We start from the raw sequence: 63,168 nt of genomic DNA on the forward strand, positions 1-63,168 counted from the left end.
CACCGGAACTAAATCTTTGCATGAGCATAACCAAAAAGAGATGTCATATTTTTTACAACAGGACAAATGAGCATATGGGTTCCAATTATGTGCAATTAAAGGCATATTTTAATTAATAATTTATGAACACATCCAGAAGAATATTATGTCATAGCAATACTATCTTGGTGAAATGGTTCTGACAAATTGAAGTCATCAAGTTGTGTTTCACACGTACAACTATATAAAAGCAAGCATAAACCGACTAATCAGAGAGTTTGAAGGAACATAATTTTCTCCCACAGCTGACTAAGTAAAACTACCACAACTCTTCAATAGTAACTTCTTCAACGCGTTTCTATTTATTTTACAAGCATTCACATCCACACATTTTATTTTCGAACTCCTAATGTATTTGTGTTTGTATGAAATTACTAACTCATGCAGACTCATAGGTTGGTGACCAATGTTCTACTAACTGAAATAAAAGATGGCACAGAAAGCTTCTTACCTTCTTAAGCCTTTTAGGTATCCAAGAGCATTGACTGCACCGAGATTTAATCCAATGATGTTCTCAAGCCTGCAATATCAGAAGGCCGGCCACCATCAATTTCAGCAAAAAGTGTTAAAAAAATAACTTCAAATCCTAAGAATTTTATTCCGGGTGCTCTATGAAGGGGAGCCTTGGCGCAGCGGTAAAGCCGTTGCCTTGTGAGTCATGGGTTCGAGTCCTGGACACAGCATCTTGTAGAAATGTAGGGAAAGGCTGCGTACTATAGACCCAAAACGGTCGGACCCTTCCCTGGACCATGCGCACACGGGAACTACGTGCACCGGGCTGCCCTTTTTGCTCTATGAAACACTTCATTTTGCAAACTGCACAATGCACTTTTCGACTACAGAGTTTTGCCGGCAAATTTGAACATATGTTTGGACCACAACAACAGCATGCATGGCTCCTTTGATCATGATAAGAGGTACTTTCTCCGTCACTAGTGTCAAAAAATGTCTTACATTATGGGACGGAAGGAGTAGTTGAGATCAGTTGCCCTAGCAGCAGCGTGGACAATTTAGAAAACAAGAAACAACAGTTGTTTTAGTTTTATGGGACAGCTCGGTAGTAATGCAAGTTCTGTAATATTCAAATATTTAATGCACCATATGGATGGCCACTAGTGGAGCTTTGATCGAAAATAAGATGAGGCATGTATTCGTAAAACTTATAAATGCATAAATAAGTAAGGGGAGGTCAACATTGATTGCCTGATGATGAACTTTTTTTTCGAAAAGGGGGGACTCCCCGGCCTCTGCATCAGAACGATGCATACGGCCATCTTATTAAACAAATAAATCCTGATGATGAACTAGGTTGTAATTTTGACGATCAGTTAGCAAATGAGCTCCAATTAGTGCTTCATAATCAAGGAAAGTACATGCTTAAGGGGGACGGGTGCATGACCCAGATTGGAGGTCAAGTAACAATCTTAAGACTTCATGGCTCATGGGACAATTTAGTTCCAGACAAGGGCTTTTGTTTCTCTGGTCTGGTGTTAAAAATCTCTGAATGTCTTTCTTTTTATTTGTTGCTACGAACTTTGTACTGTTGGTTTCCTAGGGAAATTGGAGGGGAAACCCTCTTTCTAGGCAATAATCACTTTGATGCGTCCATCAAATGCTTTTTGGAGAAACGGGCCAAATAAAAGTTGATCTATAGCATCCGACTAAGATCGAGTCTGCATTCTCTTAGTGCAAGACTGTACATAAGTAGAAAGAAGTACCTGTATGTATTACTATGACACATCCAGCTCAAAGACTCGCACGGTCCCATCAAGCGAACCAGTAACTAGTGCCCGAAGTTCTGGGTGCCAACAAAGAGCACTGAGACCCTTTTCATGTCCTTGGAGGGTATCGACGCAACTGTCTGTCTCTAGGTCCCAGATCTTATTGAATAAGAAAGTGAAGCAACATATTAGTATTCACATATAAATGCAAATGCATTGTTCTGTTAAGAAGCCATATGTAATACCTTTGCGTCACCATCTGAAGATCCACAAATCAAAGACTGCTGAAAATACCGTGGGTGGTAATGAACAGAGAGTAGACCACCCGGATGGCCATCCCACGTGATGTTGCACGTTCCAGAGTGAATATTCCACATCTGTAAATTGCAAGCATTTGCTCAGAAAAAAAAAGATAGCAAATTTGCAAGCATTGGGTAGTGCAGTCCAAGGCCCAAAGAGTATATATTTCAATCAAGAACCGTGTATAGTTTTGTTTATCAGATTCAGTAGAGAGGAAATAAAACCTTGACTGTGTGATTCAAGGAAGCACTCGTGAAGCTTTCGCTGTTCCTCGGGTTAAATATTACTTGTGTGACTGTGTCATCGTGGCCCTCAAAAGTTCGAGTACACTGCCATTCGTTAGTCCAGTCCCAAAGCTTAATCTTGTGGTCATCAGATGCTGACAACACAAATGAATGAGTTGGATTCACTGCCAAAAACATGATGCGCTGACTATCATGAGCTTCTTCGATCATTTCGACATCTTCCATCGTGATATAATCGTACACATAGATGCACCCATCGCCGCTACCAACTACAAACCACCCCTCTCGTTCAATAAATTTTGCCGAATATGCTGCAACGGGGAAGATAATATTAGAATTGTAGTTCTCGAAGGTGATCACTGCTGCTGAAGTTCACGGCAAAAACCAAGTTATATTTAAGAAAGTTGAATAGGGTTAGGAAGCATGCCTGGCTCTCTAGTGACTTCAGTGGAGTTCACCTCTACCTGCACAAAAAGAGCATTACTTGATCAGTTCTTAATGCTCAGTCCACGGTCTAGCTCACTATACAGACCACGGAGGATGACAACACACCTGAGTTTGGTAGTTCCAAATGCAAACATGACCCCTCTTGTTGCTTGTCAAGATCCTGCATTTGATGACGGGAAATAGAAAATCAGAGGGAAATCATTTAATTAGCAAGCACCTCCCGGTAATTAGCAAGCACTCACCATGGTTCCGTTGGATGGTCATCTACAGACAACACCTCCCGGTAATTAGGACCATCTATGATCTAACCCCCAAAAAGACCAACCGAAGTTAGAGGATTTTCTGATAGTCAAGTACTAGAAAGGAACAGAAAAAGAAATATCACTACCCTGGAAACCACACTAAAAAACTAAGACAGTGCAAATATTAGATATTCACTTCTGCTTCGGTACAACCCCCTAAACACAAGAACGGCTCAGATTAGCCGATACCTCTTGTTTATGAAACCGCAAAAAATCATACATGCTGCAGGATTCGAACATAGGTCCTCGAGGAATTAGCACAGCCACATTAACCAACTAGACAACCGGAATCAGGTGCTATGTTTACTTTTTAACACTTAAAATAGAATACTGGAAAAGCGCAACATTTTCTGTCTGCTATTTTCCTTTTCTTTTTTGTTTCTTAAATGCGTGAAGTTTTTATAATTCGTGATTTTTTTAGAAAATGACGACAAAATTTCAAATTCTTGAATCTTTCTTCCAAATCAGTGAATTTTTTCTCAAAATTGACCAGTTTTCTTCACAAATTCGTGAACTATTTCGCAAATTGGCGATTTGTTTTTGAAAATTGTTGAACTTCTTTATAAAATTGACGAGCTTTGTTTCTAAATCAATGATTTTTTTTCAAATTTGTGAATTTTTTCCCAAATCAATGAACTTTTCTTCAAAATCAATAAACTTATTTTGAATTTTTATGAACTTTTTTCAAAATAAAAAAAGAAACAAAAAAACAAAAAAAAAATAAAAACCCATGTAAAAACTGAAGAAAAAACCAGCCCGGTTGAAAAGGAAAACCAAAGTCTTTCTTTTTAGCGTTATATTTGACGCACTACAAAAGATTGAAAAAGAAAAACTTAGACCATGATCAACAGAGGTGAGTAGGCAAGATGGCTCCATCTAAGAGCACGTCGTTTCCCGACATGCTTGAAATGGCCCCAATTTTTTTTCATGCCTTGTATGACTAATTCAAGGAACCATGCCAAGTTGTTTTGGTTTTCGACAAGTTTTGCATTTTCCAGAGTTTTCTCGGTCAAAAACGCCCGATAAATAGGCGGACGTGTCACAACTTGCATACGGTGTTAGAAATCGTTCAAACCTGGCATGGATGACTACCATGGTCATGCCCACCTGGTTGAAAAGGTTGGGGTCATTTTAGGAATGTCCAAAAATAGACCATGTTTAATGGAGGATGTTCGGGTTGGCTAGAAGACTCCCTGAGGGTACATTGTTTCTCAACATCCTTCAAATGGCCTAATTTTCCCACCTCCTTCTATGATCAAATCAAGGCACCATGTCAAACTGTTTGAGTTTTTGATAATTCTTGCATTTTTTAGAGTTTTCTCGGTGAAAACTGGCTGATAAATGGCTGGACGTGACACAACATGCATATGGTGTGGGAAATTCATTCAAACCTGACATGGATGCCTACCATGGGCATGCCCACCTACTAGAAAAGGTTGGGGTCATTTCATGCATGTCCAAAAATATATCATGTTCAACAGAGTGTGTTCGGGTAAGCGAGAAGGGTCCATTTGAGGGCATGTTTTTGCGGCATCCATTAACTCACCCCAAATATTTCCATGATCTTATATGATCGATTAAACGCACCATGCCAAGTTGTTTAGGTTTTCGACAAATCTGATCTTTTCTGGAGTTCTCTCGGTTAAAACAGGCAGATAAATGACAGGACGTGTCACAACTTGCATATTTTGTCGAAAATCGTTCAAACCTGGCATGGATCCTTACCACGGGCATGCCGCCCTGCCTGCAAACGTTGGGGTCATTTAAAAAAAATCAAAACTAGACCATGTTCAATGGAGGGTGCACCCGGATGGGCATGCCCATGGTAGGCAACCATGCTAGGTTTAACAATTTCCGACACCATATGCAAGTTGCGACATGTTCGACCATTTTATCGGTCTTCTTTTACTAAGAAAACTCCAGAAAATGCAGAATTTGTCGAAAACCAAATCAATTTGGCATGATGCCTCGAATTGCTCATAAAAGGCCATGAAAAAAATTAGGTCCATTTCTTCTTCTTTTTTGCTGGGGAAATTGGGGCCATTTCAAAGATATTGAAAAATAACGTGCTCTCAGACGAACCGTTCTAACCTTACTGAATAATCTTCATTGAACATTGTGTTTATTGGACATCCTTGAAATGACCCCAACTAATAAATACAAAGGGATAAAATATAAAACAGTAAGTGTTTTTTTAAAAGCATTTAATAAAAAATATAGAAAAAAGAATTTAAAATCATTAGTTTAAAAAGTTAGTTAAAACATGTATTTTGGTATTGAAAAAAGAGAAAAGTGAATTAACAAAATAAGAAATGAAATGAAAAAATAGAAAATAAAATAAAACGCTTAGGCCTCGGCCTAACTAGGCGACGGCATTGCTCCCGTCGGGCGCGTGTGGGCCTGCTCCAAGAGCTCACGGATTTGAAAAAGTTCATCAATTTTTTACACAATATTCATGGATTTGAAAATTTTCAAAAAAAAAGCTCACTAAGGAAATTTGCAAAAAGGTTTTCTCGGTTTTGGGAACCTCGGCTTCCCAGCCATTTTTTTTCCGGTTTTGGGACGTTCTCGGAGGTCGTGAACCGTGATTTTTGGTTTTCTTTTTTATCTTTCCTCTTGTTCATTTTTTTGGTCTTCCCTGACTTTTCGTTTATTCTATTTGTTGTTTCTATTTCTCATAAATTAAATTTTTCAGAATTAAAATTTTGTTCATATTTTTCTGGAATTCTAAATTGTTACTGATTTTCAAAAAATGTTCATATTTGAAATTTTTGTTCTTTTATAAAAAAATTGTTCGTGTTTTGACATCCTAAGCAAGTTTGAAAGGCATGAACATTTTTTTCTGAAATTTATGTACAATTTTTAAAAAACAAATATTAGTATTTTAGAACAAAACAGGAAAACTAGAAACCCTAACGAAAACCGTGCAAAAAAAAGAAACATAAACCAAAGAGTGAAGGTGCTGTGTTTTTTTCTTGGCGTTATGTCTCTCGAACAAGAAGAAGAAAACAAGGTTCGTTGGCAAATCAGATATGCTAGCCCAGATGGTTTGTGCGGCCACACATAGTCCGTGCCGGCTGTAGTTCGAATCCAGCCGAGGACATCCACTTTTTGCGATGGGTATCATACAAACGTACAGCGTATACGATAGAAAAGTAAGTACACCTTGTAAAAAGTCCATACTCTATCCTTTATACGTTTTATGAGGGAGGGTGTACCGAAGCATTGCTTTAGATATTTACTTTGGTCTCAGCTGAAAGGTCGTCAGAGATAGTTTCAGCTAGTGGTTCGCAAGCAACCGGAACTTTCACCTCATCGCCGATAGAGTCAAGGAACATGGCCACGGAAGCTGGGTCGACACTGTCGAGGTCCTCATGGTGTGCAATACTGCTTTGTAGTATCAGACCATCGTCGCTGTTCGACGGTGGCGACTTCTTCTGTTCGCGCATTATCACAGTGAGAATGTAGGTGCACTTTGGCGGGACAACGCCACACAATGGCAGCTTTGTAAGGTACCTCCTTGGGAATTTGGTTTCAAGCCTGAAGGCAATAGGATCATCTCTGTTGTTCATTAGGTAAAGCGAGCTGGAGGTCAACCTCTTTGGCCCAATAGGGAAGTTTATCCGCCCGGGTTGCAGGCTGAGAAGGCCATCAGATGTTATCTGTGAAAGTCCGTTTAGCATGTCGACAATTTTTTCTATTGAAGGTCTCTTACGCCGATCAGTCTCCACACACTCTAGTCCAATGTCGATGCATGCTTTTATTTGGTTGCGGCAATCTGCATCTAACCACGAGTACTCCGACGCTATGCGCTCCTCTGTCCAATTATCACGCACCTACATACAGAATTGGAATTATCATCCGTCGAGCCAATATAAAAGAAATGTGACATAAGCTTCTAAATATCAATCTCCAGATCATTAAGGCCTAAACTGTATCGAGTTTTCCTTACGTTTTTAATAAATCCCAGTCCAGACGGGTCGTTCTCGGCGGGAAGAAATTTCTCTCCTGTGCTGGTCTCCATGATGAGTAGGCCTAAACTATAAATGTCTGACTTGGTGGAGATTTCACCCCTGTAGAGATATTCCGGAGCTACGTATCCACTGAATACCAATAATATTAAGAGCATAATAAGCATTACCGGAGAGGATAAGGGGCAATTTACTTCATAATAAACGAACAATATCTTATCACAGTTTGTGTTTGACTTACTATGATCCCACGACATTTTGTGGATTCGCCAGTGTTTGTTCTTGACCAAAGAGTCTCGAGAGACCGAAATCCGCAATTTTCGGCCGCATATAATTATCCAACAATATGTTTTGTGACTTGAGATCCATATGAACAATAGGAATTCTATGTAGAAAGAGTAAACCATTGCAAACCCCTTTAATTATTTTTAATCGTGTCTCCCAGTCCATTTTCCTGGGTACTTCTGACGAAGTAAAACAATAAACTGTTTAAGCACTCTAAGATGATTAGATCCAATAGTATTTATTTCGTTGAATCCTGACAACAAGAGATATATTTGCAGATGCAAATTTGGAGTTAAATATTAGTATAATATATTACACAATCGCTCTCGAGTTAAGACTCCTCTAAGCCATACACTTGGGATTGATGTAGATGACAAATATCTTTACTTTTCTCTAAAGGAGGTTAAACCTCCAGCCTGCACCATTGTGATGCACACATTTATCTTTATTAATAGTCTTAGAACAGTTCTTACATGTTAAACGTGATATGCAAGACGTACTGGTCCCACCTGGGCCGAACTAGGTTAGTTAGAGATAGAGTTAGGTAATATTCTTGTAACCTCTTTCATCTCTATCTTCTCTCTTTAACTTGGTTCTCAATATGTAATCTCAACAGTCTGTATGCATATCTCAGGGATACGCCCCTGCCTATATAACACGAAACCGTCGCCTCCAACGAGGTACGACGTTCATCGCTAGTTTACATGGTATACAGAGCCTCTTCTATCCACTACATCGAGAAAAAAACCCATCTCCATCGCCAGCCATGTCGTCCTCCTCAAGCATCGGCCAGTCCTCCCTCCCTGGGCAGGTCACGGAGAAGCTCACCCGCACCAACTACGTGTTGTGGCGTGCGCAGGTGACACCGCAGCTGAGGGGAGCTGGTTTCTTCGGCTACGTTGACCAGACCATGCCGGAGCCCGCCAAGTTCCTCACCACGAAGGACAAGGATGGGAAAGAAGAACAGACGCCAGATCCTTTTCACGCGATCTGGTTCAAAGAAGGACAGCAGGTACTTGGATACTTGCTAAACAATCTCACCAAGGAAGTTCTTGTGCAGGTCACATCCATAGCTACGCCGCATGAACTCTGAGCTGCTCTTGCACACATGTTCTCGTCGCAGTCCAGAGCTTGCGTCAACAACATCCGCGCCACACTCTCCACGGCGCAAAAGGGCACACAAACGGTGGCGGCGTACTTTGCTCACATGCGATCTCTCGCAGATGAGCTTGCAGCCGCGGGAAAGCCGATCGATGACGATGAACTGGCTTCCTACATCACCGCCGGCCTCGACATGGAGTACCAGCCTCTCATCTCCGCCAACGACGCCCGCACCGAGCCCATCAGCCTCGACGATCTCTTTGCTCAGATGAGCAGTTTTGACCAGCGCCTTGCCCTCTACAACGGGGCGGCTTCTGGTGGAGGCTTCAAGTCCTCTGCCAATGCGGCTGTCCGTGGCCGTGGAGGTGGCGGCTCTCGCTACCGCGGGCGCAACAAGGGCAAGCCATCGGGCGGAGGCAACAGCGGCAACGGCAACTCCTCCAACAATGGCGGCGGAGGCGGGCGACCCTTCTACAACAACAACAGGGGTCGCCGCAACTCCTCTGGCAAGCCTCGCGCGGGCCCTGACGTCACGCGCTGCCAATTTTGTGGCAAGCTGAGCCACACAGCAAGGGACTGCTGGTACCGTTTTGAGGAAGATAAGGAATCTTCCCAAGATGAGAAGATTGCAGCAGCGGCAGACGGCTCCTACGGAGTCGATACCAACTGGTATGTGGACAGCGGTGCGACAAACCACATTACAGGCGAGCTGGAGAAGGTGACCGTACGTGAGAAGTACCGTGGACAGGACCAAGTTCACGCTGCCAACGGAGAAGGTATGAGAATTAGTCACATTGGTAATTCAGTATTTAAAACTCCCCATAGAAAAATCCATCTAAGAAGAATTTTGCATATTCCTAGTGCCTCGAAAAATCTCCTTTCCGTTCATCGCATTGCCCTTGATAACCATGTCTTTCTTGAATTTCACCCGTTTTTCTTTTTGATCAAGGATCAGGTCACGAAGAAAACCCTATATCGAGGTAGATGTGTTCGAGGGCTTTACCCGTTGATTCCGGAGCTTAGGAGACTGAATAAACAAGCCTATGGTGTCACCAAAGTCTCGTCAACACGGTGGCATGATAGATTAGGGCATGCATCTTTTTCTTTGATCAATCAAGTGCTTAGGAAAAATAAGCTTCCTTTTGTTGGTGAGCGTAGTAGTGAAACAATTTGTGATTCATGTCAACGTGCTAAGAGTCATCAATTACCTTATCCAGTGTCTACAAGTATTTCTACCAAACCTCTTCAACTTATATTTTCTAATGTTTGGGGGCTTGCCCCTACCTCGGTTGGAAGACACTCTTATTACGTTAGTTTTATCGATGACTACAGCAAATACACATGGATATATCTTCTTAAGAAACGATCCGATGTGTTTCAAGTGTTTCACAACTTTCAAGCACTTGTAGAAAGAAAATTTGATTGCAAAATCCTCGCTCTCCAATCTGATTGGGGAGGAGAATACAGAAATCTAAACTCATTCTTCCAACAAATTGGCATATCTTACCATGTGTCTTGTCCTCATGCTCATCAGCAGAATGGCTCTGCTGAGCGTAAGCATAGGCACATCGTTGAAGTGGGTCTTGCCTTGCTTCCTGCCGCGTCCATGCCACTAAAGTTCTGGGATGAAGTGTTTCTTACCGCCGTTCATCTTATCAACATATTGCCTAGTCGGGTCATCAACAATGAAACTCCGGTAGAACGCTTGCTTCACACCAAACCAGACTATACTTTCTTAAGAGTGTTCGGGTGTGCATGTTGGCCCAATCTTCGCCCATACAATAATCGCAAGCTCATGTTTAGATCAAAACAATGTGTTTTTCTGGGTTACAGTCCACAACACAAAGGTGTAAAATGCCTGGATGTGTCTACCGGACGTGTATACATCTCCCGTGACGTTGTGTTTGATGAAACTATTTTTTCCTTTGCACATCTACATCCAAATGCCGGTGCCCTTTTCCAAAAAGAGATCCTTCTTTTACCATCTCATCTCACCGGCGTTGCCCATGGGGACGAATTAAATACTGATGATCCATTATTGACTAATCCTCTTACTAATGGTGAACATGAGTGTTGTGATGAAACAGAAAAAATGGTGCAGAAAATGCTGAAGAAATTGATCAAAATCAATATTTTATGCGTCCTGGACAAAGCAGCAGCAGTACAGAGGCGAATCAGCCTCGGGATTGCAGCGTGGCAGTCTCGGGATCCTCTCCCTGCAGGTCTGCCCCGCAATCTCCTACGGGATTCGTGCCAGGTGCAGCAGATCGGTCCGCCCCGGGACTTGTGCCGCGTCACGACGCCAACGGCGGCTTGGTGGATGGCGGCTCGGTGCGCCCCTCCGCTCCGCACCACTCGTCGCCTACCGCATGGCCTGGGCGATTCGGCAACGACCGGCGCTGCTACGTGCGGCGCGCATCAGGACGCGGCACGGAAACCCGTCCAGATCTGGCTGGGGCCGCGCCATCATCAGCTCATCATGAGCCTGCGGCGGATGTGGGGGCTGGTGCGGGATCCTCTGCGCCTGTTCCCTCTCGCTCACCGCCTGCTGCAGCCATAGAAGATCCACCCGCGTCGCCCCAGCCCGACAGGTCGCCATCAGGATCCACGGTCGATCCTGCTACGAGATCTCCTGAGCAGTCAGCGGGATCTTCTGCACCAACTTCTTCACCATTACGAACAAGGCTTCAAAGGGGAGTAACTCAACCCAAAAATTATAAAAGCATAGTAAAATTTGGTCTTGCTTGTACCACAGATGAACCAACTACTGTTGCTGAAGCCTTAAGTGATACACAGTGGAAGAAGGCTATGCAAGAGGAGTACGTGGCGCTTCAGAAAAATAAAACCTGGCACCTACTTCCTGCATGTCGAGGTAAAAACGTGATTGATTACAAGTGGGTCTACAGAATTAAGAGAAAATCTGATGGAACCATAGATCATTATAAAGCTAGACTCGTTGCAAAAGGTTTCAAGCAACGGTATGACATAGATTATGAGGACACCTTTAGTCCTGTTGTGAAGGCTGCTACTATTCGTCTTGTTTTGTCTATTGCTGTGTCTAGGGGATGGAGTCTACGTCAACTTGATGTACAGAATGCGTTCCTTCATGGCATTTTGGAAGAGAAAGTGTTCATGCGACAACCTCCTGGGTTTGAGGACAAAAACAAACCCTTCCATGTGTGCAAACTTGATAAGGCTTTATATGGACTAAAGCAAGCTCCTAGGGCATGGTATTCTAGATTGAACTCAAAACTTCAAACACTTGGGTTTACTCCTTCTAAGTCTGACACCTCATTGTTTATTTACAATAAGTCAAATACCTCCATATTTGTCCTAATATATGTTGATGATATTGTCGTCACGAGTTCATCAAATGAGGCTGTTACAGGACTGCTAAAGGATTTAAACTCTGAGTTTGCTCTTAAGGATCTATGAGACTTGCACTATTTTCTTGGGATTGAAGTTAAGAAGAATGGAGATAGTCTTCACTTATCTCAAGAAAAGTATGCAACTGATCTTGTAGCCAGAGCAAGGTTGCAGGGCTGTAAGCCAGCTCCAACACCTTTATCCAGTGCAGAAAAGTTATCCTTGTCAGAAGGAGACCTCTTGAATCAATAGGACAGCACCAGGTACAGAAGTATGGTTGGTGCACTACAGTACTTAACTCTGACTAGACCTGATATCTCTTTTGCTATCAATAAAGTATACCAATTTCTTCATGCACCCACTACAGTACATATGACAGCTGCAAAACGCATACTCAGATATGTTAAAGATACCTTGAGCCTCGGATTAACGTTCAGCAAGTCATCATCAACTCTTGTTAGTGCATTCTCTGATTCTGACTGGGCAGGTTGTCTGGATGATAGGCGCTCAGCAGGTGGTTTTGCAGTTTTCTTTGGTCCTAACTTAATCTCTTGGTGTGCAAAGAAACAAGCTACTGTATCCAGGTCTAGTACATAAGCTGAATATAAAGCATTGGCTAATGCCACGGTAGAAATCATTTGGGTTCAGTCCTTGTTGAGAGAGTTTGGTATGCGTTGCAAGCAAGCTCCATGTTTATGGTGTGACAATCTTGGTGCTACATACCTTACCGCTAATCCTGTTTTTCATGCAAGGACCAAACACATCGAAATTGATTTCCACTTTGTCAGAGAAAGAGTTGCTGCCAAGAAATTGGACATTCGGTTTATTCACTCTCAAGATCAGGTTGCAGATGGTTTTACCAAAGCCTTACCTACAAGAAGTTTTGAAGAGTTCAAACGTAATCTCAACTTGACCAAATTGTGATTATGGGAGGGTGTTAAACGTGATATGCAAGACGTACTGGTCCCACCTAGGCCGAACTAGGTTAGTTAGAGATAGAGTTAGGCAATATTTTTGTAACCTCTTTCATCTCTATCTTCTCTCTTTAACTTGGTTCTTAAGATGTAATCTCAACAGCCTGTATGCATATCTCAGGGATACGCCCCTGCCTATATAACACGAAACCGTCGCTAGTTTACATTACACAACCTCTTGTCTTAGATATAATATCAAATTGTATGCAGCTAACCAGTTCATCCAAAAACTCGATCTATTAAAGAAAAATGGGCAATCTATTTAAACAAAAGTAATTATACTTGATTTCTCCTTCTGATAGTTTGCAATATATTCCATGTTTCATTCTGTACTACTCCCTCCGTCCCACAATATAAGACGTTTTTGCAGGGATGAAATGAGTATATATAACAAGCCTGCATAAACACCAATTAATAGTGTAATCAGTACATGAATTAAAATAGAAACGCAAAAAAAGCCGAATAGTGTATTACATACAAAAAGATTCTTATTAAGGCTTCCTTCAGGTAAATATTCATAGCACAGTAAACCTTCGTAGACGTCTGCAACAATATATCTTCCATTGTTTAGCACCACTTTCCTTTGTCCTTCATGGCAGTAGCCAACCAAGGGGACTATATTTTCATTTTTGAGGGCCATAATATTTTGAACTTCATTGTTAAACGCTTTGTCACGTCCTAGTGGCGCGTTTTCTGCAAGTTTCTTTACAGCAATAATCTCACCATCTTCCAGAATCCCCTGTTTAACCTCACATTGGTTCTTTATTGGCATCCTTTTCAGCATCATTGAAAAGACAGAAACTGGTAAGGTAAAGTCGTACCTTATAAACTGTTCCGAATAAACCGGTGCCAATTATTCGGTCCTTGGAGAAGTTATTCGTAATATTCTTCCATAGTTGTAGCGGCCACATCTTCCGTTCTGCACTCCCAGTGCCTGTCTTACCATCGTCGGTTTTAGCACTGCTGGTGTCAGGGGCCATTTCTGATGATCAAAACAGTTAAAAGGTTTACTTTCTTTCAAGATGTAGCACTGATGTGAAACTTTGACTTCTTTTTTACGCAGAGTGTCTTATTCTTAGCATCCTATACCGACGCAGTTATGTACGACTGCAAGCAAGGCGCACACGCACACGCCGTCCGTTATTGACCAACGCTCACAAACATTACACGGCTGAGCATGTGACTGAAACTACAAGAGACAAATGCGTGCTTGTGAGAAAAACAGTTATTATCGTGCGTGCCAGCAAAAAATGTAAATGATCAAAACAGTTAAAATGTCGGCACTCCTTTCTTTTGAGATGTAGTAACGAGTGCTCGTGAGAAAGGCAGCCAAGCCGACCAGAGAAGCTGCCCGATAGAGATTAGGCCCCAAGACGATGCCTCAGGGAGGTAACAAAGATACAATCATCGTCTGAACTGGTAAGATCCCGATCTGACATTTCTCTCGGAATACTAATCGCGAGGGGAAGAGGGAAGCTGACTCAAGGGATGCCTTGAGGTCCATGACATCTTGACTTAATAGGAGTGATATATTACTCATATCAACAGGGTGCATCTTTTTTCCGAAAACCAATCTCTAAAGAATCCCAAAGTTAACCGTGCTTGACTTGAAACAAATTGAGTATGGGTGACCAAGTAGGAAGTTGATTCCAGGTGCGACAAAAAAAAAACTAGTGTTCGATCCCGTCAGACATAACGACCAGGAACTAGTGGCTGTGGCCAGGGTGTTACACCCCCATTCTAAACTACTTATCCTAAGTCAAACATCTTCAAATTTGACCAAATTTAATTTAAAATATACTAATATCTACAACACCAAAGTTGTCTCATTAGGATCGTCATGTTATATATATTTGATATTGTAGATGTTAACATATTTTTCTGTATATATGGATAAGTTAATGAAGTTTAACTTAGAACAAACCTAAAAAATTTATAATTCTGAAATGAAGGAAGTAATGTTTAAGTTTTCCAAACTATGCAGCCTTTTTTCAATTTTGTAAGGACCTCTAATATTTTAAACCATGCAGAGAATGGTGTAGTTTTGCTCTTTCTTCATCAGAAAGAAAGAGTATCCACGGTAGAACTAACCTGGAGGTGTAGCCTGGAGGCCTCCCTTGGGATGGATGGTTTCCCCGTCCAACTGTCAAGAACAAAATATACAATTAGTCCAATAAGTTAAAAGAGCAGTCATATGTTTCTCTAGGGCATCTTCAAAGCGGACTTTCAAACCTTCCACAAGCATCTGGACCACATTCTCGAGAGGCATTTTGCCATCCAACAGCGATCCGCATTAGTCCGTGGAACGGGTTCGGACACCCACTTTTCCGTAAATCGGAAGCAAACCAAAGGGGCTTTAAGGGACTCCGAACACCAGTCACGTACGACCTCGACACCCTCGTCCCACCCAAAACCCTGCTCGGACCCCACACTCTATCCTTTCCTATTTCTCCGCATTCGCTTTCTCTCTCGCCGCCGTCGCCGCCGCCGCTCTACCACCCTGGCCACCCGCCAAGCCCTGGTGGATCTTCGACCTGTGATCATATTTACAACCTGGTGGATCTACAAGAAACACAACGCTCTTTCTTATCTTCATCGACGTGCAAACCAATATTGAACGCATGCTGCACGATCAGGGCCAAGGCCTGGCCGCCTGGATGAGGGTGAAGGCAAGAGAGACGTTGCCACGGAGATGCCTAGGCATGTAGCATTGTAACTTTAGGGTGTTGGCCCTTCCATGGACATATACGTAAGCACATATTCTATTAATTCATCGAGACGCAGAACTTTATGCGTTTTCTAGAAAAGGCTAAGAAATCGATCGCATAGCAAATTAACAATTTCGTTGCAACATTGGAACTTCAGCCCTAATAGAAAGGATGGCCTACATATTTACCATTTAAACTTCTTGGGGCTCAGGTGCTTGATACAATTCTTTATTTCTAGGTCATTTTGGCATGGCTAGCACTTTCAGGTGAGACAGGGACAGAAGTGTAAGTGTGGTACTACAAATGTAAGTCCACTCTATCACGAGCTGGACCACTATTATGTTTTGTTCGTACGTTACTATAAACTACTCCCTCGCAAAAAGCTTGTCGCTCAAATGGTTGTATCTAAAATACATTCATTTTTTTAGAATACGTGCGAATGTACATATTATATATTAAAGAAGAGGACGAAGGTAAAGAGCCCCTCCACAGTTTTGCTTACATTATACATGGAAGCCCACCCCACCTAAACATCTAGCTCTAACTCCTCCCACTAGCCCACCTAGCCAAAAGCCTCGGAGAAGACATCCACCTCTCCCTTTACATTTCATGCTTGCTTCCATGATCTACTCCCTCCGTTCCATATTACTTGTCGCTGATTTAGTACAAAGTTGTACTAAATCAACGACAAGTAATACGGAACGGAGGGAGTAACATTTTTGAGCGACAAGCTTTTTGGACGAGCAATTTTAACATAGTCCCTCTTAACTCTTCATTTCACATGAAGGTAAGAGTAATTAGACCCACTAATTAATGAAATCAATGACTCAGTTCTATTATATATTCTTACCTCTTATGTAAAAAGAGGAGGTAAGAGGGAGATGTTAAAAAACCTCGGTTGGCACAGAGGAAGTACTAGGCAATAGTAGCACAGAGGAAGTACTAGGCAATAGTTTTCCTCCAGCTCCGCGTACACTGCCACTCTTACTGCCAACATTAGGCCACCTTATGTGAAGCTGGCCTGGAGCTCGGATGCCCCTCCCAAATGTCAGTTCTTCGTCTGACTAGCTGCTCAAGATCGATGTCTAACGGCGGATAACCTTGCTAAGCGAGGGTGGCCCCATAATCCGCTGTGTCTGTTATGTCTACAAGAGCCTGAAACTGCTGCCCACCTGCTTACTTCTTGCTCTTTTGCGAAGGAAGTTTGGCACCTGACACTCTGCAAGCTGAACATGACCCCGGCTATGGCGGCAGTTCATGACGATTCCCTAGTTAGCTGGTGGCAGCGAACAAATGCTTCCATGGGAAAGGAAAGAGCGAAATGTTGGAGATCAATTTTGGCCCTGGTTTGGTGGAACCTCTGAAAAGAAAGAAATGATAGAACATTCAGAAATATTTCTTGTCACCCCACACAACTGTTTCTGAAGATTCAGGTCGAAGCAAAGGACTGGGTTGACGCTGGGCGTAAGCGTGCAATGGCTCTTGTAGAGCGCCCCCTAGAACCAGACTGATGTATCTCTAACCCCAATCCTTCTTCTCTAATCTTGTTTTTGTAACTGTTTATTTCTTCTATACACAATGAAAAGCAGTGGCCCTGCCTTTTTGTCAAAAAATAAAAATAAATAGTAAGTCTACTATGCATATGTATCTTATGTCTTAGAAGAAAAACTTCAAATTTGGACATTGTCTCTTGTGTGAATATCGCTATATCTTTTGGGTGAGTATGAAGTCAGGGTATAGCTTGGAAGTGTTTCAAGTAAATAAGATATTGTACTACATTTATATGATAATGAGATGTTGTACGTGCTACTAATAAGAGTACCTCTTTTCTCGCATTTTTTTATTTCTTCGGGTAAAGGAAATGACGATTATCTCATAAGTGATCTCACCTGTTCTGTTTGCAGCTCTAGGTTACCTATCACTATTTCTGTCTGTTCCAATCTACGGACAATGGACTGTACAGTTGGCCTTTCTTGTCTGTCACGTTTCATGCATTCCAGTGCTATCTGAATGCATATCTTGACCTGTTCACAATATACTTCGAGTTGTCTAGGCGACAATGTTTCCTGAATCTTTTTTCTCCAGCTGCCATGTACTCCCTCCGTTCTGAATTACTTGTCTTAGATTTGTCTAGATACGCATGTATCTAGCACTAAAATGAGTCTAGATACGGATCCAAGACAAGTAATTTAGAACGGAGGGAGTATCTGGCATCGAAACATGACAGTATAACCATATAGCACAAACAGGGCAAAGATGTTTTTTTCCAAAAGCAACGGTAATACTGATATGAAGAACTTTGTATTCTTACATGCTTAATAAACATTTTTTCTGACATGTAATCAATTTCGGAGTAGCGTTCACGACCAGCCATTAACTTTGCAATTATAACACCCAAGCCAAATATATCGAACTCTTTTGTCATTAGTCCATGATCTACATACTCCGGCGGCAAGTAACCGCTGCATGTAATTGTACATTGAAACAAATTGGGTCAGGTAAAGAAACATAATATGTCCAGGAAATGTCGAAAATAGATTGAACCCAAATTTATTTATAAACTAATCACAGTTTATGTATAATGGCACTGGCACTAGCAATTCCGAAAAACACAATAATAGTATACTACATTGTATGCAAAATACTGGTAAACTGAAAGACATGCTTTTGAAAGATTATTATCTTGAAATAGGCTTTCACCCCGCTTTATATATAAAGCAACAACCAACCAAGTGCACGGCTGAACGACACAAGGTGAGGAGGTAGCCCTTATACAACGCTAATCACAAGATACCGGATTACGCAAGACGCACGCGACTACACTATCGAGAAGAAGCACGGGAAGAACTGGTAACAACACCACACTATGCCCAATAACACCTAGGCTCCATGATAACGGTCCAGGAGGGAGAATGGCGCCAAGTGCTGCCGAGTCCACAATGGACACATGTTTTCAGTTGGAACCCGGGCATGGAGAGGAGCACCACAACGACGTCTTCAAGAAGATAACAACGTCCGCGGGCGTCGCTGTCCGCGGCGTCAAAGCGTGGAACTTTCGCTAGGCAACTCTCCCAAGCCACCACAAGGTCTCCAGGACGAGCGCGACGAAGTCAGAACTCCAGATCCAGATCGGGGCGGCGCCACTGCCAGGTGACAAATAGCGCACCCGAGCCACCCGCCACTCCACCTCTTGCCGCCCACACGACCAAGAGGGAAGGCCAACACCGCTGCCATGGTGCCCGTCAGAGAGCCAACCATGCGGACCGCCATCCAGGGGACGCCACCCCTGCGCCCATGTACGAGAAACCACCAATCACCCACATCACGGTGCACCCACCATAGTAGGAGGAGTGAAAGGCGTCTCCTTTAATTCCTGCCTGGCATCAGCCACCGGGCCTGGGTCGACGCCTCTGCGGTAGAAGACGTCCACGCCCGCGTCTCCAGCCAGTCCTGGTGGACCGGGGGAGACCCACCCCATGACTACTGACGGCCGTCGCCAAGCACGCTCGGCCGACGCCAAGTCCATGCATATGGTCTTTGACGCCGACCTGCCCAGCATAGTAACAGAGTCCCGACCACCACCGTCGCCCACCGCAACAGCGAGTAGAGGAACGTCATCGCCCACGGGCACCACCCGGACCAAGCCCACCATCGCCTACCCGGAGAGGGAGCTCCGACCCGTCTCAAGCCCAATCTGATTCGCCCGAGCATGAGCCCCAAGTCCTGGCCACCCCCGCCGCGCGAACAGCCCGTGCCACTGGCCCTAACCAAAAGGGAGGAGCTACCACCACATGCACCCCGCTGCTACACACCAACCGCCGCCGCCAAAGCTGCAGCGACGGTGTCGGCGACCCGTGCAACCACCTACGACCACCCAGACCGACCTCCTTGCTGCCGCAAGATCACATGGCAACCACCTACCAGGGGAGAAAAGAAGCTTCTCCAACCTTCCACCAGAGTCTGCGTCAACATGGCTGGAAGAGGCTCACCAACGGGCCTTGCAGCCATTCTGCAACATCCAGGTCCGCCCGCCGATGACACTGAGCGACCAAGCGTCGACAAGTGCACGAGGGGATGGCCAAGCACACCACGAGGAACTCCATATTGGAAAAACGAGGATGGTTGGATTGCGGGTTATGCCCCTTATGCAAACGGGAGCAAGAATCCGTTGATAATCTCTTCTTCAAATGTCGCACATGATTAGGCTTTGGGACATGCTCAAAGATTGGCTTCGACCTAAGTGCATCGATGCATCCATGTGGCACATGGTGCGCTGCACTAAAGATTGGTGAGTTGGATTATCCGACACTACCATTCCAAATAGAAAAGCTATGGCCTAGCTCACCATGCTCGCCTCTTGGACTATTTGGAATGAAAGGATGTGGTTTTTCTCACCAACATCAAGAAAGAAACAATGCTTCGGGTGGAAAATTGGGAACAATCATGCCGGGAGAGTAATGGCCTTTTGTAACATGAGGTGTTGTAATACAAATTCAAACCCTATTCTCTTCTTAATTACTGATGAGGCAAATCTTTTTTTTTTCGAAAATCCAAAAAAAACATGAGCCCATCGGGAATCAACACAAGCAATAAAACCGAAGAGAACCCAACACAGCCACAACAAACAACCAGGGGGAAATATTGCCTGGCCTGGCCAACCCAACCAACACATAAACAGCGCACATAGCCAAGCACCTACCGACGATATTACAAAAACCAGACCATAATAGTCATCTCGCCTATGGCCTCATGAAAATACAAGTTTCTATTTCGCTAACACATCACACATGGATTTTTTCGGCGAAACACATTGCACAAGGTTACTAAGGTTGAGGCACATGTGATGTCTACATCAGTGGTGATTTAACCCTAACTATATGTGACGAGGCATCTTAAAACCTATTGAACATCCTAATGAGTACGCCACCTACTGGTTACCACTAAAAAGATAAGGGCATCTTGGTTCAAAAAAAAGATAAGGGCATCTCCAACGGTAACCCGCAAATTTCCTCCCACATTCATCCACGGATGCGCGGGGGAGGGGGGGGGGCATTCCACGGATATGGAGTGGGAGGCCGCCATCCAATCGTAGTCGCATAAATTCGGCCTTCCTCATTTTTTAAGTCCATACGATCAAATAGCCGCATACATAGGGTACAAAGGTTCAAATAGCCGCATGCACTAGCAGTTCGAATTTTAAAAAGTTCAAATATTACATCCCAACATTGTTTTCCCCTTTAACCACCCACTTATGATCAATCAGATCCTCCTTTAGCTGCTCGTGAGTTAGTCGATGCCGAATTAGTTGATGCATTTGAATAAAATCTTCAAATGTGGCCGAATTCTGATCTGGAAGTTGGATAGGATCACCAATGTTCTCAAATTCTAAAGCTATGGCAACATCGTCACCCTCAGCCTTGATGATCGTGTTGCGCATGATCACACAACATGTCATCACCTCCCACAAGGTCTCCAGATCTCATTGTTTAGCAGGTCCATGAACAACTGCAAAACAGGCCTGCAGAACTCCAAATGCCCTCTCGACATCCTTTCTAGCTGCTTCTTATCTTTGGACAAAGTGAGCCTTTTTATGGCCAACTGGGTTAGGGATGGCGCTGACAAAGGTAACCCACAGAGGATAGCTACCGTTAGCCAGATAGTAGCCCACATTGTACTCATGTCCATTGACAGTATAGTGGCAAGGAGGAGCTTTTCCTTCAGCCAACCTCGCAAACAACGGTGATTGTTGTAGCACATTGATGTCATTGTGAGACCCTAGCATGCCAAAGAAAGCGTGCCGATACAAAGATCTTGTGATGCAACTGCTTTAAGAATTATGATGGGCTTCTTAAGATGACCCTGATATTGCCCTTGTAAAGCCTTCGGGCAGTTTTTCCATTTCAAATGCATGCAGTCAAGAGATCCAAACAAACCTAGCCACACTCTTGCTTTGGAGGTTGCCAAGAGCTTCTCGGTGTCTGCCATAGTTGGTTCTCTCAGGTACTGAGGTCCGAACACCTCGACCATATCAGTTGAAAAACTAATCATGGCATCTCCGCATGTGCTCTCAGACATCCATAGGTACTCGTCCCACAAATCAGCGGTCGTGCCATATGCAAGCATCCGGAGTGCGACCGTGCATTTATGGTAACCAGAGAACCCAATCGTTCCCACGGTATCCTTTAGGATGAATTAGTCATCATATGACTGGACGCCATGGTACAAACGATCGAAGACAGTCTTGCACATCCGAAAATGACGGCGAAAATGGTCAGCGAAGAGTGCATCGGGGGCAAAGTAGTCGGTCGTTAGTGTCAAATGGTCGCGCGTCCTGTTGCAATTGAGCACTCGATGATCCTTGATCGAGCCCTTGAAATTGAGAACATACTACTCCGCACGCTCTGCGTCTTCAAGGACCGCCTGCATCATCATCGTCTCATCAAAGTACTCCTCATCCAATGAGCCATCAGACGATTCAACATACTGCTCGTATATGTACTCCAAATCGGAATCTATTGCTAGAAAGAAGGGCAAACTGTTTTTAGCTCCGGCGATTCATTGAACAGTTGCCAGGCATGGTGAGTATAGCAGTAGCGGATGGTACCTAGCAGGGCGGTCGGAGAACAGGAGTTGAACGGCGACGGAGGAGAAGCGGGTTGGAGCCCTGCTGGAGCGCTGGAGGTGACGGAAACGTAGAGTTCCGACAGGGGTGTGGCGTCGCAGCCGGGGTGGTGGAGTGGCGGCGAAGGCAAGAGAGACAGAAGGAAGAAGAGAAAATAGGGAGGATGGAGGCGCGGGGTCCGGGAAGGGTTTTGGATGGGCCAGGGGTGTCGGAGTCCTGTGTGTCTGGTATCCGGACTCCCGCAAAGTTTTCCACGCCTTCGGTTTGCGGGAGAAATCGTGCCCAGACCGCACCGCGGACTGATACAGGCCCGCGTTGGATAGCTTCGTCGCTCCGGACAGCACGGCCCAGACGGATGCGGGCGGTTTGCGGGTCCACCTTGAAGATGCCCTAATATAGCTTGGTAAGACTCGGTTTGTGGGTAGAACCTATGCTGCAGGAACACAAATCACCCAGCATATGCATGTTGGTTTTGGTATAAAATTTTCTAGCAATTGTCACTTAGTTTACTGATTAATACTTATTAAATATATATGATTTTCTCCAAGAATGAGTAAGATTCAATTATTATTTTTATTCTGTTATTTACTTTTAGTTAATGTACTACTATGGAAACGCAAATTCGCAAAAAAGAAAACCTATTTGGAAACACAAAGAAAGAAGGGGCTGGTACAAACGGAACATCTTTCAGATATGTGAAGTTGCTAAGCTTTGCAATTTCTCATTGCCAATAGCCAGATAGAATGTTTCGGCATGAGATAGCCAGCTTACCCTGTACCGACGGAACTGATGGTCTTTCTTGTGTTTTCATCGCCTAAGAGTCTTGATAAGCCAAAATCTGCAAGCTTTGGAATCATATTGTTATCTAGCAATATGTTAGCAGGTTTCAAGTCCAAATGCCATATTGGAAACTCCAACCCATGCCGAAGATATTCTAAACCCTGACAGATCCCTTTAATTATTTTGTATAGTATCTGCCAATTAAGTCCCGAGCATCCATCAGCTGTAAAAAAAGGCGAAAAATGGTGTACAGTCATTGTATAATTTACTAAAGCATGTTGATAATATGGTAAATAAGTAAAATGTGTGTGCACTAGTTTGATTACCAGAAATATGCTTGGCAAGGCTACCATTACGTACATACTCGAAGCAGAGTGCTGTATGCATCTTGTCAGCGATAATTGTCTTCCCATCATATTCTACAACAACTTTCTCTGATTCCTTGCAGAACCCCAATAGCTCAACAACATTTTGATGCTTGAGCCTCCTAAGGTTCTCGAACTCCTTGTGAAACTCCTTGTTATCAAATCCTGTCATGTTTTTAACTACCTTCACAGCAATCTCCTCACCGTTTTCACAAATACCCTGTTCAGCAACTCTTAAGCACCTTTTAACACTGACATCACTTTACTGTTACATGCAATTTAGGCTAATATTGCTATTTTCTTTTTTATTAAATTACAAAGTAGTAAAAGTTACTACAGAGATAATGATCAGATATTGTGCTTGTTTTAATGAATATCAATATCGTTTCAGAGAAAAGATCTGAAAGTTCAAGTAAAGTCAATATCACACATTTCAAACATATCTATTGTATGTTTGTACCGATTATAAAATTGTCCCACGGTCGACACTTAATAACAGCGGATATATTGTTTCTACATTAAAGACAAAGATTATGTACATAGTCATACCTTGTAAACTGTTCCGTATGCACCACGGCCAACTATTTGAGCCTCGTCGAAATCATTCGTAATATCTTTTAGAAATTGGTACGGTAGCTTACGTGGCTGACCACGTATGTAGTCAACCTTGTTCCCCATGCTACTGCTCCTTGTTAAAAAGAGAATACCTTTGGATAAGAACAAGTACATGTCTTTTCTTTTTACCTTGCAATGAGAAGTTAGAAAACATATGGTAGGAGAAACATGCAGCTTACTTGTCCTCTGCCATTCGTCCTCTTGAGCTTTTGCAACTGCATGTGCACAAAAAAGTTGTCACAATATAAAAAGAGGTATTACATACAGTACAGTTAAGATCTGGTGAGCTAATGTTAGATACAATATAGTTATGAAGATTCCCTCTTGTTTTAATTTGCTGATTGCCGATTAAAAATGATAGCATCTAGACAATTGAATAAGATGGGGTCCTGATGTTGTAAATTGAATAGAAAGATTTCGTTATTAAGACTAGTATGTTTTAATACTGTCATGTAAACAATACAAACTTCCAAAAAGGCACACTTGTTTTATCTGGCCAATTATCCAACTAGAAAATACTAAAAAGAGCAGATAGAGATGTTAAAAGGTTGTTTTTCAAAACGAAGGTTTGCCTCATCCATTAATAATTAATAAGAAGAGAGTTTCCCAGTCAATTTGCGAAAACGGACAAAAACCATCACAAACATCACACTCCATGTGGACTACTCCAAAACTATGGATCCACATGACCACAGAGGCAGAGCTTAAAACACGCCCAACACACACGATTGCAATCCGTTAACACTTGGGTCACAACATCACCATCGACTCACCGCAACAAGAGAACATGTCAACAAAGACGACAGACAAATCGGAGCCCCCGGATGCAGCGTCGAAAGCTGCATCATGAAACCACCCGCGCCTCTTCATCATCACCACCCTTCTTGCCTTTGCACTCGTAGGATTTCTTCTTGCGGGTGTTTGATTGAGGGTGAGCGTCACCCTCCTTGCATTTGTCCCACCGAGCATTTTCCCTCAAGAGACATCCAATTGCCTTTGATTTTGCAGGATCCAAGTTAGTTAGGAATTCACAAAGCTTGATGGCAAACATGTCGGCAACGGCACTCCGGCCACATCAACATCATCCCCCATAGGAACCACATGCCTAATGGACCCAGTCGAGTGCGTGACAGCAGTGTCAGGAGCAGCACTCCCCTCGTCTACCGACGCCTGACTAAGCTCCAAGGGAGGAGTAGTGAGCGCCCAAGCCACGATCAAGGGCACAAGCAAGTCCACCTTCAGATGCTCCATTAACGATCTTGAAACTGCCCCCTCACACATCATTTGTAGCTCAGCCATTATCTGCAGCACCGGAGTCACAACCACGGCAACATGATCACCCAAAGCAACAGGATCACCCATAGAGCTAGTTGGAGCAAAAACGACAAACACCCAGGAATCTAGATGAACAAACTTAGGCAAAGGTGTGACGTCTATGCGGACCTGACGGGGAGCTGTAATTTGCCAATGCTAGGGTGCGAGGTGGGACAAAAACGACGCGACAGGGCCTGCCAGTGAGCTAAGTCCCGATGACCATTCTCAAGGCAATGGGAGCACTGAGAAGGATCTCTGCAATCCGCTGCACGGTGCCCAATAGCAAAGCATATGCAACATCTACCATGAACAAGCAGGGATAGGACAGCCACAGTCAGGGATGGAGTCGAGTCGTGCCGCGGCAGCACCTCCTGTCATCCCATATTCGCCTCCTTCACCACACAGCTCCTCACGCGCGCACGTAGGTGAGCTCGTCGCCGCACTAATGTACAATTGTACAGTACACCCAGGGAGCTACAGGACCTTGCTCACCGGCACCAAAACTTCTCGCGGGAGCCAGCTATGGATGTGGTATGCTACACGTAGTGGTTGCCCGTAATGCTCAGGATACTCGACCTCACTCGTGCGGCAAGACGTCGCGGGTGCCAAGGTTATTGCGCTCATCCACATCGCCATCCCCGGTTGAGCTGGCAGCGGCGGCGGCGGCGGAAGGAGACGGCGAAAGGGGGGAGAGCAGAGAGCACATGCCGTGGAACCCGGATCCGGCCTCGCCGGACGCGGAGGAGGCTGGAGCACGGAGATCAGGCGCGGTGGCTGCCGCCCGCCTAGGCTGTCGGTCGCGAGAGGTTATTCATGTTGCGTTCCATGTTACTTACTACAAAAACTTATAAAAGGTTGAGAAGTTGTTTCATATCAAGTCGCGTTGTGAGACATACGCACAAAAGAGAAATAATTAAAGACCAGAAACAAGAGGCAATTGCAGGCTCAGATCTTGAACTACATACCAGATGTGAAGAGAGGACGACCATGCGCTCCGACTCCTCAGTCCTCACTCGTGTTTCAGCTTCTGTATCAGTAGTGCTAGTAAGCTCGAAAGGCAAAGCTTTATGCGCGGCCGTCCACTTTCACAGTATTCCCCACCCCACCAGCATCCCGATCTTTCAGACCCGATCGAACTGGCCTCAAACTTTGACAGAAATTACTCTGCAAATGACATTGTGTGCACGCGCTCAAGAGCGAGCGGGCCAGGGCTTCCAGGGGCCCGCCCCCTCCCCCGGTCGATTCTCCATCGCCGCGCTGCTCAGCCCCATCTCTGCCGCCCACCTCGGTGCCTCCACACTCGTTCTTCAGATCGGGAGCCGTCGGCCATTCCTCCACCTCGACGGCGTCACCCTCCCCGCTCTCCAACCCGCGTTGAACCGCCAGCCTGAAGTTGTTCTCAGCCGGCATGTCAGGATCAGTATAATTCACATGCAATGATGAGCTACTACTAATCCGTACCTTTCCTAAAAGAACATCTAAGCCCCACGGGCTCATTACCGCCGCCAGCCGGTCACCAGATCGCCTTTATCAGAACTAGTGATTGGGACGTCACCCTGTGGCGCCGCTTGAGAGGAAGTTGTGTGCACACATTCATTTAAAAAATATACATAGTTCTTGTCTTCGTTGAAAAAAACAACTTGGAAAAAAAATCCTCACCTGAATATAAAAAATACCACCGCAGCCTACCAGCGAGTGCCACTTTGCATAACCCTCATTTGAAAAATAACAAAGGTCCTCACCTCCATCTAAAAGGAAAAAATACATTAAAAAAATAATCCACACCTTCATCTAAAAAAATTCCAAAATATTTCTTACCACGGCCAACCAGCTTGTGCCAGGCATAGCTGGTTGGCTGTCCCTCACGCGTAGCTTAATGGGTTTTATGGATGGAGCGGAGGATGATATTTATCTGGTCACACGAATGTGATTGAGAGGGCGGTGTAAAAAAATCAAGAGAAAAATGATTTAATCCGGTGACCATCTAATGCTCCTTCTAATCCGAAAATTAAACCGATTTATTTTTACAGCAAACATTGCTTAATTAGTTTTTGGATGACGGTAACTGCCACACGTGTGGCATCTAGGGGGTTGAGCCGCACGCCTTGTGTGGCACGAGACAACCCCGCCCGCATGACGGCGTCCGGACGCACGCACCCACAGCCCACACGTCTGGTGTGTGGCACAATCGCCCACACGTACGGGCGATCCACCGCGCTGCCCGCACAACCGAACCCGCCCGTCGTCCCGGCCTTCCTTCGAACCCCAGTGCGACCTGCCGCCATCGTCTCCTACCTCTCGATCCCCTATCTCCATCGTCTTCCTTCTCTAGTTGTCATGGCAACCAGACCAGATCTCTAGCGCCACCCCACCCCCCCAAACACACCCCATCGCCCCCTCACTCTCTAGTTGCGACGATGAGCTAACAGGCCCATCTTCGATCTCCTACTCTTTCTCATCCTTCTTCTGTCCAAAAATAGTTGTAATTCCAGGTTTCCCACGAAGATGGCGACTAGATCTACACTGACATGGCAAACACACCACGGATTTGTGGTTATTCCCCTTTGCCCACCAACATATGCAAGATTTGCCATGTTTTATCCTAGATCTGAACTAAGCTTTTGAGTTGGATTGTTGCGAGTAGTTGCTCCAGAAGGTTGTGTAGGATTCACTAAATCAGGGGGGACTAAGGAGTAATTTGGGTGGTGCGTAGGGAGGGAGAAAATTAATTGCCACCCATATATGACGTTAGTTGCCACCTATCTTTGTCGTTAGCTGCCACCATGTTATGTTGTTAGTTGCTATCATATTATGTTGGCTGTTGTCATCGGTAAAAAATGATAGTTGGCATCCAGATTTTAGAAAAAAGGGAATGAATGTGCATGTCCTACTTGCCATGATGTATTGGTTGTCTATGCAAGAAATGTGATAAGATTGCGGTGTTTTCTTGTATGTGCAAACAACAAGAATGCATTTTTGAATATTCATGTGTTCTTGTTCATGCAGTGACTGAAAACACAGTGGGAGAAAAAAGCGGAAAAAATGAATCATGAAGACGGCACTGATCCTTGGTTTTTTCAAAGGCCGGAAGTACCCCCTTGGGATGCAGCAGAATACAATCAACTCATTTTCGCAGGGCCGTTACTGCCACTACTAGAGCAGTACGCGAACATCGGTACGATGTATGATCAAAAAAGGGACAATTGCCATGTTTGTGATGATGAAAATGACATTCTACTTATGTCCTACAATGTCATTTTTCGCAGGTTCTTATGACACAACCACACACACAGGGATACCATGGCAAGTTCAAACATAGGGCGCTAACGCTGATAGATGTACGGGGGACCATCTTCAAGTAGCCAATGTGGCAAATCAAGGTAACACGTACGAAAGAAGCATACTGGTGTGGCCATGAAATTAAACTTGCAAGGATGGCAAAGACTTATGACTTTTATGGAAAAACACAGGACCATCATGCAGCACGTGGCAACAGGCGGCAACCAGGTACCCGCCATCAACATCGTACACATGTGAGTCGTATGAAGTGATTTTGTGGACAGTGAATCAGGAGAAGGAACATAGGTGGCATTGCTGTTTACGTGGTGTCTTGACAGAACACAATTGCCGTGTCTGGTCAACTGCAGTTGCCATGTCTGGACAACTACAATTGCCATGTCTAATCAACTGCAGTTGCCATGTCTAATCAACTGTGATTGCAATGTCTAAACAACTGTGGATGCCAAGTGTGAACAAATCTGTTTGCCATGGTTGAACCACTACAGGTGCCATGTTGTACAAAGTACAGTTGCCATGCATTGACCAAGTGCTAATGATCGCAGGTTGTTATGGTGGAACCACATCGGCAAACGTATCGTGGCAAGCTTCACCATTGCAGGCCATCGCTATTGTAAATAGAGCACAACAAATTGGAATGACAGACCAGCTTCGATTAGCACATCCGACACAACAAGGTAAAAATATGTGAACCAACAAACAATAATGCATTTGCTTTTGTGGAAAAGCATGGGGGGAAAGTGGATTTGTCACGATGGTGGCGGCAAACAACGAAGATGCTACCAAGTGGACATGTGCAAAATAGTCATCTATTGTCTTCAGGATTTGTCTATTACTGTCTGCGTGTGTGCAACATTCGTGATTGACTCCATTTGCCTCGTGGGCTCGTACCTAGAATGCAAGTTTTAATGCTAAAGATGTTGGTTGCCATGTCTTGGCAATAGTAGCTGCCATGTTTGTTGGACTGTAGCTGCCAAGGATGAAAAACTGCAGTTGCCATGCATGGCCAGATGCAGATGCCATGGCTTGCTGTATGAATGATATCATGCCAAATCAGACGCAATTGCTATATTCCATTACGATAAACCTGCCATTCAAGCAATGCTTACACACTTACCTGTTTTTTTGCAGGACCTTCAACTACAATCAACAGCGGCGTGGGGACATCTACTGTGGGAACCTTTGAGCACACGGAAGGAGCGTTCCATCAGCAAGTCAACAATGCTGCCACAAACAATGTAGAATCAGTGTCGGAAATGGCAATCGTTCCAGCAATGACGACAAGCACACCTTTGCACACCAGCACAAGCAACACTCAAGCAAATGAAATAGCCGCCGATACTGAAGTGAATGATGAAACTGACGACGAAGCACAAGGGGATGAAGAAAATGGGCAATCAGAAATCATGATACCTCAACCACCATATGTTGGGCAGAGATTTGGTTCATTTGAAGATGCCAAGGAATTCTACCAGAGATATGCAATGTTCAATGGGTTTGCGGTGAACACCGAATACCATAGGAAAATAAAAAAGTAACGAGTAGAGCAAAGGTGAGATAAGGTGCTACAAGGCACGAAGGAACAAGAAGGGTAAAGGTGTTGCATCTGTCGAGCCGGAACGAAAGAGAGGTATCATTGTCAAGACAGGATGCCCTGTCCAGTGTAAGCTAAACACAGATGGAGCACGGTGGGTGGTCACAGAATATTTTGATGAACACAACCACGAACTCATAAAGAAGTTTGACCTGGTAAAATTTCTGAGCGCCCACAGAGGATTCAACCCCCTCGAGAGGAAATTCATAAAATTGCTACATGATTGTAACGTCGATCCATCAAGAATAGTCCAAATACCGTCCCTCATCCACATCGGAGATGGTAGACTAAGTAGCATGCCCTACATACCACCAGATGTCACAAACCTAAAGGCAAAGTACCATAGAGAGAGCAGGTTGGCTGACATAGAAGACACGATAGACACGATAGGACTAAGGATATGTTTCTCGTTTATGGAGGTGAAAAAGAGATCGTCATAAATGGTTACTGTTGGAAATATGCCCTAGAGGCAATAATAAAATGGTTATTATTGTATTTCCTTGTTCATGATAATTGTCTATTGTTCATGCTATAATTGTATTAACCGGAAACCGTAATACATGTGTGAATACATAGACCACAACATGTCCCTAGTAAGCCTCTAGTTGACTAGCTCGTTGATCAATAGATGGTCATGGTTTCCTGACCATGGACATTGGATGTCATTGATAACGGGATCACATCATTAGGAGAATGATGTGATGGACAAGACCCAATCCTAAGCCTAGCACAAGATCGTGTAGTTCGTATGCTAAAGCTGTTCTAATGTCAAGTATCATTTCCTTAGACCATGGGATTGTGCAACTCCCGGATACCATAGGAATGCTTTGGGTGTACCAAACGTCACAACGTAACTGGGTGGCTATAAAGGTGCACTGCGGGTATCTCCAAAAGTGTCTGTTGGGTGGGCACGAATCAAGACTAGGATTTGCCACTCCGTGTAAACGGAGAGGTATCTCTGGGCCCACTCGGTAGGACATCATCATAATGTGCACAATGTGACCAAGGAGTTGATCACGAGATGATGTGTTGCGGAACGAGTAAAGAGACTTGCCGGTAACGAGATTGAACGAGGTATCGGGATACCGACGATCGAATCTCGGGCAAGTATCATACCAATAGACAAAGGGAATTGAATACGGGATTGATTGAATCCTCGACATCGTGGTTCATCCGATGAGATCATCGTGGAGCATGTGGGAGCCAACATGGGTATCCAGATCCCGCTGTTGGTTATTGACCGAAGAGTTGTCTCGGTCATGTCTACATGTCTCCCGAACCCGTAGGGTCTACACACTTAAGGTTCGGTGACGCTAGAGTTGTAGAGATATTAGTATGCGGTTAACCGAAAGTTGTTTGGAGTCCCGGATGAGATCCCGGACGTCACGAGGAGTTTCGGAATGGTCCAGAGGTAAATATTTATATATAGGAAGTCCAGTTTCGGCCACCGGGAGAGTTTCGGGAGTCATCGGTATTGTACCGGGACCACCAGAAGGGTCCGGGGGGTCCACTGGGTGGGGCTACCTATCCCGGAGGGCCCCATGGGCTGAAGAGGCGTGGGAACCAGCCCCTGGTGGGCTGGTGCTCCCCCCTTCGGCCTCCCATGCACCTAGGGTTGGAAACCCTAAGGGGTGGGGGCGCCTCCACTTGGCTTGGAGGCCAAGCCACCCCTAGGGCTGCCGCCCCCTCCCTAGATGGGATCTACAAGGGGCCGGCGCCCCCCCTAGGCCCTTATATATAGTGGAGGGGAGGGAGGGCAGCCACACCTGAAGCCCTGGCGCCTCCCTCCCTCTCGTGACACCTCTTCCTCCCCGCTTGTGCTTGGCGAAGCCCTGCCGGGATCCCGCTACTTCCACCACCACGCTGTCGCGCTGCTGGATGTCCATCAACCTCTCCTTCCCTCACTGGATCAAGAAGGAGGAGATGTCTCTCCCAACCGTACATGTGTTGAACGCGGAGGTGCCGTCCGTTCGGCGCTAGGATCATCGGTGATTTGGATCACGACGAGTACTACTCCATCAACCCCGTTCATTTGAACGCTTCCTCTTAGCGATCTTCAAGGGTATGAAGATGCACTCCCTCTCTCTCGTTGCTAGTATCTCCTAGATTGATCTTGGTGACACGTAGGAAAATTTTGAATTATTGCTACGTTCCCCAACAGTGGCATCATGAGCTAGGTCTATGCGTAGATTCTATGCACGAGTAGAACACAAAGTAGTTGTGGGCGATGATTTGTTCAATTTGCTTGCCGTTACTAGTCTTATCTTGATCCGGCGGCATTGTGGGATGAAGCGGCCCGGACTGACCTTACACGTACGCTTACGTGAGACTGGTTCCACCGACTGACATGCACTTGATGCATAAGGTGGCTGGCGGGTGTCTGTCTCTCCCACTTTAGTTGGATCAGATTCGATGAAAACGGTCCTTATGAAGGGTAAATAGCAATTGGCATATCACCGTTGTGTTTTTGCGTAGGTAAGAAACGTTCTTGCTAGAAACCCATAGCAGCCACGTAAAACATGCAACAACAATTAGAGGACGTCTAACTTGTTTTTGCAGGGTTTGCTATGTGATGTGATATGGCCAAAAGGATGTGATGAATGATATATGTGATGTATGAGATTGATCATGTTCTTGTAATAGGAATCACGACTTGCATGTCGATGAGTATGACAACTGGCAGGAGCCATAGGAGTTGTCTTAATTTATTTATGAGCTGCGTGTCAATGAAAACGCCATGTAATTACTTTACTTTATTTCTAACCGTTAGCCATAGTAGTAGAAGTAATAGTTGGTGAGGCAACTTCATGAAGACACGATGATGGAGATCATGATGATGGAGATCATGGTGTCATGCCGGTGACGATGGTGTTCATGCCGCGCCTCGAAGATGGAGATCAAAGGCGCAAGATGATATTGGCCATATCATGTCACTTTATGATTTGCATGTGATGTTTGTCATGTTTACATCTTATTTTCTTAGAACGACGGTAGCATAAATAATATGATCCCTCGCTGAAACTTCAAGAAAAGTGTTCCCCCTAACTGTGCACCGTTGCGAAGGTTCGTTGTTTCGAAGCACCACGTGATGATCGGGTGTGATAGATCTAACGTTCGCATACAACGGGTGTAAGCCAGATTTACACATGCGAAACACTTAGGATGACTTGACGAGCCTAGCATGTACAGACATGACCTCGGAACACGGAAGACCGAAAGGTCGAACATGAGTCGTATAGTGGATATGATCAACATGAAGATGTTCACCGATGATGACTAGTCCATCTCACGTGATGATCGGACACGGCCTAGTTGACTCGGATCATGTATCACTTAGATGACTAGAGGGATGTCTATCTAAGTGGGAGTTCATTGAATAATTTGATTAGATGAACTTAATTATCATGAACATAGTCAAAAGGTCTTTGCAAATTATGTCGTAGCTTACGCTTGAGTTCTATTGTTTGAGATATGTTCCTAGAGAAAATTTAGTTGAAAGTTTATAGTAGCAATTACGCGGACTGGGTCCGTAAACAGAGGATTGTCCTCATTGCTGTGCAGAAGGATTATGTCCTTAATGCACCGCTCAGTGCGTTGAACCTCGAGCGTCGTTTGTAGATGTTGGGAAACATCTGACATACACGTTTTGATGACTACGTGATAGTTCAGTGCATAATACTAATGGTTTAGAATTGTGGCACCAAAGACGTTTTTGAAACGTCGCAGAACATATGAGATATTCCAATGACTGAAATTGGGATTTCAGACTAGTGCCCACGTCAAGAGGTATGAGACCTCTGACAAGTTTCTTAAGCCTGCAAACTAAGGGAGAAAAGCTCAATCCTTGAGCATGTGCTCAAATTGTCTGAGTACTACAATCGCTTGAATCGAGTGGGAGTTAATCTTCCAGATGAAATAGTGATAGTTCTCCATAGTCACCGCCACCAAGCTATTAGAGCTTAGTGATGAACTATAACATATCAGGGATAGACATGATGATCCTTGAGCAATTCACGATGTTTTGACACCGTGAAAGTAGAAATCAAGTAGGAGCATCAATTGTTGATGGTTAGTAAAACCACTAGTTTCAAGAAGGGCAAGGGAAAGAATGGATACTTCATGAGACGGCAAATCAGTTGCTGCTCTAGTGAAGAAACCCAAGGTTGAACCAAACCCGAGACTAAGTGCTTCTGTAATGAGGGAACGGTCACTGAAGCAGAACTACCCTAGATACTTGGTAGATGAGAAGGCTGGCAAGGTCGACAGAAGTATTTTGGAAATACGTTATATTAATGTGTACTTTACTAGTACTCCTAGTAGCACTAGGGTATTAAAATACCGGTTCAGTTGCTAAGTGTTAGTAACTCGAAATAAAAGGCAACGGAATAAACGGAGACTAGCTAAAGGTGAGATGACGATATGTGTTGGAAGTGTTTCCAAGGTTGATGTGATCAAGCATCGCATGCTCCCTCTACCATCAAGATTGGTGCTAAACCTAAATAATTGTTATTTGGTGTTTGCGTTGAGCATAGACATGATTGGATTATGTTTATCGCAACACGGTTATTCATTTAAAAGAGAATAATGGTTACTCTGTTTATTTGAATAATACCTTCAATGGTCTTGCACCTAAAATGAATGGTTTATTGAATCTCGATCGTAGTGATACACATGTTCATGCCAAAAGATATAAGATAGTAATGATAGTACCACATACTTGTGGCACTGCCATTTGAGTCATGTTGGTATAAAACGCATGAAGAAGCTCCATGTTGATGGATCTTTGGACTCACTCGTTTTTGAAAAGGTTGAGACATGCGAACCATGTCTATTGGTAGATATGCATGAAGAAACTCCATACAGATGGATAATTTGGACTCACTTGATTTTGAATCACTTGAGACATGCAAATCATACCACATGGGCAAGATGACTGAAAGGCCTCGTTTTAAGTAAGATGGAACAAGAAAGCAACTTGTTGGAAGTAATACATTTTGATGTGTGCAGTCCAATGAGTGCGGAGGCACGCAATGGATATTGTTATGTTCTTACTTCACAGATGATTTGAGTAGATACTGAGTATATTTACTTGATGAAACACAAGTATGAATTATTGAAAGGTTTAAGTAATTTCAGAGTGAAGTTGAAGATCGTCGTGACAAGATGATAAAATTTCTATGATATGATCATAGAGATGAATATCTGAGTTACGAGTTTGGCACACAATCAAGACATTGTGGAAATTGTTCCATAACTAATACCGCCTGGACCACCATAGTGTGATGGTGTGTCCGAACATCACAACTGCACCCTATTGGATATGGTGCATACCATGATGGAATTTCCACTATCGTTTATGGGTTAGGCATTAGGGACAACCGCACTCACTTTAAATAGGGCACCACACAATTCCGTTGAGATGACACCATGCGAACTATGGTTTAGAGAAACCTAAGCTGTCGTTTCTTGAAAGTTTGGGGCTGCGATGCTTATGTGAAAAGGTTTCAGGCTGATAAGCTCGAATCCAAAGCGGATAAATGCATCTTCATAGAATACCCAAAACAGTTGGGTATACCTCCTATTTCAGACCCGGAAGCAAAATTGATTGTTTCTAGAAACGGGTCTTTTCTCGGGGAAAAGTTTCTCTCGAAAGAATTGAGTGGGAGGATGGTGGAGACTTGATGAGGTTATTGAACCGTCACTTCAACTAGTGTGTAGCAGGGCACAGAAAGTTGTTCCTATGGCACCTACACCAATTGAAGTGGAAGCTTATGATAGTGATCATGAAACTTCGGATCAAGTCACTACCAAACCTCATAGGTTGACAAGGATGTGTACTACATTAGAGTGGTACGTAATCCTGTCTTGGAAGTCATGTTGCTAGACAACAATGAACCTACGAGGTATGGAGAAGCGATGGTGGGCCCGGATTCCGACGAATGGCTCGAGGCCATAAAATCCGAGAGAGGATCCATGTATAAAACAAAGTATAGACTTTGAAAAGAACTACTTGATCGTCGTAAGGCTGTTGGGTGCAGATGGATTTTAAAAGGAAGACAAACAATGATGGTAAGTGTCACCATTAAGAAAGCTTGACTTGTCATTAAGATGTTTCCCGACAAGTTCAAGGAGTTGACTACGATGAGACTTTCTCACTCGTAGCGATGCTAAGAGTCTGTTGGAATTATGCTAGCAGTTACTGCATTATTTATGAAGTCTTGCAGATAGGATGTCAAAAACATTGTTTCCTCGATGTTTTTCTTGAGGAAATGTTGTATGTGATACAACCAGAAGGTTTTGTCAATCCTGAAAGATGCTGACAAGTATGCAAAGCTCCAACAATCCTTCTAAGGACTGGAGTAAGCATCTCGGAATTGGAATGTACGATTTGATGAGATGATCAAAGATTTTTGGTTTATACAAAGTTTATGAGAAACTTGTATTTTCAAAGGAGTGAGTGGGAGCACTATAGAATTTTTGATGAGTATATGTTGTTAACATATTGTTGATCAAAAATGATGTAGAATTTCTAGAAAGCATGCAGGGTTATTTGAAAAGTGTTTTTCGATGGAAAACCTGGATTAAGCTACTTGAACATTGAGCATCACGATCTATAAGGATAGATAAAAAACGCTTAATAGTACTTTCAAATGAATACATACAGTGACAAGATTTTGAAGGAGTTCAAAATAGATCAGCAAAGAAGGAGTTCTTGGCTGTGTTACAAGGTGTGAGTATTGAGTAAGACTCAAGACCTGACCACGGCAGAAGAGAGAGAAAGGACGAAGGTCGTCCCCTATGCTTTAGACGTAGGCTCTATAGTATGCTATGCCGTGTATCGCACCTGAAGTGTGCCTTGCCATGAGTCAGTCAAGGGGTACAAGAGTGATCCAGGAATGGATCACATGACAGCGGTCGAACTTATCCTTAGTAACTAGGGGACTAAGGAATTTTCTCGATTATGGAGGTGGTATAAGAGTTCGTCATAAAGGGTTACGTCGATGCAAACTTCGACACTAATCCGGATGACTCTGAGGAGTAAACCGGATTCGTATAGTAGAGCAGTTATTTGGAATAGCTCCAAGTAGCGCGTGGTAGCTGCATCTACAAGATGACATAGAGATTTGTAAAGCACACATGGATCTGAAAGGTTCAGACCCATTGACTGATAAACCTCTCTCACAAGCAAGATATGAACAAACCCCATGGGTGTTGGATTCATTACAATCACATAGTGATGTGAACTAGATTATTGACTCTAGTGCAAGTGGGAGACTGTTGGAAATATGCCCTAGAGGCAATAATAAAATGGTTATTATTGTATTTCCTTGTTCATGATAATTGTCTGTTGTTCATGCTATAATTGTATTAACCGGAAACCGTAATACATGTGTGAATACATAGACCACAACATGTCCCTAGTAAGCCTCTAGTTGACTAGCTCGTTGATCAATAGATGGTCATGGTTTCCTGACCATGGACATTGGATGTCATTGATAACGGGATCACATCATTAGGAGAATGATGTGATGGACAAGACCCAATCCTAAGCCTAGCACAAGATCGTGTAGTTCGTATGCTAAAGCTTTTCTAATGTCAAGTATCATTTCCTTAGACCATGAGATTGTGCAACTCCCAGATACCGTAGGAATGCTTTGGGTGTACCAAACGTCACAACGTAACTGGGTGGCTATAAAGGTGCACTGCGGGTATCTCCGAAAGTGTCTGTTGGGTGGGCACGAATCAAGACTAGGATTTGTCACTCCGTGTAAATGGAGAGGTGTCTCTAGGCCCACTCGATAGGACATCATCATAATGTGCACAATGTGACCAAGGAGTTGATCACGGGATGATGTGTTGCGGAACGAGTAAAGATACTTGCCGGTAACGAGATTGAATGAGGTATCAGGATATCGACGATCGAATCTCGGGCAAGTATCGTACCGATAGACAAAGGGAATAGAATACGGGATTGATTGAATCCTCGACATCGTGGTTCATCCGATAAGATCATCATGGAGCATGTGGGAGCCAACATGGGTATCTAGATCCCGCTGTTGGTTATTGACCCGAGAGTTGTCTCAGTCATGTCTACATGTCTCCCGAACCCGTAGGGTCTACACACTTAAGGTCCGGTGATGCTAGAGTTGTAGAGATATTAGTATGCGGTTAACCGAAAGTTGTTCGGAGTCCCGGATGAGATCCCGGACGTCACGAGGAGTTCCAGAATGGTCCGGAGGTAAAGATTTATATATAGGAAGTCCAGTTTCGGCCACCGGGAGAGTTTCGGGAGTCATCGGTATTGTACTGGGACCATAATGGTGGGTCCCGGGGGTCCACCGGGTGGGGCTACCTATCCCGGAGGGCCCCATGGGCTGAAGGGGCATGGGAACCAGCCCCTGGTGGGCTGGTGCGCCCCCTTGGGCCTCCCATGCGCCTAGGGTTGGAAAGCCTAAGGGGTGGGGGCGCCTCCACTTGGCTTGGAGGCCAAGCCAGTGTTGGGGAACGTTGCAGAAAACAAAAAATTTCCTACTCGTTTCACCAAGATCCATCTAGGAGTTCATCTAGCAACGAGTCGTCGGATGCATCTACATACCTTTGTAGATCGCGTGCGGAAGCGTTCAAAGAACGGTGATGATGTAGTTGTACACGACGTGATCCAAATCACCGATGACCAAGCGCCGAACGGACGGCACCTCCGCATTCAACACACGTACGGGACGGGAGACGTCTCCTCCTTCTTGATCCAGCAAGGGGAAAGGAGAGGTTGACGAAGATCCAGCAGCACGACGGCGTGGTGGTGGATGCAGGGCGTCACAGTAGCAGGGCTTCACCTATACTACGAGGGAGAGACATAACGGGGAGAGAGGGAGGCGCCAGGGGCTGGTGTGTCAAGTCCCTCCTCTCCCCCACTATATATAGGGGTTCCAGGGGGGGCGCTGGCCCTAGTAGATGGAATCTACTAGGGGGGGCGGCGGCCAAGGGGATGTTTCCCTCCCCCCCCAAGGCACCTAGGGGTGCCTTCCACTAGTTGGACTCCTCCCTTGTGGAAACCCTAGGCGCATGGGCCTATAGGGGCTGGCGCCCCAGCCCACTATGGGCTGGGTTCCCTCCCACTTCAGCCCATGGGGCCCTCCGAGATAGGTGGCCCCACCCGGTGGACCCCCGGGACCCTTCCGGTGGTCCCGGTACAATACCGGTGACCCCGAAACTTGTCCCGATGGCCGAAACAACACTTCCTATATATAATTCTTTACCTCCGGACCATTTAGGAACTCCTCGTGACGTCCGGGATCTCATCCGGGACTCCGAACAACATTCGGGTTACTGCATATACATATCTTCACAACCCTAGCGTCACCGAACCTTAAGTGTGTAGACCCTACGGGTTCGGGAGACAAGCAGACATGACCGAGACGACTCTCAGGTCAATAACCAAAAGCGGGATCTGGATACCCATTTTGGCTCCCACATGCTCCACGATGATCTCATCGGATGAACCACGATGTCGAGGATTCAATCAACCCCGTATGCAATTCCCTTTGTCAATCGATATGTTACTTGCCCGAGATTCGATCGCCGGTATCCCAATACCTCGTTCAATCTCGTTACCGGCAAGTCACTTTACTCGTACCGTAATGCATGATCCCATGACCAGACACTTGGTCACTTTGAGCTCATCATGATGATGCATTACCGAGTGGGCCCAGTGATACCTCTCCGTCATACGGAGTGACAAATCCCAGTCTTGATCCATGTCAACCCAACAGACACTTTCGGAGAAACCCGTAGTTATACCTTTATAGTCACCCAGTTACGTTGTGACGTTTGGCTCCCGTCACTCCTACGGATGTGACACTTGATCCGTGTCAACCCAACAGACACTTTCGGAGATACCGTAGTATACCTTTATAGTCACCCAGTTACGTTGTGACGTTTGGTATACCCAAGCACTCCTACGGTATCCGGGAGTTACACGATCTCATGGTCTAAGGAAAAGATACTTGACATTGGAAAAACTCTAGCAAACGAACTATACGATCTTGTGCTATGTTTAGGATTGGGTCTTGTCCATCACATCATTCTCCTAATGATGTGATCTCGTTATCAATGACATCCAATGTCCATAGTCAGGAAACCATGACTATCTGTTGATCAACGAGCTAGTCAACTAGAGGCTTACTAGGGACATGTTGGTGTCTATTTATTCACACATGTATTACGATTTCCGGATAACACAATTATAGCATGAATAAAGACAATTATCATGAACAAGGAAATATAATAATAATGCTTTTATTATTGCCTCTAGGGCATATTTCCAACAGTCTCCCACTTGCACTAGAGTCAATAATCTAGTTACATTGTGATGAATCGAACACCCATGGAATTCTGGTGTTGATCATGTTTTGCTCTAGGGAGAGGTTTAGTCAACGGATCTGCTACATTCAGGTCTGTATGTACTTTACAAATATCTATGTCTCCATCTTGAACATTTTCACGAATGGAGTTGAAGCGACGCTTGATGTGCCTTGTCTTCTTGTGAAACCTGGGCTCCTTGGCAAGAGCAATAGCTCCAGTGTTGTCACAGAAGAGCTTGATCGGCCCCGACGCATTGGGTATGACTCCTAGGTCGGTGATGAACTCCTTCACCCAAATTTCTTCATGCGCTACCTCCGAGGCTGCCATGTACTCCGCTTCACATGTAGATCCCGCCACGACGCTCTGCTTGCAACTGCACCAGCTTACTGCCCCACCATTCAAAATATACACGTATCCGGTTTGTGACTTAGAGTCATCCAGATCCGTGTCGAAGCTAGCGTCGATGTAACCCTTTACGACGAGCTCTTCGTCACCTCCATAAACGAGAAACATTTCCTTAGTCCTTTTTAGGTACTTCAGGATATTCTTGACCGCTGTCCAGTGTTCCTTGCCGGGATTACTTTGGTACCTTCCTACCAAACTTACGGCAAGGTTTACATCAGGTCTGGTACACAGCATGGCATACATAATAGAACCTATGGCTGAGGCATAGGGGATGACACTCATCTCTTCTATATCTTCTGCCGTGGTCGGACATTGAGCTGAGCTCAATTTCACACCTTGCAACACAGGCAAGAACCCCTTCTTAGACTGATCCATATTGAACTTCTTCAATATCTTATCAAGGTATGTGCTTTGTGAAAGACCTATGAGGCGTCTTGATCCATCTCTGTAGATCTTGATGCCTAATATATAAGCAGCTTCTCCAAGGTCCTTCATTGAAAAACTCTTATTCAAGTAGGCCTTTATGCTGTCCAAGAGTTCTATATCATTTCCCATCAAAAGAATGTCATCTACATATAATATGAGAAATGCTACAGAGCTCCCACTCACTTTCTTGTAAACACAGACTTCTCCATAAGTATGCATAAACCCAAACGCTTTGATCATCTCATCAAAGCGAATGTTCCAACTCCGAGATGCTTGCACCAGCCCATAAATCGAGCGTTGGAGCTTGCACACCTTGTCAGCATTCTTAGGATCGATAAAACCTTCCGGCTGCATCATATACAATTCTTCCTTAAGGAAACCATTAAGGAATGCCGTTTTGACGTCCATTTGCCATATTTCATAATCATAGAATGCGGCAATCGCTAACATGATTCGGATGGACTTCAGCTTCGCTACCGGTGAGAAAGGCTCATCGTAGTCAATCCCTTGAACTTGTCGATAACCCTTAGCGACAAGCCGAGCTTTATAGATGGTCACATTACCATCCGCGTCTGTCTTCTTCTTAAAGATCCATTTATTTTCTATGGCTCGCCGCTCAATGGGCAAGTCAGTCAAAGTCCATACTTCGTTTTCATACATGGATCCTATCTCGGATTTCATGGCTTCTAGCCATTTGTCGGAATCCGGGCCCGCCATCGCTTCTTCATAGTTCGAAGGTTCACCGTTGTCTAACAACATTATTTCCAAGACAGGGTTGCCGTACCACTCTGGTGCGGAACGTGTCCTTGTGGACCTTCGAATTTCAGTAGGAGCTTGATCAGAAGTATCTTGATCATTATCATTAACTTCCTCTCTAGTCGGTGCAGACACCTCAGGAACATTTTCTTGAGTTGCGCCATTTTCCGGTTCAAGAGGTAATACTTCATCAAGCTCTACTTTCCTTCCACTTACTTCTTTCGAGAGAAACTCTTTCTCTAGAAAGGACCCATTCTTGGCAACAAAGATCTTGCCTTCGGATCTGAGGTAGAAGGTATACCCAATAGTTTCTTTAGGGTATCCTATGAAGACGCATTTTTCTGATTTGGGTTCGAGCTTTTCAGGTTGAAGTTTCTTGACATAAGCATCGCATCCCCAAACTTTTAGAAACGACAGCTTGGGTTTCTTCCCAAACCATAATTCAAACGGTGTCGTCTCAACGGATTTCGACGGAGCCCTATTTAAAGTGAATGCGGCAGTCTCTAAAGCATAGCCCCAAAATGATAGCGATAAATCGGCAAGAGACATCATAGATCGCACCATATCTAATAGAGTGCGATTACGACGTTCGGACACACCATTACGCTGAGGTGTTCCAGGCGGCGTGAGTTGTGAAACTATTCCACATTTCCTTTAGTGTGTGCCAAACTCGTGACTCAAGTACTCTCCTCCACGATCTGATCGTAGGAACTTGATTTTTCCGTCACATTGATTCTCAACCTCACTCTGAAATTCCTTGAACTTTTCAAAGGTCTCAGACTTGTGTTTCATTAAATAGATATACCCATATCTACTCAAGTCATCAGTGAGGGTGAGAACATAACGATAGCCACCGCGAGCCTCAACACTCATTGGACCGCACACATCAGTATGTATGATTTCCAATAAGTTGGTTGCTCGCTCCATTGTTCCTGAGAATGGAGTCTTGGTCATTTTACCCATGAGGCATGGTTTGCATGTGTCAAATGATTCGTAATCAAGAGACTCTAAAAGTCCATCAGCATGGAGCTTCTTCATGCGTTTGACACCTATGTGACCAAGGCGGCAGTGCCACAAGTATGTGGGACTATCATTATCAATCTTACATCTTTTGGTACTCACACTATGAACATGTGTAGCATTACGCTCGAGATTCATTAAGAATAAACCATTCACCATCGGAGCATGACCATAAAACATATCTCTCATATAAATAGAACAACCATTATTCTCGGATTTAAATGAGTAGCCATCTCGTATTGAACGAGATCCTGATACAATGTTCATGCTCAAACTTGGCACTAAATAACAATTATTGAGGTTCAAAACTAATCCCGTAGGTAAATGTAGAGGTAGCGTGCCGACATCGATCACATCGACCTTGGAACCATTCCTAACGCGGATCGTCACCTCGTCCTTCGCCAGTCTCCGCTTATTCCGCAGCTCCTGCTTTGAGTTACAAATGTGAGCAACTGCACTGGTATCAAATACCCAGGAGCTACTACGAGTACTGGTAAGGTACACATCAATTACATGTATATCACATATACCTTTCGTTTTGCCGGCCTTCTTGTCCGCTAAGTATTTGGGGCAGTTCCGCTTCCAGTGACCACTTTCCTTGCAATAAAAGCACTTAGTCTCGGGCTTGGGTCCATTCTTTGGCTTCTTCCTGGCAGCTTGCTTGGCGGGCGCGGCAACTCCCTTGTCGTCTTTCTTGAAGGTTTTCTTACCCTTGCCTTTCTTGAACTTAGTGGTTTTATTCACCATCAACACTTGATGTTCCTTTTTGACTTCTACCTCTGCTGATTTCAGCATTGCAAATACTTCAGGAATGGTCTTTTCCATCCCCTGCATATTGAAGTTCATCACAAAGCTCTTGTAGCTCGGTGGAAGCGACTGGAGGATTCTGTCAATGACCGTGTCATCCGGGAGATTAACTCCCAGCTGAGTCAAGCGGTTATGTAACCCAGACATAGTGGGTATGTGCTCACTCACAGAACTGTTTTCCTCCATCTTACAGCTGAAGAACTTATCGGAGACTTGATATCTCTCGACCCGGGCATGAGCTTGGAAAACCATTTTCATCTCTTCGAACATCTCATATGCTCCGTGTCTCTCAAAACGCTTTTGGAGCCCCGGCTCTAAGCTGTAAAGCATGCCGCACTGAATGAGGGAGTAGTCATCGGTACGTGCCTGCCAAGCGTTCATAACGTCTTGTTCTGCAGGGAGAACAGGTGCGTCACCTAGCGGTGCTTGTAGGACATAATCTTTCTTGGCAGCTATGAGGATGATTCTCAGGTTCCGGACCCAGTCCGTGTAGTTGCTGCCATCGTCTTTCAGCTTGGTTTTCTCTAGGAACGCGTTGAAGTTGAGGACTACGTTGGACATTTGATCTACAAGACATATTGTAAAGATTTTAGACTAAGTTCATGATAATTAAGTTCATCTAATCAAATTATTCAATGAACTCCCACTTAGATAGACATCCCTCCAGTCATCTAAGTATAACATGATCCGAGTTAACTAGGCCGTGTCCGATCATCACGTGAGACGGACTAGTCAACGTCGGTGAACATCTTCATGTTGATCGTATCTTCTATACGACTCATGCTCGACCTTTCGGTCTTCTGTGTTCCGAGGCCATGTCTGTACATGCTAGGCTCGTCAAGTCAACCTAAGTGTTTTGCATGTGTAAATCTGTCTTACACCCGTTGTATGTGAACGTTAGAATCTATCACACCCGATCATCACGTGGTGCTTCGAAACAACGAACTGTCGCAACGGTGCACAGTTAGGGGGAACACTTTCTTGAAATTATTATGAGGGATCATCTTATTTACTACCGTCATTCTAAGTAAACAAGATGCATAAATATGATAAACATCACATGCAATCAAATAATAAAAGTGACATGATATGGCCAATATCACATAGCTCCTTTGATCTCCATCTTGGGGCTCCATGATCATCTTGTCACCGGCTTGACACCATGATCTCCATCATCATGTCTCCATGAAGTTGCTCGCCAACTATTACTTCTACTACTATGGCTAACGCGTTTAGCAATAAAGTAAAGTAATTTACATGGCGTTTCTCAATGACACGCAGGTCATACAAAAAATAAAGACAACTCCTATGGCTCCTGCCGGTTGTCATACTCATCGACATGCAAGTCGTGATTCCTATTACAATAGCATGAACATCTCCATACATCACATATATATCATTCATCATTCATCACAACTTTGGCCATATCATATCACAAAGCACTTGCTGCAAAAACAAGTTAGACGTCCTCTAATTGTTGTTGCAAGTTTTACGTGGCTGAAGTAGGGTTCTAGCAAGAACATTTTCTTACCTACGTGAAAGCCACAACGTGATTTGTCAACTTCTATTTACCCTTCATAAGGACCCTTTTCATCGAATCCGCTCCAACTAAAGTGGGAGAGACAGACACCCGCCAGCCACCTTATGCAACTTGTGCATGTTAGTCGGTGGAACCGGTCTCACGTAAGCGTACGTGTAAGGTTGGTCCGGGCCGCTTCATCCCACAATACCGTTGAAGCAAGATAAGACTAGTAGCGGCAAGAAAGTTGACAACATCAATGCCCACAACAAATTGTGTTCTACTCGTGCAAGAGAACTACGCATAGACCTAGCTCATGATGCCACTGTTGGGGAACGTTGCAGAAAACAAAAAATTTCCTACGGTTTCACCAAGATCCATCTAGGAGTTCATCTAGCAACGAGTGATCGGATTGCATCTACATACCTTTGTAGATCACGCGTGGAAGCGTTCAAAGAACGGGGATGAGGAAGGCGTACTCGACGTGATCCAAATCACCGAAGATCCTAGCGCCGAACGGACGGCACCTCCGCGTTCAACACACGTACGGTCAGCGTAACGTCTCCTCCTTCTTGATCCAGCAAGGGGGAGGAGAGGTTGAGGAAGATGGCTCCAACAGCAGCACGACGGCGTGGTGGTGGTGGAGCTACAGTACTCCGGCAGGGCTTCGCCAAGCACTATGGAGGAGGAGGATGTGTTGGAGAGGGAGAGGGAGGCACCAAAGATGTGGTATGAGAGGCCCTCCTTCCCCCACTATATATAGGGAGTCCAAGGGGGGGGCGCCGGCCCTAGGAGATCCAATCTCCTAGGGGGGTGCGGCCAAGGGAGGAATCCCTCCTCCCCAAGGCACCTAGGAGGTGCCTTCCCCTTTTGGGACTCTTCCCTTCTTGAACCCTAGGCGCATGGGCCTCTTGGGTCTGGTGCCCTTGGCCCATATAGGCCAAGGAGCACCCCCTACAGCCCATGTGGCCCCCCGGGGCAGGTGGCCCCACCCGGTGGACCCCCGGGACCCTTCCGGTGGTCCCGGTACAATACCGGTGACCCCGAAACTTGTCCCGATGCCCGAAATAGCACTTCCTATATATAATTCTTTAACTCCAGACCATTCCGAAACTCCTCGTGACGTCCGGGATCTCATCCGGGACTCCGAACAACATTCGGGTTACTGCATATACATATCCCTACAACCCTAGCGTCACCGAACCTTAAGTGTGTAGACCCTACGGGTTCGGGAGACATGTAGACATGACCGAGACGACTCTCCGGTCAATAACCAACAGCGGGATCTGGATACCCATGTTGGCTCCCACATGCTCCTCGATGATCTCATCGGATGAACCACGATGTCGAGGATTCAAGCAACCCCGTATACAATTCCCTTTGTCAATCGGTATGTTACTTGCCCGAGATTCGATCGTCGGTATCCCAATACCTCGTTCAATCTCGTTACCGGAAAGTCACTTTACTCGTGCCGTAATGTATGATCCCGTGACCAGACACTTGGTCACTTTGAGCTCATTATGATGATGCATTAGCGAGTGGGCCCAGTGATACCTCTCCGTCATACGGAGTGACAAACCCCAGTCTTGATCCGTGTCAACCCAACAGACACTTTCGGAGATACCCGTAGTATACCTTTATAGTCACCCAGTTACGTTGTGATGTTTGGTACACCCAAAGCACTCCTACGGTATCCGGGAGTTACACAATCTCATGGTCTAAGGAAAGGATACTTGACATTGGAAAACTCTAGCAAACGAACTATACGATCTTATGCTATGTTTAGGATTGGGTCTTGTCCATCACATCATTCTCCTAATGATGTGATCTCGTTATCAATGACATCCAATGTCCATAGTCAGGAAACCATGACTATCTGTTGATCAACGAGCTAGTCAACTAGAGGCTTACTAGGGACATGTTGGTGTCTATTATTCACACATGTATTACGATTTCCGGATAACACAATTATAGCATGAATAAAGACAATTATCATGAACAAGGAAATATAATAATAATGCTTTTATTATTGCCTCTAGGGCATATTTCCAACATTTATGTGGTTTGTGCATAAACAAGTCATTTTGACTAAGGATAACCTGGCAAGACGCAACTGGATGGGCTCTTCTAGGTGTAGCTTTTGCGATCATAACGAAAACATCAAACACCTCTTTCTCGATTTTCCGTTGGCTAAGATTCTGTGGCGGTCGATTCATATTGCGTTTAATATTAATCAGCACACCTCTATCAACATGTTATTTGGAGCATGGCTTGACGGAGTTGATTCCGATACTGCAAGACACATTCGTGTTGGCGTTTGTGCTTTACTTTGGCCAGTATGGAACTGCAGAAATGATTTAGTATTTAACCGATCAACAAACATTCACTTTTTGCAGGTTATCTTCAGGGCCACGGCGTTCATCCGTATGTGGTCGCTACTCACTCCGACGGAGGCCAGGGAGCGTTTGGTTACTGCGTCTACCCGATGGGAGATGGTAGCGCGGGATATTTTCAACCGGTTTGGATAGCGGTCATGTAATAGGATAGGCATGTAGTGCTTCTATTGTGTTTGCCAGCCGGTTGTGGCTTTGGGTTTTAGCTCTTTCGAGCTTTTTGTTTATTTTCGCACCTCGATACTTGGCGACTTTACTACTGGATTATGTTTTTAATAATATGAGCCGTATGCATCGTTCTGATGCAGAGACTGGGGTAAACCCCTTTTCGAAAAAAAATATGCAAACTAAAAAGGATCGGAGGGAGTACGTGGTTTCATGTTCCATTGGGCACGCGGATTTCACTACGTTCATGGCTAAACCATCTTTTATAGATGGGTTGATTAGTCTGAATTTGGTTGGTGTTGTTTGGATCGATCTTATTGCCACAGAAGAAAAGGTGCGTGCAAGTGGTTGCCAAACTTTCTTTTCTGGTATGTACTTTACAATTAATAGATTGTCCATTTGCTGAAATCCAACGGTGGAGATTGACTGATATTGTTGCGTTTGATGTGAGCAATGCACTATATATGGGCATGAGTAGAACTTGGGATTATTAAAAAAAGATGCAAGGCAGAGCTCCGCCGATTTCAAACTTTTAAAAAAATGATCCTGGTCGATTACATAAAGGTTTATCAGAAACACAAAGCATCTCAAACCTAATAAAAAAAGTATATCGACGTCCTTGGATCACCGACGAACATTGCAACGAATAGATGTCACTGCTCCAAACCGGAGCTAACCTGACCTTGTTGAGACATTCAAGAAGTCTTCATGCATGTGCCCCTAAGGACCGGCGCCCCGGAGCTGGAGTTGTCATTTTGACCCTTAAATCGATATGAAGAACTTGGCCCCAAAACCTCACCACCACAAGGAGCTGGTAGGAATCTATGTAAGAACTCCATCAATTCCGTCTCGACGGATGAATTCGAGGAGGATTAATGGAGTATGAAAAAACAACACGAAGACGAAGCGCCGCACCTACATGTGCCCGTCAGTGCTGGGGACAATCCTGCCCATACCACTTCACCTCCGCGAGATACTTAGCCATTTCCCTCAAATCTCAAAACGATCAATTTCTTATTCTTACCCAAATTTCCCCTAAAACCCTAGCACCACCTGTTGTTGCCTCACGTCCGCAAGTCGTCATGGCGATGCATCTCCCGTTGTCACGCCGAGGTTTGCTTCACCTCCTACCTCCTTCATGTCGGTAGTTAGCTCTGATTTGATTCATCTCCTGTAATTACTAATTTGGTTACTTACCCGCAAAAAAAATTATTTTGGTTACTAGCGCGCGCCCCTACAGTTGCTTAGGACAAAAGTGAATTTGGTTACCCATGCGCCCCCTTCAATTTATCATTTTTTGTTAATTAGTTTGTTTTTTTAGCAAAGTACGTGGTTGTTATCACATTCTCTTTTCTAGTTATAGTACATTCTATATTTAAATGATTGGGTTAGGCAGGTATAGTACAGTCTACATTGCTTACTCACATTTTCTTTTCTAGATACTTTAGCTTGGCAAATTTGCAAATTTGCAGATATTCAAAAGAGAGTGTCAATGTTTTGGAGAAACGTTGATTAATTTTAATTTCGCCAATTTTTTGGCACTCAATATGTTTAATATTTGTTAGCAAAGGTCATGCCGATTTGTCCATTGATGTTTAATCTTTTATTTTTATTTGTCAATATGAACGCAGAAAATGAAGTGCCCCAACTGTTTCAACACATATTGTGTGTGTGATGAGTTTGGATTGGGCAACAATTGCTTCTCCCTCACACTTCAAATACTTCACATAAATTTTATGAATTATTGCACATATTTCCTTCTTAAGAATGTCATAAGGTTTTCAACTAACAAGCATAATTTTTGGTTTTTTATTTCGCTCAGTGCATCCCCTATTTTGCAAGACTATATGTCATACAGAAGCTGAATGGCGTCGCCATGGATGAGGCGGCTAGCACCACTGCCTGCCTAGAGACATAAGATTGTTTCTATTCAAGTCTGTGATCTATAACGAACAAGACCAAGCCTATTTCGGTTGTCCTAATTGGAGGCATTTGCTAAATCTTACAAATATGAACTTGTTATGAATCCAAACTTCTATATTCTGATAATCATCAAGACATCAATGGATTTGGACAAGATTCCAGTTCTGCCTCCGTATAACTTTCCTAAACATACTTGTTAATTAACCTTTCTATTACTCAAAATAAGTTGTTATTCATAACTAACTTATCTTGCTCTATATAATCAAACATATTTCTTTTAGCGCCAATAAAAACACGAAGGATAGTAGACAACACCTATTACACTGTTGGTACCATGCTTTACTTGGCAGGAGAAGAGGTACCTTGCCTCCTTTGTTGATGGTATTGAGTGGCTAACAGACACTTACAATGCTGGAAAAAATGATGGACCGTACGTGCCACTAGTCCACTCCTCGAACAAGACAAACATTCATAACAAATACTCCATTCGTTCCAAATTACTCGTCGTGGTTTTAGTTCAAATTTAAACTAAAGCCATGACGAGTAATTTGGAACAGAGGGAGTACCTGGTAAGAATTGTTACTATTGTGCCACTAGTCATACATTATTCATAAATTAGTGAAAGTGCCTACTATGGTACTATTGTGTTCTGGAAACAGAAACTCCAAGATGTGTTGTTTGTGAGGTGATGGATGACCATGGTGAGAAGACACTTATCTGCCATGATAAGACCAATTTCAAAGGCACCTACATGACTATGGCCCTACCAGATGAACGCGTCCTGGTTAATGGATGGAGGCGAATACTGAAGGGCATGCAACCTAAAAACTGGAGATCTGGCGATCTTTGTGCTCCACCATGGAGGTGCAGGGATTTTCCCATTCTTCCCATCCATTCTGTAAGAAGAGGACAAGTTAGTGGTTGTCATGATCGATACCAACTAGTGGATGTACTATCCATCGTGTTTTAGACTAGTATGCCCTGTCTAGGAAGAATGATGAACATTTTATATGGTCAAATTATGTGATGTTTAGTCATGATCGATAGTAACTAGTCATTAAGGTAAAAAAATGTGTGCATGTAATGATGGATATCAATGCAGAGTATTGGAATTTCTTATTGCTATCAATGTAATGTTGCATCCTATTGCAATTTATTATATGGGTATTATGCAAAACACTGCCATGGTAGCAAAATTTTGTTGCGACAGGGTAATGTTTAATTTACCTTGGCAGGCGTTTTAAAAGGCCAACCACTAGTACATAGATTACCAATGGAGGCGTGCACCCGTCACTGATGACACGTTAGCAGTGGTGGGAGCCCTCTAACGGAGTCAAATCTGACATATCTCGAGTAGGGGGTCCTGAACTAATGGTCTTGACACGATGGTAAGAGGGGCACAAATTTTACCCAGGTTCGGGCCCTTCGTAGCGATAAAAGGCTATGTTGTGCTTGTGTTTTATTGCTTTTGGGTAGAGTACAATGTACAGGTGATCTCCCTCGAGATCGTTGTGTGTTGATACGTCCGTTTTGCATCATGTTTCCCTACTGTTATTTATAATGTTTTTGATCATTATACCACTTTATGATGCAACTCTAATGCCTTTTCTCTCTTCATTTGCATGATTTACATGGAGAGGGAGATTACTGGCAGCTGGAATTCTAGACCTAAAAAAGCTACAGCAAAGATAACTATTCTACGAAGCTCCAATTGACCTGAAACTTCACGAACATTTATTATGGAATACATGAATAATATTGGAGCAAAGAAATACCAGAGGTGGGCCACCTGTTGGGACACGTAGTATTTCAAAAAAATTCCTACGATCACACAAGATCTATCTAGGAGAAGCATAGCAACGAGCGGGGAGAGTGTGTCCACGTACCCTCATAGACCGAAAGCGGAAGCGTTTTAGTAACGCAGTTGATGTAGTCGAACGTCTTCGCGATCCAACTGATCCAAGTACCGAACGTATGGCACCTCCGCGTTCAACACACATTCAGCTCGATAACGTCCCTCGATCTATTGATCCAGTTGAGGCCGAGGGAGAGTTCTGTCAGCACGATGGCGTGGTGACGGTGATGATGAAGTTATCGACGCAGAGCTTCGCCTAAGCACTACGATGATATGACCGAGGTGTGAAACTATGGAGGGGGCACCGCACACGGCTAAAAGATCAACTTGTGTGTTCTAGGGTGCCCCCCTCCACACGTATATAAAGGAAGGAGGAGGGGAGGGCCGTACGGCCCCTAGGGCGCGCCCAAGAGGGGAGTCCTACTAGGACTCCTAGTCCTAGTAGGGTTCCACCAAAAGGGAGAGATGGGGAAGGAAGGAGAGGGAAAGGGAGTAGGAAAGGGGGGCGCCGCCCCCCTTCCCTTGTCCAATTCGGACTGCTAAGGGGGGGGGGCTGCCCTGGCGGCCTTTGTGTCTCTCCAACAAGGCTCATGGTGCCCATTAGTTCCCCGGGGGGTTCCGGTGACCTCTCCGGCACTCCGATTTTACCCGAAACTATCCGGAACACTTCCGAAGTCCGAATAACATGGTCCAATATATCAATCTTTATGTCTCGACCATTTCGAGACTCCTTGTCATGTCTGTGATCTCATTCGGGACTCCGAACAAACTTCGGTCCAAAACACATAACTCCTAATACAAATCATCGTCGAACGTTAAGCGTGCGGACCCTACGAGTTCGAGAACTATATAGACATGACCGAGACACATCTCCGGTCAATAACCAATAGCGGAACCTGGATGCTCATGTTGGCTCCTACATATTCTACGAAGATATTTATCGGTCAAATCGCATAACAACATACGTTGTTCCCTTGTCATCGGTATGTTACTTGCCCGAGATTCCATCGTCGGTATCATCATACTAGTTCAATCTCGTTACTGGCAAGTCTGTTTACTCGTTCTGTAATGCATCATCCCATGACTAAATCATTAGTCATATTGCTTGCAAGGCTCATAGTGATGTGCATTACCGAAAGGGCCCAGAGATACCTCCCCGACACTTGGAGTGACAAATCCTAATCTCGGTCTATGCCAACTCAACAAACACCATCGGAGACACCTATAGAGCATCTTTATAATCACCCAGTTACGTTGTGACGTTTGATAGCACACTAAGTGTTCCTCCGGTATTCGGGAGTTGCATAATCTCATAGTCATAGGAACATGTATAAGTCATGAAGAAAGCAATAGAAATAAACTAAACAATCATAGTGCTAAGCTAACGGATGGGTCTTGTCCATCACATCATTCTCTAATGATGTGATCCCGTCCATCAAATTACAACACATGTATATGACTAGGAAACTTAACCATCTTTGATTAACGAGATAGTCAAGTAGAGGCATACTAGGGACACTCTGTTTGTCTATGTATTCACACATGTACTAAATTTCCGGTTAATACAATTGTAGCATGAATAATAAACATTTATCATGATATAAGGAAACATAAATGGCAACTTTATTATTGCCTCTAGGGTATATTTCCTTCAGTCTCCCACTTGCACTAGATTCAATAATCTAGATTACATAGTAATGATTCTAATACCCATGGAGTCTTGGTGTTGATCATGTTTTGCTCGTGAGAGAGGCTTAGTCAACGGGTCTGCAACATTCAAATCCATATGTATTTTGCAAATCTCTATGTATCCCTCCTTGACTTGATCACGGATGGAATTGAAGCGTCTCTTGATGTGCTTGGTTCTCTTGTGAAATCTGGATTCCTTTGCCAAGGCAATTGCACCAGTATTGTCACAAAAGATTTTCAGTGGACCCGATGCACTAGGTATGACACCTAGATCAGATATGAACTCCTTCATCCAGACTCCTTCATTTGTTGCTTCCAAAGTAGCTATGTACTCCGCTTCACACGTAGACCCCGCCGTGACGCTTTGCTTGGAACTGCACCAACTGACAGCTCCACCATTCAATATAAATACATATCCGGTTTGTGACTTAGAGTCCCGGATCAATGTCAAAGCTTGCATCGACGTAACTGTTGGGGAACGTAGCAATAATTCAAAATTTTCCTACGTGTCACCAAGATCAATCTAGGAGATACTAGCAACGAGAGAGAGGGAGTGCATCTTCATACCCTTGAAGATCACTAAGCGGAAGCGTTCAAATGAACGGGGTTGATGGAGTCGTACTCGTCGTGATCCAAATCACCGATGATCCTAGCACCGAACGGACGGCACCTCCGCGTTCAACACACGTACGGTTGGGAGAGACGTCTCCTCCTTCTTGATCCAGCGAGGGAAGGAGAGGTTGATGGAGATCCAGCAGCACGACGGCGTGGTGGTGGAAGTAGCGGGATCCCGGCAGGGCTTCGCCAAGCACAAGCGGGGAGGAAGAGGTGTCACGGGAGGGAGGGAGGCCCCAGGGCTTTAGGTGTGGCTGCCCTCCCTCCCCTCCACTATATATAGGGGCCTAGGGGGGTGCCGGCTGATGAAGCTATGTACCTAGGGTAGGGTCATGGACCTTTCCAGCATACCCTCCCCAAGGACATCTTTACAAAGAATTAGAAGCAGTTGAAGAGAAATCATCATCCACTCAACCGCGGAGATGCGCTCACTCGACCACCTTGAAGACACTCGACCACCAGAAGATGAGGAACCCTCCACTTTGCAATGGTTAGGACTTAAACCATAGCATTATGAGCATTTATGACATTTTACTGTAGACGTTACCAGTAACGCCTTTCCTTTATGAGCATTGAACCCTGAGTAACGGAGGGGAGCTGGGGTCCTGGCACACTCTATATAAGCCACCCCCCTCCTCTGGGACAGGGGTTCGCACTTTTTTGTAAACTCACACACACACACATATAATACAGTCGACCGCCTCAGGGCACCGAGACGTAGGGCTGTTACTTCCTCCGAGAAGGGCCTGAACTCGTGAAACTCGTGTGTACAACTACTCCATAGCTAGGATCTTGCCTCCTCATACCTACCCCCATTCTACTGTCAGTCTTAGATCCACGACAGTTGGCGCCCACCGTGGGGCAGGTGTCTTAGCGACTTATTGGAGAAGTTACAATTTTTTTCGATCCCCATCATCATGGTTCCAGGCGGAAGTTGGCTAAGGGCTGCGAGATCCCTCTCGGCGCGCTCGTGTTTGTCGCCGACGACTCCTCTTGGCTTCAGGAGGCACCACTCGACATCGACACGCTCCCTGCCCGCGAGGCGACGCACTTTCACGCGTGCGTCCGCGGCGTCCTTCTGCGGCAACCGTCGACCCAGTACTAGTCGACTCCAATGGCTTTCCCCCTCCCTGCGACCCGCCGGAGCAAGCGCACCGGCCGGTCGAGGATTCAACGGTGGGTAAAGCATGCGGTGGCCCGCCAGTCGGCCACCCCTCAAGTCGCGGCGCTCGAGCACGACGAGTCTCTCTACGGCCTGTTCGATCTGTCGACTGGCTCCGTAGAGACTGCATCCGAGTGCGGCAGCAATGACTCGACAGCGGAAGTCCTGATGGTCAATGGACCACGCGGTCCTCCTGGCTTCGATCGTGAAGACGGAGGTGACGGGAACGGCGATCAGTCGCGCGTTCACGAGGAGTACCGCCCCGAGCCTCTCTCCTCGCAGCAGAGAGAAGAACTTCGTCATCGAAACATGGATGCCCTGCATACTCCAATAGTTGGAGAAACGCCCGAGGCCCAGGCCTTGGAACAGGCTCGCTTGGCCAATCTGGCTGAGCGCACTCGGCTGGAGAACCTACAGCGCGCACTCGATGATCGCGCTCGTCAACGTGCTCCTGAGTCCAGCCGACGCCAACTTTTTCCATCTCCGGCTCAGGTATACCGGACACCGATCCAAAACCTAGCAGCTGCTGCCCGGATAGCAGAGTCGATTCAACCTTCCCAGTCAGAAGCTGGCCGAGGTCTGGCACAGATCAGGGCCTTGCTCCGGGCAGCAGGAGAGCAGAATACGGCCATGTCTCAGTCGCGGGATAGGATCCATAGCAGATCTGTGGTCGCAGATACGGTCCAGTCGGCCCATAGCCCGAGATCGCCCCCGAGGCGTGAGGGACGTAGAGAGCGGCGTGATCAGTACAGAAACCAGGAGCAGTATGATCGTCGAGCCGATCGCGATGGTCGCCGTCGAGTGCACACGCCTCCTCCAAGGAGTGGGTCGTACGTGCCGTGGCCACATGAAGACAGGAGCCCTAACAGTGTCGGAAGAGGTATTCCAGTCGACCCCAGAGAGCCAGGCTTTGATGCGAGATCTATTCTCGTACAAGGCTTGGTTGACAGAAACAGAGCTCGCCGAGATGGCCATGACAGAGGCCTGCAAACCAGCAATAGGGTGCATGTCTCTGGCCCAGAGTGCTTCAGCAGAGCTATCAGAGCTGCAGTGATTCCCCCCAACTTCAGGTTGGCGACTGGAGTCAGTAAGTTCACCGGAGAGTCCAAGCCTGACACCTGGCTCGAAGACTACCGAGTAGCTGTCCAGATTGGTGGCGGCAATGATGAGGTGGCCATGAAACACCTGCCTCTGATGTTGGAGGGCTCGGCTAGGGCGTGGCTGAATCAGTTGGCGCCTGGCAGCATCTATACTTGGGAAGATCTCGCCCGAGTGTTTGTCAGAACGTTTGAGGGTACTTGCAAGCGGCCAGCAGGTTTGACAGAATTACAGTGTTGCGTCCAGAAACCGAATGAAACTTTGAGAGATTATATCCAGAGGTGGATCACCCTGCACCACACGGTGGAAGATGTGTTTGATCATCAGGCAATTTGTGCTTTCAAGGAAGGCGTCAGGTACCGGGAGTTGAACCTGAAATTCGGTCGGACAGGAAACATGACTCTGACTCGGATGATGGAAATCGCACCAAGTATGCCAATGGTGAAGAGGAGGAGCGACTGCGGAGCGGCAAGCACAAAGCAGTCGCCCATGAAGCCGGAGGAGGAAACTCCAGTCGGAAACAAAAACGCAAGGCCGAACTAGCTGCTCCGGGTGAGGCCTTGGCTGTGGTTCAAGGAAAGTTCAAGGGGAAGCCCAAAGGGCCGTGGAACCCCAAGAAAGTAAAAGATCAGGATGGAAATGACGTGTTGGATCTGCCGTGCCATATCCACACCAAAAAAGACGAAGAAGGTAATTTCATTTACCCGAAGCATACCACTCGACAGTGTCGGCTCCTGATCCAGCAGTTCCGAGAGAAACAGCCCAAGGAAAAGGAGAAGGAGGCAGACAAGGCTGAGAGTGAAGGAGAAGATGATGATGGTTATCCTCACGTGAATTCCACTCTGATGATTTTTGCTGATGTTGAAAACAAGAGTCGATTGAAAGTCATCAACAAAGAAGTGAACATGGTTGCTCCGGCGACACCCAGTTACTTGAAATGGTCGCAGACTGCCATTACATTCGACCAGTCTGATCATCCAGCGCACATCGCCACCCCTGGGAGGCAAGCGCTGGTGGTCGACCCGGTGGTCGAAGGCACTCGACTGACAAAGGTCCTGATGGACGGAGGCAGTGTCCTGAACATTCTGTATGCAGAAACGTTGAAAGGAATGGGAATTCCGATGTCCAGACTCGGTGAAAGCCATATGAGTTTCCATGGGGTCATCCCGGGCAAGACGGCTGCGTCCCTCGGTGAGATTGCACTCGATGTGGTTTTCGGTGATGCCAAAAATTACCGCAAAGAAAAGTTGACGTTTGAAGTCGTGGATTTTCAGAGTGCGTATCATGCAATTCTGGGCAGACCGGCTTATGCACGATTCTGGTCCCAGAGGAGTGATCACTATCTCTGGTAATCGGAAAAAGGCGGAAGAGTGTTTTCAGAAGGGCTCAAAGATCGCCGATGCCCAGATGGCCGTGGCAGAATTACAAGAATACCAGAAAAATGCAGACCCGAGTGCCTTGTTGCGAGCCAAGAAGCCAGCCACGGATTCAGCATTCCAGTCGTCTAGCGAGACGAAGTCTGTTCACATCCACCCGACGGACCCCAATGCAGCTCCGACCAACATTTCGACCACACTCGACTCCAAATAGGAAGAAGCGCTCATCCAGTTCCTCCGTGAGAACTGGGACATCTTTGCATGGAAGCCTTCTGACATGTCAGGTGTTCCCAGGGGACTGGCTGAGCATCGTTTGCGAGTCGACCTGAAAGTGAAACCAGTCAAAGAGCATCTTCGACGATCCGCCATCCAGAAAAGAAAAGCAATCGGCGAAGAGGTGGCTCGGCTTTTGGCAGCTGAGTTTATCCGAGAGATTTACCACTCTGAGTGGTTAGCCAATGTTGTCATGGTCCCAAAGAAAGTTGACTCACTCCGCATGTGCATCAATTTCAAGCATATCAATCGGGCCTGCCCGAAAGATCACTTCCCTCTCCCTCGCATCGATCAGATAGTCGACTCGACTGCTGGGTGCGAGCGTTTGTCCTTTTTGGATGCCTACTCCGGGTACCACCAGATCCGTTTGTACGGACCCGACAAAATAAAGACAGCCTTTATCACCCCGTTCGGGTGCTTCTGTTATGTCACAATGCCATTCGGCTTGAAGAACGCTGGAGCCACATTTATGCTAATGATTCAGAAGTGCATGCTCACTCAGATCAGTCGAAATGTGGAGGCATACATGGATGACATTGTGGTCAAGTCACGTAAAGGTTCCGACCTGCTGACCGACCTTGCTAAAACCTTTGCCAACCTCAGAAGGTATGATATCAAGCTCAATCCATCAAAGTGCATGTTTGGAGTTCCAGGCGGAAAGTTGCTCGGTTTTCTTGTTTCCGAACGAGGAATCGATGCTAACCCAGAGAAAGTAGGTGCTATACTCCGAATGAAATGCCCTGTGCGTGTGCATGATGTCCAGAAGCTTACTAGTTGCTTGGCCGCCCTAAGTCAATTCATTTCTCGCCTCGGTGAAAAGGCGCTGCCTCTTTACCGACTGATGATGAAATCAGATAAATTCGAGTGGACTCCAGAAGCTGATACAGCATTTGCAGAGCTAAAAGCCCTGCTTTCCACCCAGCCGGTGCTTGCTGCTCCAATTAGCAAAGAGCCTCTTTTGCTTTATATAGCAGCCACTCGACAAGTCGTCAGTACAGTACTTACGGTCGAGCGGGAAGAAGAAGGAAAAGCGTACAAAGTTCAACGCCCAGTTTATTATATTTCCGAAGTCCTGACCCCGTCAAAGCAGAGATAACCTCACTATCATAAGCTTGTCTATGGAATTTACATGACCACGAAGAAGGTTGCACACTACTTCTCAGATCACTCTGTTACAATCATCAGCGACGCTCCATTGTCAGAGATTCTACACAACAGGGATGCAACTGGTCGAGTGGCAAAATGGGCGATTGAACTCCTTCCCTTGGATATCAAGTTTGAGGCAAAGAAAGCTATGAAGTCCCAAGCAATAGCAGATTTCCTCGCTGAGTGGATCGAACAGCAACTGCCGACTCAAGTTCACTCGGAGCACTGGACCATGTTCTTTGACGGATCCAAGATGTTGAACGGTTCTGGTGCTGGAGTAGTTCCGGTATCCCCCCGAGGAGACAAGCTCAGATATGTCCTCCAGATTCACTTTGATTCCTCCAACAATGAAGCAAAGTATGAAGCACTCCTGTATGGGTTGCGCATGGCCATCTCACTCGGCGTCCGTCGCCTCATGGTCTATGGCTACTCAGATTTGGTAGTTAATCAAGCGATGAAGGAGTGGGACGTCAGAAGCCCAGCCATGACTAGTTACTGCAACGCGGTGAGAAAGCTTGAGAAGAAGTTCGAGGGGTTAGAACTCCACCACATCCCCCGATTGAAAACTCAAGCAGCCGATGAATTGGCAAAGATAGGTTCCAAGAGAGAAGCCATTCCCAGCAATGTGTTCTTGGAGCATATTCACACGCCGACAGTTTAAGAAGATCCTTTCACTGAAGAGCCCCCACAACCCAAGAGCGCCACGGATCCGACTGAAGTCGAGGTCCCAGCTGTGGTCGACCTAATCATGGAGGTTCTGGCCATTACTCCCGACTAGACGGTGCCCTACATTGCGTACATCCTCAGGAAAGAGCTCCCAGAGGATGAAGAAGAAGCTCGACAGATCGTCCGCTGATCTAAAGCTTTTACTGTGATAAGAGGGCAGCGGTTCAGAGAAAGTGTGACTGGAGTCGGTCAGAAGTGCATAACACCAAAAGAAGGTCGAATGATCCTCAATGACGTCCACTCGGGGACCTGTGGTCACCATGCGTCCTCTCGGGCCATCGTGGCTAAAGCATACCGAGCTGGATTCTATTGGCCACGAGCAAATGAGATGGCGAAAGATATAGTCGACAGATGTGAAGGCTGTCAATTTTACTTCGATATGTCTCACAAGCCACTGTCAGCCCTGAAGACCATTCCCCTCGTCTGGCCCTTCGCTCTTTGGGGACTGGATATGGTTGGACCGCTGAGGACCGGCAAAAGCGGCTTCACTCATGTGCTCGTTGCAGTCGACAAATTTACCAAATGGGTCGAAGCCAAACCTATCAAGAACCTTGACGCTAGCACCGCTGTCAGTTTTATCAGAGAATTGACATTCAGATATGGAGACCCACACAGCATCATCACGAACAATGGGTCGAACTTCGATTCCGATGAGTTCAGAATTTTCTGCGCCTCTCAGGGCACTCGAGTCGACTATGCTTCTGTTGCTCACCCGCAGTCAAACAGACAAGCAGAAAGAGCCAATGGCCTAATTCTCAAAGGACTGAAGCGCCAACTGATGCGTGATCTCAAACACGTAGCAGGTGCTTGGGTTGATGAACTTCTGTCAGTTCTGTGGGGTTTAAGGACAACTCCTAATCGGTCGACCGGAAGAACTCCTTTCTTCTTAGTCTACGGAGCCGAAGCTGTTCTGCCAAGTGACTTGCTCCACAACGCACCCCGAGTTGAACTCTTCTCCGAAGCAGAAGCAGAGCAGGCCCGGCAAGATTCAGTCGATCTCTTAGAGGAGGAAAGAGAGATGGCCTTGATCCGCTCGACCATTTATCAGCAAGATTTGCATCGATTCCACGCCGGGAATGTGAGGGGTCGGGCCTTTCAAGAAGGAGACTTGGTTCTTCGAGTGGATCAGCAGAAACCACACAAGCTCGCTCCAACTTGGGAAGGCCCCTTCATCGTCACCAAAGTTCTCCACAATGGAGCATACCATCTTTACAGTATCGAGCATCAGAAAGACGAGCCACGGGCTTGGAACGTGGAGCTGCTCCGCCCCTTTTATACTTAAACACTCGTTTGAATAAAATGTAATAAGCAACACCTTTTGTAATTCGTTTATCAAAGACAAGAGCTTACGGTTCTCTCATTTGATTGTGTTGTTCTTATTTACTCCTGAAATCCCCCAGTGGGTGGGCTTAGTCATGAATCCGTTCCGCCTAAGTTCGAAAAAATCCTACCAAGTGGAGAGAAATCCTCCCACTCGGGGGCTTAGCTGCAGTCGAGCACTCGCCTAAGTTCTCTCAATAAGAGGCTTAACGGCAGTCCAGCACTCGCCTAAGTTCGAAAAAAATCCTACCGAGTGGAGAGCAATCCTCCCACTCGGGGGCTTAGCTGCAGTCGAGCACTCGCCTAAGTTCTCTCACTAAGAGGCTTAACGGCAGTCCAGCACTCGCCTAAGTTTGAAAAAAATCCTACCGAGTGGAGAGCAATCCTCCCACTCGGGGGCTTAGCTGCAGTCGAGCACTCGCCTAAGTTCTCTCACTAAGAGGCTTAACGGCAGTCCAGCACTCGCCTAAGTTTGGAAAAATCCTACCGAGTAGAGAGCAATCCTCCCACTCGGGGGCTTAGCTGTAGTCCAGTACTCACCTAAGTTTAAGACCCATTCCTATCCGCAAGGACGACGAGGTAAAGGTCGACTGCAACCTTCTCCTTCGGAGCAGCGGCACAAATACAACGTCCGCTCCATCCTTATCCGCAAGGACGACGAGGTGCAGGTCGACTGCAACCTTCTCCTTCGGAGCTGCGGCACAAATACAACGTCTGTTCCATCCTTATCCGCAAGGACGACGAGGTGCAGGTCGACTGCCACCTTCTCCTTCGGAGCTGCGGCACAAATACAACGTCCGCTCCATCCCTACCCGCAAGGACGAAGAGGTGCAACAAGAAAAGTCCATCCGAAGGTAAACACAAGCACATTCGGAGATAAACCAAATTCAGATAAATACTAAAAGGTTCCAAGCAGTGAATCAAAGGTACTCGGGCACCAAGCCCGAAGGAGTTTAACGGTTACAGAAACCACTCGGCATTCCGAGGCAAATTTAAAGTGTATCCAAGTTTCATAAGATTGTTCACTCGGCCGGAGGAGGGCTGGCAGGCTCCACGAACGAGTCCAGATCGATCCCATCAGCGATCCAAGTAGCGGCGGCAATGAAAGTCTCCATGAAGGACTGGAAGTCGTGCTTTTTGGTGTTAGCGACTTTGATCGTAGCCAGCTTGTCTTCACGAGCCTCCTTGCAATGGACTCTGTAAGTGCATCTAGTGCCACCCCTAGTTGGTTTTGGAGTATTGACGACAAACCTAGTTGAGGGACTAATGTGTTTGTGAGAATTGCAGGATAACACAGGTAGAAGTCCCTCATTGATTCGGTTTTATTACCAGAGATGACCCCTAAAAATGTATGAAGACATTGAAGCCTAAGGTGGTATACGAAGATATTCACATTGAAGATTATGACAAAAGAAGACACGTTATGAAGCTTATGGAGCTCGAAGAGTTAGATCTTTCGTAGTTCTTTTTCTTTTGTGTTGAGTCATAGGAACCACCGTACTGTTAAGTGGGGTCCAGGAGAACCAGTCAGAATGACTGAAGTGATGCCTAAATCAAAAAACCTATGTCTTCGAGTGAAGACAATGAAAGCGAATCTTGTCCAGAGCCGGACAAGTCAGCTTTGCTTGTAGCCCAAGTAAAGTTGCCATGAGAGTTTGAAATCTGACCGTTGAGACACGTGTCAGTTCCTTAGTGACCCAGGGTCATTTCGGACAAATCAGGTCGGGTTGCCAAGTGGCTATAAATAGCCCACCCCCACAACCATAAACGGTTGGCTGCTCAGATTTCAGTGCACGGCTTTTGTCGTTTGAGAGCAACCCACCTCGAAGCCTTTGAGAGAAAATTTCTAGTGAGGAGAAAAGCCCTAACCACCCAGAGCCAGAGTAAATTGGGCATCACTTAAGTCTTCTTGTCTGTGTGATCTAAAGACTTATTACACTTGAGGACTGTGAATCCTCCAGACGGTTAGGCGTCGCGTTCAGAGCATCCAAGAGACATTGTGGATTGCCAGTGAACGAAGTTTGTGAAGGTTTGGGAGTCTACCTTGAAGACTTACCAGAGTGATTGGGCGAGGACTAAGTGACCT

The 63,168-nt window shown here is 45.4% G+C and overlaps 1 protein-coding gene and 1 pseudogene across 1 annotated transcript; one reads left to right on the forward strand and one right to left on the reverse strand.

Annotated features, from left to right (window-relative positions):
- Positions 1-1,769: 1,769 nt before the first annotated feature.
- Positions 1,770-26,493, reverse strand: LOC125520841. Its single transcript, XM_048685875.1, has 17 exons — positions 26,121-26,493; positions 24,021-24,056; positions 23,776-23,914; positions 23,188-23,446; positions 22,853-23,084; positions 17,771-17,921; positions 14,843-14,894; positions 13,573-13,733; positions 12,927-12,987; positions 7,267-7,489; positions 7,007-7,157; positions 6,297-6,890; positions 2,995-3,056; positions 2,854-2,912; positions 2,348-2,670; positions 2,006-2,137; positions 1,770-1,919 (listed from the first exon to the last, which is right to left on the reverse strand). The coding sequence occupies exons 2-17, from the start codon at positions 24,032-24,034 to the stop codon at positions 1,770-1,772; spliced, it is 2,763 nt and encodes a 920-aa protein (XP_048541832.1). The 5' UTR covers positions 24,035-24,056; positions 26,121-26,493.
- Positions 8,557-8,695, forward strand: LOC125533309 (annotated as a pseudogene).
- Positions 26,494-63,168: the final 36,675 nt, after the last annotated feature.

Source organism: Triticum urartu, chromosome 1 (assembly GCF_003073215.2).
Source record: "Triticum urartu cultivar G1812 chromosome 1, Tu2.1, whole genome shotgun sequence".
NCBI lineage: Eukaryota > Viridiplantae > Streptophyta > Magnoliopsida > Poales > Poaceae > Triticum > Triticum urartu.

What these genes read in the sequence shown, in the direction of transcription:
- LOC125520841 (XM_048685875.1), bottom strand. An exon ending in TATTATATCTAAGACAAGAG is followed by an intron (nt 7,490 to 12,926) that starts GTTGTGTAATGT and finishes TTACTTCGTCAG; the next exon opens with AAGTACCCAGGAAAATGGAC. An exon ending in ACGATGACACAGTCACACAA is followed by an intron (nt 2,138 to 2,347) that starts GTAATATTTAAC and finishes TGCAATTTACAG; the next exon opens with ATGTGGAATATTCACTCTGG.